We start from the raw sequence: 72,089 nt of genomic DNA, 5'->3' as shown, positions 1-72,089 counted from the left end.
AGAACAAGGGCAGCAGATGCAGATAAACACCAGCACCTTAAAATTCCCCTCCAAGCCACTCACCATCCTGACTAAGAACAAAACCGTCGTTCCTTCATTGTCGCTGGATTAAAATTCTGGTACACAATTCCTTGCAGCACTGTGGGTGTACCTACACCCCATGGCCTGCAGCAGTTAAAGAAGGTAACTCACACTATCTCAAATACAATCAAGGATGGTCAATAAATGCTGGTCTAACCAGGGACGCCCACTCCCCATGAATGAATAATGATTAAAAAAAATCTCTCCTGCCCTCTGTTCTATCACACATATTAATTTTATTTCTTCTTGCCGCCTTCTTTCCACTTTGAAAAAACGATTACATTTCTAACCTTTTTCCAGTTCTAACAAAAGGTCACAGACCAGAAATGCGAACCCTGTCTCCACAGATGCTGTCAGATCTGCTGAGCATTTCCAGCACTTTCAGATTTAAGGTCAGTGTTTATTGGGCTGCCTGAGTGTTACATTATTAACAGGGATCCCAGAAAATGACAGTGTTGGTACAGAGATCCTCACATTTCTGCTTTCATACTGCATTCTCTTATGTATTTGAGAAATTATGTGGAGATCTTGCATGTGTAACATAATTTATATGTGTTCTTTGCTGAGTATCAGTGCTTCCTGCAAGTTCCTTGGTTAGTGTGACCATTTCAGTATGTTTATGTGTAACTGCCACTGTTTACAGGATTGATCAGCTCCTCACAGATACAAGAGATTGACCCAAATATCTTCAATCTCCACCATTCTGTGCGTGTGCTTCAGGTTTCTCTGACAGCCGGTTGCTGTCAACATCCATGTCTCACACTGAAATTTTCAGTCTGTGATCTCTGCGAAACACACCTCAGGGGGACAAGTCTATCAGATTGGGAAAGACTGGATACAGCTGCAGAAACAAAAGAGTGTGTGGCAGTGTTATGGGGCGCATTTCCTTGTTTCAAATCATTTCTGTCTAGATTGATAATACAGTTTGTGGAATTCTTTTATTCAATGTCCATTTCCATAGAGTTTTTGTTTCATTCTATGTGCGATCCGGGGAATTAATCATTTGAAGGTTTTCTACCTGTGATAACTTTACAGTGGCAGCTCAGCTGTGTTCATTTATTGATCTGTTTTAGTTCTTCAGACTCTTTTCATTACCCCAGATATGCATTCACTCCCAGAGAAATCAGGTTGGCATTAATTTTTATTTATTGAGGTACAGTGGACAGTTTATTGAAGAAATTGTCTACCTTCAGATCCCCTCTTTGAATTGAATCACAGCAAGTTAACCACTGACATTGACACAGGCTGCATATCCGGTGATCAGATCACAGAGAGTGAACGCTTTACATTAACACAGGCTCAATCCGCCTGATTGTATTTGATTCTTAACAGTATTCCTGCTTCATTAACCTTTGCAGGAAACAGCCTCAACATCTCATGGGATCTTGTATTTTAAATTAAAACCACAGCGAGAATTGATGCGTTGGTGTATCTGACTTTACTAATTGAATTGGACTCAGAATGATTTATCCTGACCTGTTGATATTGTGTGTTATACATTTGGAAATTGTACACAGATTACAGTAATTATGTACCGTGATTCACTCTTTGTGATAAGATATACGTTTATTTGCAGACACTAAGCTGTCAAATATTTCCAGTGAATTAATGATATTGCCCAAACATGCTTCCCCCGATACATTGTCCTTCTGGATTTTACACAACGTAAAATCAAATTCCGGGCTGAAACATCCTGTTGCAATATTACAGAGCAGCAGGCAAGAAAAACAGAAGCACTGAAATCACCACAACGCCAGGTGCTTCCTCTCAGTTCAACAGAAAAACACACAGTTCCTATCCTGAGGCTCTGCAGACTGTGAGCTGCTTTTCACATATTTCGGTATTGGAAAGCCTTTCTTGACTCCAAGTGATCACCTTCCAGAAAACAGACTCCTTTTTTGAGGAAACACATCACATCCCTCCCTGTATAGTTCAACGATGGTGAAAATTCACAACTTATGATGACCAGTCAGTGTCTCTGTGTGATCTGCGTGTCTCACAGTCTCAATGAGTGAACACATTTCCTCAAATATTTGCCAGGTTTCCCGATAAAGCTACGAATTCCTTCTATGGAGTGCAGCAGTTTTGAGAGGAATGGCTCAGATACACTCTGCTGTTCTGCAGTGGGCAAATGCATCAAAACTGAGCAGAAAAACAGTGATTGTTGTATTGCTGGTAATGGTGGTAATACTAATCGAGGTGACTGCCCTCGGTATCAAGGAAATATTGGACCAAGAGTGTGCCGAAGGAGATGACTTCCCTGATCCCATCATATTCACTTTTCTCAGCCTCTCCAAAGTTATTGAGCTATTGTGTGTATGTCTTTACATTCAATTGCAACCTCACCCCATTTCCCCATGATATCATCTTCCTTAAAAAGTCAAAATACTGCGGATGCTGATTATCTAAAATATGAACAGAAGATGTTGGAAATACTTAGTCGGCGGCGCAGCATTTTGAGAAAGGGAGCGAGAGTTAACCTTCCCCGCTGGAGAATTTTCTTCAGAACTGAAAAATGTTGTGCTGGAACAGTGTTTCAGTAAGCACAGAGGCTGGGAATGGGGGAACGGAGGAAGGAGATAAAGAGAGAAACTGTGATGGTGTGGAAGGCAAGAGTGATTAAATGAAGAGAACAATCATTACCAGAACCTGCTGTCAAAAACAAATGGGGGGACAGTAATTCCCATGTGTTTTTATTTTTGAAGTTGATGCTGAGTCAGGAAAATTGAAACAGTGTAGGAGGCTGAGTACAGACGGGTCAGCTGGGAGTGGGACAGGGATTTATAATGGCAAGTGAATGGAAGCTAAGGGACATACTGACTGCTCATCAAAGCCATTGCAGAATGTATGCTTCATCTCCACGGTGTCGAGGACAATTGTTAAGAATGAACAGTATTGATGAAATAAAGTAAAGTACAAGTAAATCACTGTTTGTGGGCCTGACGGTTGAAAGAGAGGAGGTGAAATGGCATGTAATGCATCTCCAACACTTGCATGGGATGGTGACATAGGAAGTGCAGTGGGTGTTTCGAGTGATGGAAGAGTGGGTCAAGCTGTACCTTCAGAATGCTGAAAATGGAGAGGAGGAATGCCTGGTGGTAGCATTGTGGTGAAGTTGGCAGAAGTAATGGAGGATAGTTCATTGAATGTGGAGGCTGGTGGAGTGAAAGTTGAGGGTAAGGGCATCTTATTTTTTGTTCTTTTTTTAGAGATACAGTACTGAAACAGGCCCTTCGGCCCACCGAGTCTGTGCCCACCAACAACCACCCATTTATACTAACCCTGCAGTAATCCCATATTCCCTGTCACCTACCTACACTGGGGGCAACTTACAATGGCCAATTTACCTATCGCCTTTGGCTGTGGGAGGAAACCGGAGCACCCGGGGAAAACCCACGCAGACACAGGAAGAACTTGAAAACTCCACACAGGCAGTACCCGGAATCGAACCGGGTTCCTGGAGCTGTGAGGCTGCGGTGCTAACCACTGCGCCATTGTGCGCCCCATCATTGTGATTAAGGAAGAATGGAAGGAATGATAGTGTAACTGGAATGGAAAGGTTCAAAGGCCCTTTCAGCCATGGTGGCAAAGAGCTAAAACACACTTCTAACTGGAGAAGAATAATTCTGCTTGTTTTATAATGCCCGTTACATTTCAAGTAAGATGTCCTTCTGATATATGCCTGGGCTGATACGTGGTCAGTAACATTAGCACCACATACATGCCAGTCAATTACCTTGTCCAACAGGACAGAGTCCAACCACCTCTTCTCGAAATAAAACGACGTTACCATCGCCGAATACCACAACATGATCATCCTGGGGTTTACAATTGACCAGACACTTTACAAGACCAGGCATTTAAATACTGTGGCTACAGGAGCAGGTCAAATGCTCGGTACACTACAGACAACAAATCATCTACTGGCTCCATATACACCATATACAAAGCACAATTCAGGAACTGGTAGAATACTTCCTACTTGCCTGCAGAGTGCAGCTTCAACTATTTATAACAATTCGTTGCAGTTCCATGGAAAACATGTGGTGACTGCACGGCTCTCGGTCCTCTCACTAATATCAAGCTGCACCTTTCAGTCGCACCAGAAACAGATAAAATTCTGCCCATTGAATATTAATCCCAGTATTTCTGAGGAATGAAGGACTATTTCATTGTTACATATCGTTACCACGATAGTTTGTATTTTAAATAAACTGCTGTTGTAATGTGTGAACTTACATGTTGCCACTCCAGTTCTATCCAAATGTAATTGTCCATCCAGCTGAGGCGTAGCTGGAATAGATCACTAGAGGGATGGGGACGGACTCGCATCAGGAATCGACTGTCTGGAGTGGTTATGGATCTCACATTCGCCTTTCTGCCTCGGAGAAGTCAATTTAAAATGAAAGCGTCGCTCCACGATGAACCATTACTGGGAAAGGCGTTAACTGGGATTAACTGCAGGCAATGGGAATCAGAGGGAAAAATCTCCACTTGTGGGAATCATACCTCGCACAAAGGAAGAGGGTTGTGGGTGTTGGAGGTCAATCACCTCAGTCTCAAGACATCAGGGCAGGGGTTCCTCAGGGTAGTGTCATCGGCCCAACCATCTTCAGCTGTTTCATCAATGAGCTTCCCTCCATCAGGTCAGAAGTGGGTATGTTTGCAACAGAAAAACTATATACTGGGGGGTTCGACAAGTGAATCATCTATTCACTAATCCATTCACAGAATGAGGTGTTAAATAGTCTAGTGTTTATTATACACCCCCAAAAGTGAGCACCAGATTATGGAGTTATTCTGTCAGGGAAGTTCAGAAAAACATAAAAATGGTTTAACCTTCAATTACAATAATATAGTCTGGGACAGACCATAGTAATGGAGAAGGTGGAAAACAAGATCTACAATTTCTTATTTGTGTAGTGTCCTTACATAGTTAAAATATCCTAGTCATATTATCAAACACAATTTGATAGCGAGCAGCATTGACGCATATGATGGCAGATCCCCAAATGCCTGGTCAACGTGGTAAGTTTTAAGCAGCACCATAAAGAAGGAAAAAGATATAGTGAGGCAGAGGTTTATGGAGGGAATTCCAGAATTTAGGATCTTGGCAGATGAAAACAAGAGCACCAGCGGTGGAGCGTTTAAATTTGGGGATGCTCAAGATTCCCGAATTGAAGGAGCACAAATATCTCATAGGGCTGAAAGAGATTACAGAGATAGGGAGGGAAGAGGGCATGGCGAGATTAGAAAATAAGCGTGTGAATTTCAATACTGTTCTTGTGAATAACCAGAAGCTAATGGGAGTGCAGCGGTGATGGGTGAACGGGACCTGGAGTGAGTTGTACGTTAGCCGCCGAGGTTTGGATGTCCTCAGGTTAACTGACGATGCAAAGATGGAGGCTGGCCAGGACGAGCATTGGAATAGTCAAGTCGAGAGGTGAAGACGGGGAATTAAATGCTGCACTCTCTGGATGAAAAATGAATTGTCAGTTAAGGGAAAAGAGAAAGAAGAAATTCATTACAAATTCCATTTCAAGAATATAATCTAAAACCAGATAGATAGCATAGTGTACAGGGAGAAATAGAAAAAGAATACAAGAAGGACAAACGAAAAGCATAGAAAAGATTAGCAGCTACAAATCTTGTAAAACATATAAAAGTAAAAGGGATAGTTAAAGGAACGGTGGGGCGGATTATGGAGAAACAAGTAAATATTCCTGTCGAGGCAGAGAGCATGACTGTGGTACTGAATGAGTAATTTGCAACTGCTTTCACAAAAGAAGAGGCTGAAATTAATGTCTCAATCGAGTCGAGGGAAGCAGAGATCTTGCATCGGATAAAATAGATGGGAAGGCGTTGCTAAACAGTTTATCACTAAATGTGGACAGCACCCCTGTTCCAGATAGGAAGCATCCGAGGTGGATAAAGGAAGCTGGGTTGGAGATAAGATCAGCTCTGACCACAATGTTTCAATCCTCCTTGTTTATCGCAGTGGGGCCAGAGGACTTGAATTTGGGAAATGACAGACTCCTTTTCAAAACGAGAGGAGAGGGTAAGCCTTGTGACTACAAGCTAATCTATGTGACGATAGTGAAGGTTGAGAGATCTACTCGAGGCCCCCATCAAGGACAAAATTAATTCTCACTTGCAGAAGCATGGGGTAAGATGAGAAAACCATCTCGGATTTGTTGAAGGCCAATTGTGTGTAACTAACCTGACTGAGTTGTTTTATCAAATAAGAGACTGAAGTGGGCCTTTTGTTTGTGGGCATTCAATGTTGACGAAGTACCTCATAACAGACTTATTCAGACAATAGGAATGCATATTATTAAAGGGACGATGTCAGCTCGAGCAGTCGATTGGTTAAGAGATAGGAGGCAGAGAACAGTGGTGAATGGATGCTCTTCTGACAGGCGAGCGTGGCGGTTGCCCGGTGGTTGGTTTTAAGACTACTGTTTTTTCTATCTACATGCAAATTACTTAGACTTGGGGTTAGAATGTATAATGTTGACACTTGTGGATGGTGAAAAACATGGCTCTGTAGTAAATCGTGAATATTATAATAGCAGACTTCAGGGTAGACAGTCTGCTGAAATGGGCAAATCAACGGTAGATGCACCTTATTGTGGTCAAGTCAGAAGTGAAGTTCATTGGGAAAATATCATGTCAGTATAGTATAAATGGTACCATTTTCAGGGGATGCAAGAACAGAGGGACCCGGGAAATGCAAGTCCATCCATCTTTGAGGATTGCAGGGCAAGTGGAGAAGCTGGCTATGAAGAGAGGTTGAGTAGATTAGGATTATTTTCATTAGAAAGACGGAGGTTGAGGGGGGACCTGATTGAGGTGTCCAAAATCATGAGAGGCATAGACAGGGTGGATAGCAAGAAGCTTTTTCCCAGAGTGGGGGATTCAATTACAAGGGGACACGAGTTCAAAGTGAAAGGGTAAAAGTTTAGGGGGGATATGCGTGGAAAGTTCTTTACGCAGAGGGTGGTGGGTGCATGGAAAGCATTGCCAGCGGAGGTGGTAGACGCGGGCACGATAGCGTCTTTTAAGATGTATCTAGACAGAATCATGAATGGGCAGGAAGTAAAGAGATACAGACCCTTCGAGAATAGGCGTCAGGTTTAGATGGAGGATTTGGATCGGCGTAGGCTTGGAGGGCCGAAGGGCCTGTTCCTGTGCTGTAATTTTCTTTGTTCTTTGCTCTTTGTTCTGATTGAGAAAGTATATGGGAAGCTTGATTTGAAAATGGGGTAATTGAATTCAAACATAAAAGGCATCAGGCTAATCCTTTACAAATCAATTGTTATGACTCAGCTGGCGTCCTGTGTGCAACTCTGGGCATGAATACCTTGGAAGAATTTCAAGGCCCTGGAAAGGGTACAGAGGAGGATTAGCAAGAAGTAACCACTGGTGAGGTAATTCATTTACATGGATAGAATGCAGGTGTTTGGATTTTTCTTATTGGCGCAGAGAAAGTTCAGTGGGATAGAAACACAGAAAATAGGAGCAGCAGTAGGCCATTCGGCCCTTCGAACCTGCTGTGCCATTCATTCTGATCATGGCTGATCATTCAACTCAGTAACCTGTTGTCGCTTTCACTCCATATCCTTTGATCCCTTTGGACACAAGAGCTGTATCTCCTTCTTGAAGACATACAATGTTTTGGCCTCAACTGCTTTCTGTGGTCGCGAATTCCACAGGCTCAGCACTCTCTGGGTGAAGATTTTTCTCCCTATCTCGGTCCAGAAAGGTTTATCCTGTATCCTTAGACAATGACCCCTGATTCTGGACTCCCCCACTTTCGGGACCATCCTTCCTGCATCTACCCTGTCAAGTCCTGTTTGAATTTAGTAGGCTTCTATAAGACCCACCCCCCCAACGCCTCACTCTTCCGAACTCCAGAAAACATAGTCCTAAGCAACTCAATATCTCCTCATACGTCAATCCCGCCATTTCAGAACTAACAGCACTCAAAATAATGAGGGGTTATGATGGAGTAAGCATGCGGAAATTATTTCCTCTCATGAATACGTTTGTCATCAGAGATAATGGCCCGGATTTTACTGGCCCCCAGAGGCATGATTGGAAGCCAGGAGGGGTGGGGAGGGGACAAGGAGAAAAGCGGCGGCTGGCAGGGGATATGGCAGGATGGAGATCCCAACGCATCCCCCTCGTCCAGTGATCCTGGGGGCAGGATAGACCGACAACAGCCTTCTCACCCAGTGGCACATTGAGGATCTTAAGTGGCCTATTATGGGATAATTATGGGATCATTCCACCGCCGCTGGGATCTTACCAGCAGCGAGGTCCTCCACCACATGGAGAGGACACCTTGTAAAACGAAGCACTCACCCTGTGGCCTTGCGGGTGGGGTGTACCGCTGCCTCGTTCGTGGGTATTTTGTGGCCCACAGAGCACCTCCACCAGGCACCAGTTCATTCCCCGGGACCTCCCTCCTCCTGCACCACCAGAACACCGCCTTACTCTCTCACCGGGGCCTTACGGACTGTAACTGGTGACCCTGCCTCACCTACCTCTTCTCTGGGCTTCCAGCGCTGCACCTGGGAGCCGAGGCCTTCTATAGAACCGGCAGAATAATAAGAGGGGGAATGAAGAGACAGTATTTTACTCAGAGGCTTGTTAAGATCTGGAAAGCACGACCTGAAAGAGTGATGAAATCAGATTCTTGAGGAATTTTTAAAGACATTTAAACAAGTGCTTGCAGTGGAATAATTTGCAGGGTTGCAAGAAAATGCTACATATGTGACAATAAATTAGACAGCTCTTTCTAAACGACTCTGACTAAAGTAGCCGAATGGCCTTTCCTGTGCATCTTTGATTCGATGATCTGGGCGCCAGATCAGTGATTCATTTACTTTTCACACTGTCACACGTCATTGTCCTCGCAGGATAGGCTGGTAGTTGGAACCTGGGTTCATTTTATCCATTAATTGTCACATTTCATCTCATTGGTGTATTTTACCAGACTGTAATTCACGGTTCACACAAGTCAAAATCTATTGGGTATTTGGAAGGAAACATTGGTTTCTGTAGAAACTACTGTCAAAGAATTAATTTCCACAACAGTCAGAGTTTCAGAAGTTGCTGGAAGGAGCTCTTAGTCTTTGAGAATAGCGTTCGGTTAATGTTCTGTTCACATCGCTGTACCTGGCACCAGAACGATGCTGCTGTCCTTCCTCACCCTGTCTCTACTGCAGCTTTTGAACTGTGAGTTACGGATTATTGAATGCATTATGTTATTTACTGATACACTGATTATTATTACAAGATATGTATTATTAATCTAATTATCATCTTTAGCACAGAGCCCATTCAGGAGATGTAGAAAGTAAATAATGCTTTATACATTTTTATATTCTTGTGTAGAGTGCAATGAAATATCGGATCTTGTTTATGGCCTTATACTTGCCGCTCGTACAGACAGAGCAGACTGGAGTTGAAAATCTAATGGTTCTATTTCAGCAGGGTCTGTTAGAAAAAGAGCCACTTCGATGTTACAATAGAATCTGTCAGAATCTGGGATCAGTTTACAGAAAACGCATCTATTTTATTTACAGTTGTCATTCATTGGGATGGTATTGAATGGATACTGAAAGGTTTATACAATTTGTAGAAGTTTCATTTGACACACATTTGGGATTGATTGTTTCCATTTTAAGTTCTATCAACAACAAATAGGAATAAACCTCCATATATATAAAAATGACTTGCGTTTATGTAGCGCATTTTACGACGTCAGGACGTCCCAAAGAGCTTTACTGTCAATTAAGTACTGTTTTGTAGTGTTGTCCATACTGTAATGTAGGAAACGTGGCAGGCAAGTTGCACAGAGCAAGCTCCAACAAACATCAATGTGATAATGGCCAGAATACCTTTAGTGTGTGTGTGATGTTGATTGAGGGATCAACATTCCTCAGAGCACTGGGGATAATTCCCCTGCCCTTTCTCCAAATACTGCACCTGAAAGAGCCGACGGGGCCTCATTTTAACTTCTCCTCCGATGGAAAGCATCTTGGACAGTGCAGCACACCCTCAGTACTGCACTGGAGTGGCAGCCCACATTTTGTGCTCAAGTCTCTGGAATTAGACTTGCACCCACCATCTCCTGACTCTGAGGCGAGAGTGCTAACAATTGAGTTATTGCTGACAGTAATATTGTATTGGTGACAGTAAACGAGTTTGGCATATTCTACATCTAATTAACGGGTATTTTAAATTCCCAGTTGAATTTTTGTCGGGCACAAAGACCAAGGCATTTTGTTTTATTACCCACCCCCCTCACCCCCACCCCCCCACCACCCCCCACTCCCTCTGCCGTCCCGCTCTGAGTTTTTTACACTGGCACAGCCAGCTGGAATTGAAATTCTCATCTGATTATTTAATGCGAGACTGTTAGAAGTAGAGCGCCGTCTTTGTTTGAATAGACTGTATCTGTGTCTGGGTGTAAGTTATCTCACTGAGTGTCGAACACCAGTCAAAACTGCTTCTGCGGCTGACATGAACCGACACACACATTTCTGTCACAGATATTGTTCAATACAAATGTTGTCTGCTCTTCTAGTGATACAGTTCATGAGACGAAATATTTTAAAATAGTTTTTTCAGTTTTGAAGTGTAATATTCAATCTATAATTCCTCTCAAATCTAGATGGAACCAAAATTTGTCAAGTTGCTTTCATTGTTAGTATAATTATCAAGTGCACTCTGCAAAAAATGTTGTTACTGAAAGTTCCTGAATCGTTGGGGAATTTGCTCTGTATTATTGATCAGTTAGTGATGATCTTCAAAATTAGTATATTTTATATTAAACTCATTATTCTATATCCTCCATTTGTATGTACAGGACCTAAAGATAGTTCAGTTTTCCCAATCACATATTTTTACACAGTGTCATGTAGTGTGTAATGAGTTCGTGATAATGTTCTTTATTATTCTTCCAACGGCTCATGCTTGTTGCATATTTGTTGTTTTATTCCATTGATGATTCAATTCCGTTTCTCACTATTTACCGTGTGTGTTTCTTTACATTCATTAATCTCTGTCTATTGAAACTTTATTGGTTTACTGTCAGGAGAACCTAGTCCCAGTGCTATCCGATACTTTATGTATTTAGCGAATTATATTTCCGTGAATATTAACTAATTGGAGAGTAAAGTCCTGTTTTGTGGATTATTTAAAAAAAAAATTATTCAAGCCATTGAAAAGATAAAAAATGAAGTGCACATGACTCCCTGTATCCTTTTCTGCAATAGCTAGTTGCTCCGAATGATTTTTAAAAAGCAGGCATGCTTTATGACAAATAAAACAATGTTTCATTGCTATCATATGAAGCGAATATTGAAATAGTTTATATCATTTGTGGAATTCGCATTGAATAGGGATCTTGGGCTGTTGGCTTGATTTTACATTCTATCAATATTAAATACAGAACAATTACCCATTCTTTCTATATCAGAAATCATTGTTTTAATAATATCTTACATATGATTAACACGTCTTCTCAATTCCATGGTGGGACATGTGTGAAACATTCATTTAAATCCAAAATTGAAAACAAATAACGTGGCAATTTATTTTATGTGGTCCTCTGCGGCTATTGTACCGACACGACTGACTGGAGTTGAAATTCTCAGCAGATTATATAAACACAGCAATCGAGCAGCGGAATGTGATCAGAGTGAGAATAGAAGGTCTCGGGGTTTGGGGTCTGGGGTCTATGGTAACACAGGGATTATAGAACAGCAGTCAAAGCTAAATCTACTGCTGACTGAACCCACACGGGCATTGCTGTCCCAGGTATTTCACAGTCGAAGTGCTGTCTGACACTATATGATACACTGAGTGGAACTGAAATAATTTAAATAAGTTTGTTCCACGTTAGAGTGTTGTACATGATCTATAAATATTGTATAATATATTAACTAGAGACAGAACCAATATTATTTCAATTAGCATTAGTTATTACTGTAATTGTGAAGTGCCTGTCCAAAAGATAATGTTACTGAACATTCCAAAATCTGCGGAAGATTTTCCATTTATTATTGTTTACTTAATGATGACCTTGAAACGTTCGAACTTTGTATTGTAAATTCTCAATTTATTTCACATATTCGTATGGACAGCGTCAAATAATAATTAATGTGACAAAGTCTCCTTCCACATGCTCCTTTTTTGTAAAGCATCGTGAAGTGTTTAATGAGCTATCATGAATAGTCTCCTTCCACGTGCTCGATATTTTTGCAGAGTTTTTCGGTCGATGATTCGATTCAGTTTCTCACTGTTTCCAGAGCGGGTTTGGTTACATTTGTTAATGTCTATCGACAACAAATGCAGGTTCACGACAGGGAAACACTCCCTAAATGTTATTACATACTTCTGTGATGAATTTTCTTTTGGTTTTGTGAAAGGCATTGTGTTGTAAAATCCTGATCTTGAAAGTAATTTAAGAATATTTTCTGCAAGCCACGGAACAGAGAGAAAGTATGCAATGCAGCTGACTCCCTGAATTTTTGTTTTTAGCAATCGGCCCCAGATCAAAATCAATTTATAGGAAAGTGCATATTTATTTTAATTTGTCATTTATTGAGATCGTATAAAGTGAATATTGAAACAGTTTCCTTAATTTATAAATTTGTCATTAAATACATTTTGTCCTGTTTGATTTCAAATAGGGAAATGTTATCCATTTTTGTCGCTGACATCAAAAAGGGATCTAATATTTGTCATCTGATTAACATTTAATTGAATTTCCAGAGGAGATTTGAGTTAAATTTAGTTTTAGTGCCAAAATTGAATATAAACACCGTAAGAGTCGGTTTTATGTTGTTTCCTAAGACTCTCGGACAGATGCAGCAGACTGGAGTTAACGTTCTAATCAGGCGTTTAAAACGTAGACTCCTGGAAGTAAAAAGTAGTCAGTGTTACAATCGAGTTTATGGGAGTCAGAACTGCAGAATACCGGGATCTCCATACATTCGACTCATCCCACATTGAGATTTCTGTCCACGGAATTTCTCAGTGAAGTGCCGTGTCATACAGAGAATTAGATTAGATATTGTGTACAGCATTTGGAATATTCAGAAAGGACAATAAATATTGTATACTATATTAACTGGAGGTGGAATCCAATATTGGTTCATTTGTACAGATTATTAATAGAGTTATCAATTACACCCTCCAGAAATGATGCTACTGGTTTCAGGGGGATTCGGTGTGTGAACAGTTTTATTTGGTCACCGACAATCTTCAAAACTATCACTTTTTATAATAAATCATGCTTTCTGTTTCATACATTTATGTGCACGGTGTTGTGTAATAATTAGTATTTCTCAATCTATTTCCACATGATTCATACATTTGATGTAGTTTTCAACATCCAGACGTGTTTCGGCATCTCTTTCCACATGTCCCATACTTTTTGTTTCGTGCGATGCAGTGTTTCATGAAAGATCTGGAGTTTTTCCCAATCTTTGGGGAAAGGTGAGAAAGTGGAGATGGGGCAATAGATCAGCCATGATCTTATTGAACGGCGGAGTCGTCTGGGTAGGCAGTATGGCCTAACCCTACTCCTATTTAATTCTTTCATGTCCTTCCACAAGTCCCATACTCTGGTCAACTTGTGGAACAAATCCTGAATTCTTTTCCATATTTAAAATTAACAGACAGTGCCCAGAACAATTTGTCTCAGTTCTGTAAACGTTTGATGCGTGTTTGGTTATTTATAACAATGGTATCGTTTCTTCAGGCACTAGCTCATGTGTTATGGAGATAGATTGTTAAAAATTACTGATAATGCTATTGACGCAAAGAATCCGGATTGTTTGATATGATTTCCTTCTGTCCAGTGCTTTGCTTGTGGTTGTAAGCTACAATAACTGAAATCTAAAAGAGCTCACTTAATTGTGAAAGTTGTTCAAGTTGGACCTAAAAACGTTTGATATAATCATTTTGATTCTTGACCCACCGAGTAAACTGCCGTGAGAAATATGCACTTATAAACTCTCTGTATTGACTGTATTTTGTAACCCCTAAACCACCCCTATCCTTGGTTTTTTAAATCATTCAAGAGTTTCAATTCTGGGCTTTGAATATCCCACGTTTGTCCCGTTTCAGTTCAACTCATTTGAATTTATTGTTATTTCTAATTACTATTTCTCTATTACTCTTTTTGGTAACATGGTGCAATAGCAAGTTAACATAAGTATAACATGTATAAATAACTTAACAGTTTTGCACCAAACCCATTAGTCTAAATATCAGGAAGTTAACCGTGCGACCACTGAAATTTGAGGTGCTGGGAAGTGGGAATCGCTGTAGGTCAGTAAGAGCAGGGGAAATGGGTGACCGGGAAAGTCCGCACCAGGATAACAGCAGCAGCAGAGTTTCAGATCTGTTGAAGTTTACGTAGCATAGGAGACCGACCAGAAGAGTGTGGGAATAGTGGGTATATTCTCTGTATGTAGAGGTGATTTGGATAACGGTGCACAAATAAATGCATTCAAACTTCTTCGAGTACAACAATGACAGCAGTTAGAAACTGTGAGGAAGGATATCAGAGCAAATTGGAGGAATCAGCAGATATGAGTCGAGCAGATAAATGGGAAAATAGTAATGATTGAGAAAGGGGTATGACTGAACATTTCTCTGAGACAGTAAGAGATAAACTTGTCGAATAGGCAAGAATGGAAGTCCCGGTTACAGGTTGTTTAGATTCATTTTCGGGATATGAGTTCGCTGGCCAGGCGGAATTTACTGAGCAACCCTTCTTTGATGGAAGGGATGGCGGGGTGTTTTCTTGAACCGCTGTCGTCATGCTGGCGATATTGGCGTCACCCATTTATTGTCCATCCCTTGTTTCCCTCAGAAGGTGTTCGTGGGCTTGCTCCTTGAACCACTGGATTATCTGGAAAAAAATCTGGCGTGACATGGATGGATAAAGGCTGAAATGATAAATGCATGAAGAGTAGGAGAAATGAATGAGTGGATTGAAGAAGATTCACGGACTCTACAGAAACACTGAGGTTGGAACAGTTTTTCAGGAAATTCTGAAAGATTATTCCCCCTCGCCTCTCATTGGGTCACTGGAAAAGGGGAATTTGTGGGAACTGACTATTATCAGGTAAAGTTGGTAGGAATGCTAAGGCTCCAGGACTGGGAGGAAGTCACATAGTATTTACATTATAGAATTAGGAGTATAAAGAGACCAGTGAGATTATAGTTGGGAAAATGTATCTCATGAAAGATACTCGGTAAGCACAGCTGAGGACAGGAATCGGTGTCCCGTTGCCCAGATCACCAGGGTATACAAAGAGACAACAATACGTGGGAGATATATTATCACCAGAGAGTTGGGGAGCAGGTCAACACACCATCTATAGTGTATAATGTTGAGAACAGAAAAACGCCTGGAGATCTGAGATCTGAGAGAGAGAGAGAACAGCAGGAGCAGAGCTTTGAAAAGCGCGCCAAGAAATCGGAAGCCACAGAGAGAGAGAGAGGGAGAACAGCGGGAGCAGAGCTTTGAAAAGCGCGCCAAGAAATCGAAGCCACAGAGAGAGAGAGAGAGAACAGCGGGAGCAGAGCTTTGAAAAGCGCGCCAAGAAATCGGAAGCCACAGAGAGAGAGAGAGAGAGAACAGCGGGAGCAGAGCTTTGAAAAGCACGCTAAGAAATCGGAAGCCACAGAGAGAGAGAGAGAACAGCAGGAGCAGAGATTTGAAAAGCGCGCCAAGAAATCGAAAGCCACAGAGAGAGAGAGAGAACAGCGGGAGCAGAGCATTTCTCGTATATAGGTGGAGCGCACGCGGGACTGCTGGGTAAGTGAGGTTACATATTTGGATGAACTTCGGATCATTCGGGAGGTGGAGGGGGTTATTGAGAGGAGTTATAGGGAGGTAGTCACACCTCAGGTAAAAGAAGTAGGTAGATGGGTTACCGTCAGGGTAAGGAGAGGAAACCAGCAGGCAGTGCAGGGATCCCCTGTGACCGTTTACCTCAAAAACAGGGATACCGCTTTGGATACTGTTGGGGGGGGGGGGGGACGACTTACCAGGGGAAAGAAATGGGGCACAGAGTCTGTCCCTGTTGCTCAGAAGGGAAGGGGGAAGAGGAGCAGAGCATTAGTCATTGGGGACTCCATAGTTAGGGGAACAGATAGGAGGTTCTGTGGGAACGAGAGAGACTCACGGTTGGTGTGTTGCCTCCCAGGTGCCGGGGTTCCTGATGTCTCGGATAGTGTTTTTGGGATCCTTAAGGGTGAGGGGGAGCAGCCCCAAGTCGTGGTCCACATAGGCACCAACGACATAGGTAGGAAGAGAGATGGAGATTTAAGGCAAAAATTCAAGGAGCTAGGGTGGAAGCTCAGGGCGAGAACAAACAGAGTTGTTATCTCTGGGTTGTTGCCCGTGCCACGTGCTAGCGAAGCGAGGAATAGGGAGAGAGAGGAGTTGAACACGTGGCTGCAAGGATGGCGTAGGAGGGAGGGTTTTGGTTTCCTGGATAATTGGGGCTCTTTCTGGGGTAGGTGGGAACTCTACAAACAGGATGGTCTTCACCTGGACCAGAGGGGTACCAACATCCTAGGGGAGAGATTTGCTAGTGCTCTTCGGGGGGTTTATACTAATTCAGCAGGGGGATGGGAACCTAAATTGTAGTTCCAGTGGACAGGATGTTGAGAGTAGTGAGGTCAGGGATAAGGTTACAAGGACGCAAAAGGGCACTGGCAAGCAAGAACTTGGTTTAAAGTATGTCTACTTCAACGCCAGGAGCATCCGGAATAAGGTGGGTGAGCTTGCAGCATGGGTTGGTACCTGGGATCTCGATGTTGTGGCCATTTCGGAGACATGGGTAGAGCAGGGACAGGAATGGATGTTGCAGGTTCCGGGATTTAGATGTTTCAGTAAGAACAGAGAAGATGGTAAAAGAGGGTGGGGGTGGCATTGTTAATCAAGGAGAGTATAACGGCGGCAGAAAGGACGTTTGAGGACTCGTCTACTGAGGTAGTATGGGCCGAGGTTAGAAACAGGAGAGGAGAGGCCACCCTGTTGGGAGTTTTCTATAGACCTCCGAATAGTTCCAGAGATGTAGAGGAAAGGCTAGCGAAGATGTTTCTCGACAGGAGCGAGAGTAACAGGTTATTTGTTATGGGGGACTTTAACTTTCCAAATATTGACTGGAAATACTATAGTTCGAGTACTTTAGATGCGTCAGTTTTTGTCCAGTGTGTGCAGGAGGGTTTTCTGACACAGTATGTAGACAGGCCAACCAGGGGCGATGCCACATTTGACTTGGTACTGGGTAATGAACCCGGCCAGGTGTTAGATTTAGATGTAGGTGAGCACTTTGGTGAAAGTGATCACAATTCGGTTAGGTTTACCGTAGCGATGGGCAGGGAAAGGTATATACCGCAGGGCAAGAATTATAGCTGGGGGAAAGGAAAATATGACGCGATTAGGTAAGATTTAGGATGCGTAGGATGGGGAAGGAAACTGCAGGGGATGGGCACAATCGAAATGTGGAGCTTATTCAAGGAGCAGCTACTGCGTGTCCTTGATAAGTATGTACCTGTCAGGCAGGGAGGAAGTTGTCTCGCGAGGGAGCCGTGGATTACTAAAGAAGTTGAAGCGCTTGTCAAGAGAAAGAAGAAGGCTTATGTCAGGATGAGACGTGAAGGCTCAGTTAGGGCGCTTGAGAGTTTCAAGCTAGCCAGGAAGGATCTAAAGGGAGAGCTAAGAAGAGCGAGGAGAGGGCACGAGAAGTCATTGGCGGATAGGATCAAGGAAAACACTCAGGCTTTCAAGAGGGATATCAGGAATAAAAGATTGACTAGCGTTAGATTAGGGCCAATCAAGGACAGTAGTGGGAAGTTGTGTGTGGAATCAGAGGAGATAGGGGAAGCGTTAAATGAATAGTTTTGTCAGTATTTACAGTAGAGAAAGAAAATGTTGTCGAGGAGAATACTGAGATTCAGACTATGAGGCGAGATGGGATTGAGGTTCACAAGGAGGAGGTGTTAGCAATTTTGGAAAGTGTGAAAATAGATAAGTCCCCTGGGCCAGATGGGATTTATCCCAGGATTCTCTGGGAAGCCAGGGAGGAGATTGCAGAGCCTTTGTCCTTTATCTTTTTGTCGTCATTGTCGATAGGAATAGTGCTGGAAGACTGGAGGATAGCAAATGTTGTCCCCTTGTTCAAGAAGGGGAGTAGGGACAGCCCTGGTAGGGATAGACCTGTGAGCTTTGCTTCGGTTGTGGGGAAAATGTTGGAAAAGGTTATAAGAGATAGGATTCATAATCATCTTGAAAATAATAAGTTCATTAGCGATAGTCAGCACGGTTTTGTGAAGGGTAGGTCGTGCTTCACAAACCTTATTGAGTTTTTTGAGAAGGTGACGAAGCAGGTGGATGAGGGTAAAGGCGTGGATGTGGTGTATGTGGATTTCAGTGAGGCGTTCGATAAGGTTCCCCACGGTAGGCTATTGCAGAAAATATGGAAGTATGGGATTGAAGGTGATTTAGTGCTTTGGATCAGAAATTGGCTAGCTGAAAGAAGACAGAGGGTGGTGGTTGATGGCAAATGTTCATCCTGGAGTTTAGTTACTAGTGGTGTACCGCAAGGATCTGTTTTGGGGCCATTGCTGTTTGTCATTTTTATAAATGACCTGGATGAGTGTGTAGAAGGGTGGGTTAGGAAATTTTCGGATGACACGAAGGTCGGTGGAGTTGTGGATAGTGCCGAAGGATGTTGCAGTTGACAGAGGGACATAGATAGGCTGCAGAGCTGGGCTGAGAGATGGCAAATGGAGTTTAATGTGGAAAAGTGTGAGGTGATTCACTTTGGAAGGAGTAACAGGAATGCAGCATACTGGGCTAATGGGAAGATTCTTGGTAGTGGAGAAAAGCAGAGAGATCTTGGTATCCAGGCACATAAATCTCTGAAAGTTGCCACCCAGGTTAATAGGGCTGTTAAGAAGGCATATGGTGTGTTAGCTTTTATTAGCAGGGTGATCGAGTTTAGGAGCCACGAGGTCATGCTGCAGCTGTGCAAAACTCTGGTGAGACCGCACCTGGAGTATTGCGTGCAGTTCTGGTCACCGCATTATAGGAAGGATGTGGAAGCTTTGGAAAGGGTGCAGAGGAGATTTACTCGGATGTTGCCTGGTATGGAGGGAAGGTCTTACGAGGAAAGGCTAAGGGACTTGAGGTTGATTTCGTTCGAGAGAAGGAGGAGGAGAGGTGACTTAATCGAGACATATAAGATAATCAGAGGGTTCGATATGGTGGATAGTGAGAGTCTTTTTCCTCGGATGGTGATGGCAAACACGAGGGGACACAGCTTTAAGTTGAGGGGTGATAGATATAGGACAGATGTCAGAGGTATTTTCTTCACTCAGAGAGTAGTCGGGGCGTGGAACGCCCTGCCTGCAACAGTAGTAGACTCGCTAACTTTCAGGGCATTTAAGTGGTCATTGGATAGACATATGGATGAAAATGGAATAGTTTAGGTCAGATGGTTTCACAGGTCGGTGCAACATCGACGGCCGAAGGGCCTGTACTGCGCTGTAATGTTCTATGTTCTATGTTCTATGTTCTGTACATTGTGCTCAGGGAGATTGGGAGCAGATCAACACACTGTCTATAGCATGTAATGTAGAGAATAGAAAACCACCGGGAGATCTGTGAGACACATTGTGATCTGGGAGATTGGGTATAGGTCAACGCACCGTCTGCAGTATATAATGTTGTGAACAGTAAAAATGCCTGGAGATCTGTGAGACACATTGTCATCAGGGAGATTGGGTACACGTCAACACACCGTCTCTAGTATATAATGTTGTGCATAGTAAAAACACCTGGAGATCTGTGAGACACATTGTGATCAGGGAGATTGGGTCCAGGTCAACACACCATCTATAGTATATAATGTTGTGAATAGTAAAAATACCTGGAGATCTGTGAGACAAATTGTGATCATGGGGATTGGGTACAGGTCAACACACCGTCTGCAGTATATAATGTTGAGAATAGTAAAAGCGCGTGGATATCTGTGAGACACATTGTGATCAGGGGGATTGGGTGCAGCTCAACACACCGTCGATAGTATATAATGCTGTGAATAGTAAAAACACCTGGAGATCTGTGAGACACATAATGATCATGGAGATTGGGTGCATGTCAACCGACTGACTGCATTTTTAAAAAGCAAGAACGTTTACCCAGTAAACGGGAGGACCATTGATCGAACATCATTGACGGGTAAAAGAATAAGACACGTCGGCGAGGGCAGCTTACAAGAGAATCAGAGCAGCAGCAACTTAGTGAGAAACAGTCAGCACGGAGTTGGAGGCTGACAGACCCTTCATGTTGTTTTGTTTTGGTTGAGGAAGCTATATATTCTATGGAAAAACAGAAAGGGCCAATTAAATCTTTCTAGAAACTTTGAAAGTTCCCAGTGGAAGATTATGCAGTAAATTAAAAGGCATTGAAATTTACCACAGGATCAGAAAATCTTTAATTGAATTTAAATGTTCCCATTCCTCCTCAAACTTTGGATCGGAATGCTGAATTCATTGAGAGTGCCATCACCAGTGGGTTTAAAGGTGGTTACATCACCACTCTCTTCTCAGGGCACCTACACACGGGTCAGAGCACCATCAGCACAAATTTACAGGTCGATGGGGAAAGGCAGTGGGACTAAATAGACAGCTCTTACAAAGAGACAGCATCGGCACCATGGGCCGAATGGCGTCCATCTGTGCTGTTTCATTGTAAGATTCTATAAGGGAGAGGACCATCAACACCGCCTTCTCAGAGCACCATCACACTGGTAATACATGGAGCCCACCCACCGTCACCACAAGGCGACATTGTATCCAGGTGTCAGTGTGTGTATATGTGAAAACATTTCTGGCTACATTTTGGCCCATTACCAATATTAATTTGTTGCACAAATTGTATTTTGTGTTTTAAGAAATGAAATCACAGATCCCGGTATAATTTCTTCTGCAAAGCGAAAGGAAACATGACCCTGCAGTTAGTTGTATTTGTGTCTTTTCTTTCTGACATTGTCATTCATTTCTTGTCCCACTGAACTCTAATTGTTAACTTCTCATTTCAGGCAGACCTGGGAACAGTCAGGCTGACCCGTCAGGTAATCGCCCATTATTTTCACACGACCTGCTATCTCTTTGCTCTAATCCAACCCTTTAAATATTAAGCTTGGACGACAATCTCTGTACTATTTTTGATCACGGATTAGCCCGCTGCCCGGTTGCTAGCCAGAAAGGGAGTGTGTCCCTCAAAATGTTAGCAAAGGTCTTTAATTCTAACTGAGAGATGACTGCTGCCTTCATGTGGAGGGACAATAACTGAGGGTCTCTGAAGAGCAGAGTGTGAAGGATCAGCTCCACTCACACAGTTACCTATCTGAGAGATGACTGCTGTCCTCATGTGGAGGGACAATAACTGAGGGTGTCTGAAGAGCAGAGTGTGAAGGATCAGCTCCACTCACACTGTTACCCAGCTGAGAGATGACTGCTCTCTTCATGTCGAGGGGCAATAACTGAGGGTGTCTGAAGAGCAGAGTGTGAATTTTCAGCTCCACTGACACTGTTGCCGGTCCAAAGGTCCACCTCACCAATGGTGATGCTGATCTCCAGATCGCATCACCAGCCAGCCCTGTCTTTATTGGCTATGGTGGGTGAGGGTATAATTTCCTCTGCTTTTTCCAGGTGCCGGGATCTCACTGTGTACGTCCATTCAGTACTGAGCACGTAAACATGTGATCATACCAACCACGCCCATCTCCCCACTTCTGCAGGTTGAATATATTCTGAGCTTGTCCCCATCCGGATCCCATTGGAGCCTCTGTGTTGGTGGGTATATCTCGCTGCCGCCCAGTTCCCTGCTGGTTTGCACTGTTTATTAGTATTTCCCTTCCCTTTTTCTTCGTGTGTAATATTTACTCCGGGTGTTATTAGGGTTCAGGGTGCAGAGTAATGTTCCTATCAATTCATGCCTAGTGAATAGGGAGGGTCCGTTCGCTGGGAACCTGTGGGTTTAACACACTATAACCTCTTGGTGATATTTCTGATATTTTACAGAGACGGTGAAGCTGAGACTGGTGAATGGGGAGGGTCCGTGCGCTGGGAACCTGTGGGTTTAACACACTATCACCTCTTGGTGATATTTCTGATATTTTACAGAGATGGTGAAGCTGAGACTGGTGAATGGGGGCAGTCGGTGCGCTGGGAGAGTGGAGATTCACTACAAGGGACAGTGGGGGACTGTGTTAGATTCTAACTGGGACCTGCCGGACGCCGCTGTTGTGTGTCGGGAGCTAGGCTGCGGGACCGCGGTCCTTGCACCGGGCTGGGCTCACTTTGGGGAAGGGACCGGACCCGTTGTGATGGCTGATGTAGAGTGCAGTGGAACCGAGGCCGCTCTGCGGGACTGCGAATCGGATCAATGGGATCAATATTCCTGGCCACACTCCGATGATGCCGGCGTCATCTGCTCAGGTATAAATCTTTCTCAGTTTCTCATCTGCCGCCGCAGCTGATAGATTCTGTGAAGAAACGAAAATAAAACAATCCGGGTCGGTCCGTACCTGGAAAATCAGATGATAATAATTTCAGTAATCTCTGGTTAAAATTATCGTTACTATTAGCATCACTGTTTAAACTTATATCGTTAGTAATATATTTAGTAAACATTCTCCACCGGGAGCAGTAAATTCCTTTTTGCAGAGCACATTTGCAATACAGACAGAGCACTTTCCATTGAGATTTTCCCTAAAGCTGCAGTGAATGAGCTGAACCGCAGGAAATTTCGCAATCTTAATCCAACTCTCCATTCATCAACCCAGCAGCCGCTAACGGGCATGTACTGTCAGCCCGGCTGTCCACCTGCAATGATCGCTTGGCCTCAGATCTGATATATTACACAGATTGTGAAGCTGAGACTGGGGAGCAGGGGAAGGAGGGAGGCAGGTTTCTCAGCCTTGGGGAGCCGAAGTAATGGGTCCACAGTTTTTGGGAGTATCACAAAGAGGAAACGGCTCTGTAAGATCCCACCGCTGCGTGCGCATTACCATTTACATTTTGGCAAATATTAATAAAGTGAAATGCACAGAATATTAAACAAAAGAGCTAAGATAGTTCAGGAAGCAGTTGCAACAATTAAACTCAGCACCGTTGAACTATTGGAAGAACAGCGCCGAGTTTACCTGAAATCCTGACCAGTTACTATAAGGAGGATAGTGACAGACTTCAAGAGGACAAAGAGAGGCTGGTGAAATGGGCGGACAGGTGGCAGATGCAATTTCATGCAGAGAAGTGTGAACTGATACATTCTGGTTCGAACACGGAGGAGAGGCGAGATCACAGAATCACTGAACTGCTAAAGAGCGGAAGGGGGTTATTCGGCCCATCATGTCTGCATGGGCTCTTTGAAAGAGACATTCACTCAGTTCCATTCCCCTCTCTGCATAAGTCCGTACAATCTTCCTTTTCATAGAACTGTCTAATTCTCTTTTGAATGCTTCAACTGAACATGTCTCCGCCACGTTCTCAGGTAAACATTCCAGATCTGAAACACTCGCTGCATGAAAAAGATTTTCCTCATGTCACTTATACTTCTTTTACCAAATGCTTTGAATCGGTGCTCTCTCCTTCTCGATCCCTTCACCAGTGGAAACAGTTCCCACCCTGTAAGTGGGATCTTCCAGCGCATTTTCCTCTTGTGATACCCACAATTACTGCGGACCCATTACTGCGGCTCCACGAGGCTGAGAAACCTCCCTCCCTCCCCTGCTCCCCAGTCTCACCTTCACAATCTGTGTACTATATCAGATTTAAGGCCAAGCGATCATTGCAGATGGACAGCCGGGCAGACAGTACATGCCCGGTAGCGCCTGCTGGGTTGATGAATGGAGAGTTGGCTTGAGATTGTGACATTTAAATAGAGTAGATAGGGAACCCTCATGATTTGGAATCCCTCGATCAAATCAACTCTCCGCCTTCTCTTCTCCAACGAAAACAGACATAACTTCTCCAATCTATCTTCATAACTGAAATTTCTCAATCCCTGGAACCATCCTCATGAAACGTCTCCATACTCTCTCCAATGCCCTCACATCTTTCCTCAAGTGCAGCCCCCAGATCTGAACCCAATACTCCAGCTGAGGCCGAACTAGTGTCTTATATAAGTTCAACATAACTTCCTTACTCTTGTACTCCATGCACCTATCAATAAAGCCCAGGACACTGAACGCCTTAATAAACGCTCGCTCAACCTAGCCTGCCACCGTCAAGGACTTATGCACTATTCAACCAAGGCCCCTCTGCTCCTGCAACCCATTTAGAATTGAGCCCTTCATTTTATAATTTATCTCCATGTTTTTCCTAACAAAATGAATCACTTCATATTTCTCTGCATTGAACTTCATCCGCCACATGCCTGCCCATTCCACTAACTTGTCAATGTCCTTTTGAAGATCCGCACTATCCTCCTCACAGTTCACAATGCTTCCAAAAAATGTGTCATCTGCAAACTTTGAAATTGTGTCCTGTACACTATATAGATTGGGACCCGAATATTGAAGGATACCTGGCACTTACGAAGGACAGGAAGCTAGGAATAGGTAGAGGGGTCGCTCTGTTAAATAATGATGGTATTAGCGCAATAGTGAGGGATGACCTAAGTTTAGCAGACCAGGATGTGGAAGCCGTTTGGGAAGAGATGAAAATTCATAAAGGCAAGAAGTCACTTGTCAGAAGTGGTGTACAGACCACCTAACCTTAACCACACTGTGGGACGGAGTATAAAGGAATAAATAATGGAAGCTTGTCCGAATGGTACACCGATAATTATGTGGGGATTTTCACGTACATATAGCTCGAAAAATCAGATCGCCGAAGTAGCTGAGATAAGGCGTACATAGAGTATTTTCGGGATAATTTCTTGGAATAATACGCTGTGGTGCCAACCAGAGAGCAGGCTATACTGGACCTGGTATTGTGCCACGAGATACCAATAATTAATGACCTCATAGTTAAGGCGCCCCTAGGATGCAGCGATCATGATATGATTGAATTTTACATTCAGTTTGAGGGAGAGAAGAGTGGGTCCATGACTGGTACTTTAAATAAGGGCAATTATAAGGGCATGAACGCAGAGCTAGCGAAAGTGAACTGGCAAATCAGGTTAAGGGATAATAGAGATGCAGTGGGAGATATTTAGGGGAATATTTCAGAATACACGGAGTAGATGCAATTCAATGAGAAAGAAATATTCCAAGAGTGGGACCGCAATCTGTGGTTAAGTAAAACAGTTGACGGTCGTATCAAACTTAAAGAAAAAGCCTATAATTGCACAAAAATGGGTTGCAGGTCAGATGATTGGACAGAATATATACAAAAAAGCAAATAACGACTAAAAGATTTATAAGGAAGGTCACATTAGAGTACGAGTGAAAGCTGGATAGAAATATAATGACAGATAGTAAGAGTTTATATAGATATTGTTCAAAAAAGAAAAGAGTTAACCAAGTGAGCGTTGATCCTGTAAAAAATAAGCCTGGGGAATTAATTATGGGTAATAAGGAGTTGGCAGGTGAATTGAGCAGATATTTTGCATCGGTCTTCAATATTGAGGGTAAAGGTAACATCCCAGTATTAGCTGTAAGTCAGGAAATGGAAGGGAGAAAGAACTCAAAAAAAGTTACAATCACCAGGGAAATGGTACTGAGCAAATTGTTGGAACTGCGAGCCGACAGGTCCCCGGGTCCTGATGGATTTCATCCTAAGGTGTTAAAAGAAGTAGCTAGTGAGATAGTTGATGCGTTAGTTTTAATTTTCCAACATTCCCTGGATTCGGGGTAGGTTCTTTTAGATTGGAAAATAGCAAATGCAAAGCCTTTATTCAGAAAGGAAGGGACATATAAAGCAGGAAACTGCAGGCCAATTACTTGAACATTTGTCTTAGGGAAAATGTTACAAACTATTATTAAAGATGTTATAGCAGGGCATTTAGATGAATTCAAGGTAATCAGGCAGAGTCAACATAGTTTTGTGAAAGGGAAATAACGTTTAACCAATTTATTGGAGTTCTTTGAGGGAGTTGCAAGTGCTGTGGATAAAGGGGAAACGCTTGATATATTGTACTTAGATTTCCAGAAGGCATTGATAAGGTGCCATATCAAAGGTCATTGCAGAAAATAAAATCTCATGGTGTCGGAGGTAACATATTGGCATAGATAGAAGATTGGTTAGCTAACAGGAAGCAGACAGTCGGCATAAATAGCTAATTGTCTGGTTGGCATGATGTAAGGAGTGGTGAGTCAAAAGGATCTGTGCTGGGACATCAAATTTTCACAACTTATATCAATGACTTGGAGGAAAGGACCGAGGAATGGTTGCTTAATTTGCTAATGACACAACGATATGTAAGAATGTAACTTGTGAAGAGGACAGAAGGAGTCTGCAAACGGATATAGATAGGTTAAGTGTGTGGGCAAAGACCTGGCAAATAAAGTATACTGTGGAAAAGTGTGAAATTGTCCACATTGGCAGCATGAATAGAATAGAAGCATATTATCTAAATGGTGAGAGATTGCAGAGCTCTGAGATGCAGAGGGATCTGGGTGTCCTGGTGCATGAAACACAAAACGTTAGTATGCAGGTACAGCACGTAATTAAGAAAGCTAGTAGAATGTTATCATCTATCGCGAGTGGAATTGAAGACAAAAGTAGGGAGGCTATGCTTCAGCTATACAGGCTATTGGTGAGACCACATCTGGAGCATTGCGTGCAGTACTGGTCTCTTTATTTAAGGAATGATGTATTTGCGTTGGAAGCAGTACAGAGAAGGTTTACTGGACTAATATCTGGAATGGGTGACCTGGTGTACGAGGAAAGATTTGACAGACTAGGCTGGTAGCCGCTGGAATTTAGAAGAGTAAGAGGCGACTTGACTGAAACATATAAAGTCCAGAGGGGTGTTGACAGGGTGGATATGGGAAGGTTTCCCCTGGTGGGAGAATCTCGAACTGGGTGTCACTGTTTAAAAATAAGGGGTCGCCCATTTAAGACAGCGATGAGGAGAATTTCTATCTCTCAGAGGGTCGTGAGTCTTTGTAAATCTCTTCTTCAAAAGGCAGTCGAAGCAGAGACTTTGAATTTTTTTAAGGCAGTGGTAGATAGATTCTTGATAACCAAGGGGGTGGAAGGTTATCGTGGGTACGTGGAAATGTGAAGTAATCAGTTCAGCCGCGAACTTATTGCATGGTGGAGCAGGCTCGAGGATTCAAGTGGCCTACTCCTGGTCCTAACTCGTATATTCATCCGTATGTTCGTATATAACAGAGTACCTATAATACATCCTCTTTATTAATGTTAAACCCCTCTAGTACGTGAATTACCTTCTATTTCACCATTGCCTGAGGTGTATCTTATTCCTTGGCAAAGACAGATGCAAACAGTTCCGTTAATACCTCAGCTATGCCCACTACCTCCATATGTAAATCCCCTTTTTGGTCCCTCATCGACCCCACTCCACCTTTTACCAACTTTTTGCTGCTTATCTGTCTATAAAAATATTGGAACTTCTTTTAATGCTCGTTGACAGTCTCTTTTAAAGGGTACAATTCTAAAGTAACTGCAGGACGAGAGTGACCTGGGAGTATTTGGGATCAAATAGTTAAAGGTAGCAGTGCAGGTTGAGAAAGTGGTTAATAGGGATGTTGGTCTTTTTAAATAGAGGCATAGAGTACAAAAGTAAGGAAGTTATTATGAACCTTTGTGAAACACTGGCTTCACCTCAACTGGTCGATTGTGTACAATTCTGAATACGGCACTTTAGTAGAATGTGAATGCTTTTGAGTGGGTGCAGAAAGGATTTACATGGAACGTTCAAGGGATGAAAACTTCAGTTATATTGATAGATTGGAGAGGCTGTGGTTGCTCTCCTTGGAGCAGAGAAGGCTGTGATGAAATTTGATAGAGGTGTTCAAAATCATGAGGGGTGTAGACAGAGTAGATAGAGAGGAAGTGTTCCTCTTGGCAGTAAGGTCAATAACCAGAGGACACTGTTATAAGGTGGATGGGAAAAGAACCAAGCATGACATGAGGAAAAACTTATTTACAGTGGATAGATTCACAGAATAATGCTGTGCAGAAGAGGCCCTTCGGCCCATCAAGTCTGCACCGATGCATTAAAGACACCTGACCATTTGCCAGCACTTGGCCCTGAATGTTATGACGTGCCAAGTGCTCATCCAGGTGCTTTTTAAAGGATGTGAGGCAACCCGCCTCTACCACCCTCCCAGGCAGGGCATTCCAGACAGTCAACACCCTCTGGGTAAAAACGTTCTTCCTCATATCCCCCTTAAACCTCCTGCCCCTCACCTTAAAGTTGTGACCCTCGTAACTGACCCTTGAACTAAGGGGAACAGCTGCTTCCTATCCACCCTGTCCATGCCCCTTATGATCTTGTACACTTCGATCAGGTCACCCCTCAGTCTTCTCTGCTCCAGCGAAAACGACCCAAGCCTATCCAATCTCTCTTCATAGCTTATTTGTTCCATCCCAGGCAACGTCCTGGTGAAACAACTCTGCACCCCCTCCAATGCAATCACATCTTTCCTATAATGTGGCGACCAGAATTGCACACAGTACTCCTGCTGTTGCCTTACCAAGGTTCTGTACAACTCCAAAATGACCTCTCTACTTTTGTAATCTGTGCATCGATTGATATAGGCAAGTGTCCCATATGCCTTTTTCTCCACCCTATTAGGATCTGGAATGTGCTGTCTGCGAGTCTGATGGAGACAGATTCAATTGTGGCTTTCAAAATGGGATTGGACAATCACCTGAAGAGAAAATCTTTGCATGACTATGGGGAAAGAGAAGAAGCATAGGACTTGCTGAGGTGTTCATGCCGGTAACCAGCATGGACACAACGGACTGAATGGCCTCCTTCTGTGTCGTAAACATTCTATGATTATATGCTGCCTGTTGCATGTTGATGGGTCACAAACTGTCTGTCCAGTTTTTAAACTTAAAACTGTGAATGTGGTTTCAAAGTAATTAATTGCATACGAAGGACTTTGAAGGGTGATCATTTCAGACTGTAGCAAACTGGCTACAAAACAGTCAACAAGGTGTGGGTTAAAGGTAGTTATTCAGACTGGCAAAAGGTGAGAAGTATTGTGTGACAATTCATGCCAATGGGCTACCGCTGTGCAAATGCTTTCTATGTTTTCGGGCCATTCCTAAGATTATGGCACACAACATGAAGAAGCGACTGAGCACACAGGACACAGCAAAGGCAAAGGGCCCGATTACAATCCAGCTGTAGTGCTGAAGATCAGTGCTCCGAAATTAGCTACACCTCCATCCAAGCTGATCCAAGGCAGTTACAACACTAGGATCCAGCTGAAATGGTGAAAAAAAATTCCCAGTTACATGCTGCCTAGAAAAGCAGGGAAACACTGACCAATTAGCACCCCATCAACCTACTCCCAATCAACAGCATATCTTTTAAATTTAGGCTTAAAATAAACATGATTACAATATCGTTGATTTTTTTTTCAATGGCCAAACTGAATATGTCAATTATATGTGGCTTTCTATCCAGCCATCTAAGTCTTTAATAAATAGTAAAGGTTCCTGTGGGATGCTGCTATCACATCCTGCCAGTTAGATGATCTGCCCATTATCCCTGCTGTCTGTCTCCTGCCACTGAGCTCACGTCCGACGTAGTCAATAATTTGCCATAAAGTCTATGAGATGCAACTTTAGCCAACAATCAGTTATGAGGGATTTTGTTGAGTGTTGTCTGGAAGTCCATCTGAATAACATCCATTGAGATTCCCCTGTCCTCTCCTTTAGTTACCTCCACAAACTAATTGATCAGGTTCGTCAGGCATGATCTACCTTTTACAAATCCATGATGGCTCTCTGTTTAGCTGTATCTTTTCAGACACTCCATCTTTAAATGTACACTCTAGTAATTTCCTGACAACAGCTGTTATGCTAACCAATCTATAATTCCCTCGCTTCCCTCGCTAACCTTCTTTAAATAGCAGTGTGACAATTGCAATTTTCTAATTACTGACCCAGCAGTTTGCTCTCAATCATTAACAAAGTGATGGAAGGTGTTGTTTGCAGCGCTATCAAGCAGTACTTACCAATAAACTACTCACTGATGCTCAGTTTGGGTTTGTCGGAACACTCAGCTTCAGGCCTCATTACACCCTTTGTCCAAAAATGGAAAAAAGAGCTGAATTCCAGAAGTTAGATGAAAGTGACTGTCCTCGACATCAAGGCAACTGTGGCAACAAGGAACGTTAAGAAAAGTGACGTCCATGTCCATACCGATGCAAAGTAATTATGTATATTTCCCGCATTTCCTTATTTTCATTTATAATATCACCAGTGTCATTTTAATGAGGCCACGTTGCTCTTACTTGCAACCTATTTTAGAAGTTAGTGTATAAGTATTGTAGCTCTTGCGATCTGTTTTGTCACCCTTTGCTTTTCTTTGTATATCTGCCATTCACGAGAATCTGGGCTCTTTTCCCTATTTTTCCATGTTTTTGTTTTCTTTTCTACTTATGATGTTACTGTGTCTTGCAAGCCAGTCCATAATAGATACGGTGAGTTTGGAATTGGACCATTCAATGCTGTGGTCATTGAGTTGAGCTTACTTGACGATGGCAGGCTTGTCTCATTCATTGCATCAGGGAAGCTATGGAGATCTAAAAACACCATACTGTCCCCCTAACAGTGGCCTGTTCCTCAGTGGATATCTGGTTGTCTTTCCTCAAGAGACACACCATCACCTGATCTGCAGCCAAAATAACACGACCAGAACAATAGTATGGATTGACTTGCCACGAAACAGAGTACCTGACAAAAAGCAGCAAGGACAATGGCATATACCGACCTATCATGGAAAATAATTAACAGACCAATAGCAGCCAGAACAAGAACATGTAATAACCTATCACTAGTAAGATCCTGCCCATATTCCCTTCCTCCACTACATATAAACCGATAACTTCCACTAGTTCCAGTTGTTTCTCCAGACAATGGGCAGAGTACACTGCCCAAAATGTCGAGGTCTGCCAGTATTTCTAACAACTCTTTTTTCAAGAAAGCAACTGCTGTTTTAAGAGCAAATTCACGTGGTGAAAAACCGTAAAATTGTCTTACGCAAATGTAGCATCTTTCTGTTTTTCCTCTCCCGGTGGTGCCTATTTATTTTAGATTTGCAACTGTGCTCTATCCCCTCACCCCGCCCCCTCCCCCCCCACCAGCCTTCCTTCACCCACTAACTAGTTTATGATTCCTGTAACAACCTTATTTATCCTTTATCCTAGGACCCTGATCCCAACCCGGTTCAGGTGAAGCGCATTCCAACAGAACAATTATTTAATATCCCAGTACAAGTGGTGGGTACCATGAAAAGTAACGCCTCTTTCCAACATCAACACCTTCAACCACGTGTTGACCACCCTAATGCTCCGCCACCCACACCCCATACAAATGTGCAAGCGGCTTGTATAATAATCCAGAGATTATAATCCTTGAGATCTTCTTTTATAGTTCAGCTCCTGGTACTCTCTGAAAAGAACCTCTTTCCTCATCTTTCCTATGCTGTTGGTCCTTACATGGTCCACAACGACAGGATATTTCCCCTGCATTCTCCCAATCTGATTTGGGATATCCCTCACTTCACACAAGTTGGGCAAATACTGTTTGGGAGTCCTAATACCCTAACTATTGAACTACTTAAAAGTATCACATTATGATCCACTCCTCCACCTTTTCCACAGCTTCCTGTTCCAACGTATCACGGTCAACACTCTGGCTATCCTTCTGACAGTCTTCATCCTTATACTCACAAATAGCCAGTACATTGTTCCTGTTGGATAGATTTACTTTCTGCATATCCTCGTTCACCAACAAATCTGGATTTCCATTACTGTGCACTATAAGCTGCAACAACCTCATTCTGACCCCGCACCTCTCTGCAAGATGTGATTGAAATCTGCAGCAAACTGTCCAATATTCCTCTTGCTGCTGTATGTGTAGGGATATCTCCAATTCCCACTCCAGCTTTATGACCCAGAGCCAGAGAGTTTGCAGGTGGATACATCTACTACAGACATGTTCCCTCGGGATAATTGCGTCATCCACAAAATCCTCTATCCAGAAAAAAATAACTGCTCTGCCATAACTTAGTCTGTCTTTATTTCAGAATTAAAATTATTTGTCGATGCATTTTAGCTTTAAAGCTATTTTACTGGTTAGCTAATGCCGAAACACTGAGCACTCACCAATTAACTTAATACTTATTTGAAACTGATCCACATCCCCTCATACTCTGACTTGACAATTGCTTCCCCTCTATTTGTCTGGTGCCTGCCTCTCCCAATAGGCTCTGCTGCTGCTGGCTGTGGTGCTGTCTTAAATCGGTGACTCCACACACTTACTCAAGCTGAACAGACAAAACAAAGCAGCTCCTTATAAACCCAAGCCCTCGGCCAGTTGGAAGGACAAGCACAGCAGATGGATGGTAACAGCGCCATTTGCAAGTTCCCCTCCAAGACGCACACCATCCTGATTTGGAACTATATCAATGTTTCTTCACCGTCGCTGGGTCAAATCCTGGAACTCCCTTCCTAACAGCACTGTGGGTGTACTGAGAGTGCATGCACTGCAGCAGTACAAGAAGGCGGCTCACCACCATCGTTGCAAGGGCAATTCGGGTTGGGTAATAAATGCTGGCCTAGCCAAAAACCTCCACTCCCTGTGAAAGAATTTAAAAAAAACATCCTTTTCCCCCTCTGCACCGAATTCGTACTCTGAGCAAACTCTAACTTCCCATTGTGTTCATAATTTATTCAGTTAACATTGCAATCTGTGGTTGCACTCTGCCTTACGAGAAGTCTAAAAATAGAAACATGGAAAATAGGAGTTGGCATAGGCCAGTCGGCCCTTCGGGCCTGCCAAGCAATAAAAAATAATCATGTCTGATCATCTAATTCAGTACCCTGATCCGTTTCGTCCCCATACCCCTTGATCGCTTTGGCATTAAGAAAGATATCCATCTCCTTCTTGAAAATATGTAATGGTTTGGCCTCCCCTGCCTTCTGCAGTAGAGAATTCCGCAGGTTCACCACCCACTGAGTGAAGACATTTCTCCTCATCTCGGTTCTAAATAGCATACCCCATATCCTGAGACTGTGACTCCCCAGCCATCGGGAACATCGTCCCTGTATCGAGCCTGCCTCGTCCTGTTCGAATTTTATAGGGTTCTATGTGATCCTATCTCGTTGTTCTAAACGCTAGTGAATATAGGCCTCGTAGACCCAATCTCTCCTTATACGTAAATCCTGCCAGCCTAGAAACCATCCCAGTAAATCTTCTTTGCACTCTGTCCATGACAAGGGCATCCTTTCTCAGATAAGGAGACCAAAACTGCACACATTACTCCAGATGTGGTCTCACCAAGGCCCTGAAGTAAGACATCCCTGTTCCTGCACTCAAACCCACTTGCAATTAAGTCTAATGTTCTTTGCCTTTGCAGGCACATTCAAGTTGCAACAGTTTAGACCGTTTCCAGCTGACAGTAATTACCCCAGATCGGACTATCACAGCTGATTGACTGCTTACTGCTAACTTGACTTGCACGATTAACTGCGAACATGAACTGCCTTGCAGCTTTTTTATATTGCAAGTTAAATTCTAAATGTTAAGGCTAGATTTCAGTCTTTCACACTAATTACCAAATTCTACACTGCCCACTCTGTTTGTAACACATGCAGCTAAAGGTACACACTATGCTTAAAACCTTTGACTGAACTCTACCTACCTCAGAACTTGCAGAAGAACATTGCCCAGTCAATCAATTTTAGTTCAAGAAGAAGGTCTTGACAACGGTTTCAATGGCAAATAAATTTGAGCAATAACTGCCAGAGATGTTCACATCCCTCATGAAGAAAAGCAGCTCCTAAATGGCCTTGTTTTGTATTTGTTCTTTTGATCTTCTCTAGCGCATCTATCAAACCCCTTAAACATTTTAAACACGTCAACTCGATAATGTCTAATCCTTCTAAACGCAATCTACTGCAAACAAAGTTTATGCAACTTGTCTTCATAATGTAACGCTTGAAACATAGTTGTCATTCCAGTGACTCTGTCCAGCACCAACTCCAAAGCTGATGGTTTTGTGAAGTGCCGTGCCCAAAAGCGACAACAGATACAATAGAAACATCACATCCTTCTGAGTTTTATATTCCAAGTACCAAGAGATAAAGTCCAACAATCGATTAACGTTTGAAAGAAGAACTGTTAACTTTTGAGTATTCAGCCAACTTCTTAAAGAGGTCCTGTAGTAATTATTGTGAGGAAAGGACACAGACCTGAAACATAACTCTCTTGTTTTCTCCATAGATGCTGCTCGCCCTGCTCAGTATTTCCAGCATTTTCTGTTTCATTTCAGATCTCCAACAGCCGCAGTATTTTACTTTTGTGTTGCTGTAGTAATTCTAATTGTTTTTTGATAGATAATTTGTGTAGAGTATGGTTGGATAATCGTGTTGATAAAATTCTCCTTCTCTTTTTACCCATTTTCTATTTTGCTCTTTCTATACAGAGGATGATTTAGAAATTATTTGGATTTGTATTTGTTTTCAATACAGGAAAACCTGAACTTCGATTGGTTGGTGGGATGGACAGATGCTCCGGTCGGGTGGAGGTGCGACATGCACACCAGTGGGGGACGCTGTGTGACCTTTACTTTGATATGGAAGACGCCAAAGTGGTCTGTGAGCACTTACAGTGTGGGGCAGTAAACTCAATCCCGGAAGGAGCCCGCTTTGGAAAGGGTACTGGTGCAGTGTGGAAGGAAAATTACAGGTGTCTGGGGAACGAGACGCGATTGTGGGATTGTCCTGTTTCATCCTGGGAACAGTTTAGCTTCTCCCATGAAAACGATGCAGGTGTCATCTGTACGGGTGAGTCATCTCAGTCAATTGAACTGAAATACACCAACCGCTCTGCTGTCAAGCATCATTGACTACTTCCACAGGTCTCTGATTCACTAGTTTTGCTGATCCCATGCTTCCTTTGTCAGTAAGATTCTGAGATGTGTTTGTGGGTATATTGGTCTGAATTAAATTACAAATGAATCAAAGCTTCACTCCAGTAAACATTTATACATACAATGACTCGTTGGTAGTACCTCTCGTCATATAATATCTATTTCCGGGTAAATCTGGAGCATTTTACAAGGGCTATAGAATCAGCAAGACGCTCCCAGGACCACTGCCATTGAATGTAAATGTTGCTCGAGCATTGAAACTGTTATCAATGTAGGCAGTTCAAATATGAATTATCATGGAATTCTCTGCAAAGATCATCTGTTTAATAGAAAACACTGTGAACTTGTTGCAAGATACATAGTGTGAGATATATTTTAAGTTCCACCACACCGATTGCAATAAAATTCTAGTGAATGGCATAATTCGTTATTTCACCAATGAGCTATGTCTTTGAAAATTTCACAAACATGATGTAAATTTAAATTCTCCCAATTTCCAGGATTATATTTATCTCTCAGCCAGCACCCTCATATAACAGATTATCTGCTCAGTTATCTGATCACTGTATGTGGGACACTGCTCAATGCAAAAGTGCTCCCACGTTTCACAATTTACAATATAGGTAATAAAAACAGGAAGTGCTGGAAATACTCAGCATTTCTGGCAGCATCTATGGTGACAGAAAGAGTATCAACCTTTCAGATTGTGGATCTTTCATCAGAACTTAGAGATTTAACAGTTTTTTTAAAGAAAGGGGGAAACAAGGAAAGAATGAAAGGAACGCTCCGTGATGTGGTGAAAGACAGGAGAGATGAAATGGTAAAACGAACAATGCAGAGCAAAAGTATGTTAGAATGGGCCAAGTAAAAAGCACATTTCTAGAGGATGTGCAAATTGGAAGTCAAATATCGTCCAAAAAAGAAAAAAAGGGGGAGGGAATCTGATCTGAAATTGCTGAACTCAGTATTCATTCTAAAATGCTGCAAAGAGTCTAGTGGAAAGAGGAAGTGCTGTTTCTCAAACGTATGTTATCCTGCATTGGAACTGTCCAGGAGAAAGAGGAGGGAGAGGTCAGAGTGGGAGTGCAGTAGAAAATGAAAATGACAGGCAACTGGAAGCGAAAGGTAAAGCTTGCAGACTTGAAAAAGGTGTTCTGCAAAGTAATCCCTCCACTGTGTTTGGTCTGCCAATGTAAAGGAGACGCATCATGATCAGTCAATACAGTAAATACATTAGACTAAAGATTAAGCAGTACAAGTAATTCGTTGTTTCACTTGGAAGCAGTGTTTTGGGGCTTGGATGGTGAGAAAGGTGGAGGTAACAGGGCAGTGGTTGGAACTCCTGCGCTTTCATGGGAAGTTCCTGTGGGAAGGGGTTTCGAGAATGATTGAAGGGAGTATCAGGGTACATTTTCTATACTTAATAAAGAAATAGGAGGCTTATTGAAGCAGGAATATTCTGAAGAGATCATACATTTGGAGTATTTGTTTGATGGTTAGCATTGCTGTAACCCTCACAAGTCGTTTTTGTTGCGAATGCAGTACATTACATTGAAAGAAGTACAAGTAAATCGCAGTGGGGGTGGGGGGGGGGGAATCCTCGGTTGAGGAAAAAGGAAGACATATCAGAAACGCTGTCATGGAAGGTAGCATCATCAGAGCAGATGCGTCGGAGACGGAGAAACTGGGAGAATGGAATGGAGTCCTTTTTGGAGGTCCTTACAACCACAGTGGCTTACAGGGCCCTCAACCGTGCCTGGCCCATTTCCTGCACCTCTACCCTCTCCCCTTCCCCTCCCTCCCAAAACCGTGACAGGGTTCCCCTTGTCCTCACTTTCCACCCCATCAGCCACCATATCCAAAGGATCATCCTCCGCCATTTCCGCCACCTCTAGCGTGATGCCACTACCAAATGCATCTTCCCCTCCCTTCCCCTGTCAGCATTCTGAAGGGATCGTTCCCTCCGTGACACCCTGGTCCACTCCTCCGCTACCCCACCACCTCATCCCCTTCCCACAGAACCTTCACCTGCAATCGCAGGAGGTGTAATACCTGCCCATTTACCTCCTCTCCCCTCACTATTCCAGACCCCAAACACCCCTTGCAGATGAAACAGCGATTTACTTGTATTTCTTTTAATGTAGTATATTGTATTCGCTGCTCACAATGTGGTTTCCTCAACATTGGGGAGACCAAACGCAGACTGCATGACTGATTTGTGAACACCTCCAACAGTCCTCAAGCAGGACCCTGAGCTTCTGGTTGCTTGCCATTTCATCACTCCCCCTGCTCTCATGCTCACATCTCTGTCCTGGGATTGCTGCAATGTTCCAGTGAACATCAACGCAAGCTCGAGGAACAGCATCTCATTTTCCGATCAGGAAACCCACAGCCTGCCGGACTGAACTTTGAGTTCAATAATTTCAGAGCATGACGGGCCCTCCATTTTACTTTTATTTTGAGTTATTTTTTCTTTTCCAATTTTAATATTGTTTTGTTTTTATATTATTTCATCTGAGTTTGGTCAGTTGGGTTACCCACTTTTTTATTATGTTAGTACTTGTGGCTGTTCAATTTTCAGTCTATTAACACCCTTTCTGTACGAATGCTTTGTCTTTCAACACACCACTAACACATCTTTGCTCCATGTCATTCTGGTCAACTATTCTGTAACCTCATCCTCTGTACAGCTTCTCCTTTGTTATCTCTTGCCCCACACCCACTTAACTTGCTTATAACCTGTTACGTTTCTAATATTTGTCAGTTGTGAAGGCGGGTCACTGATCTGAAACGTTAACTCTGCTTCTCTCTCCACAGATGCTGCCAGACCTGCTGAGTATTTCCAGCAATTCTTGTTTTTATTTCAGATTTCCAGCACGCGCTGAATTTTGCTTTTAATTTGCTATTTCTCAAACTTATGTTAACCTTCATTGGAACTGTGTAGGAGAAAGAGGAGGGAGAGGTCAGAGTGGGAGTGGAGTATACAATGAATACAAGGAAGATAAAGGTGAAGTTTGCAGACTAAACAAAGGTGTTCTGCAAATTAATCACTCGACTGTGTTTGCTGTGCCAATGTAAAGGAGACGCATCATAATCAGTCAATACAGCAAATACAGTATCCTGAAGAGAAAGCAGTACGAGCAAATCGTTGTTTTGCTTGGAAGCAGTATTTGCCGGCTTGGACGGTGAGAAAGGTGGAGGTAAAAGGGCAGTGGTTGCATCTTCTGCGCTTGCCTGGGAAGTTCCTGTGGGAAGGGTTGCTGAGAATGATTGAAGAGTGCATCAGGGTGTCACAGAGGGAATGGTCCCTTTGGAATGTTAAAAGTGGAGGGAAGGGGAAGATGTGCTTGGTAGTGGTATCACATTAAAGGTGGTGGAAATGGTGGAAGATCATCTGTTGAATATGGAAGGTGATGGAGTGGAAGATGAGGAGAAGCAGAATCCTATCATGGTTCTGCGAGGGGGGAACGGGTGAAAGCAGAAGTATGGGAAATGGAATGGACGTGATGGGGCCCTGTCAACCATGGTGGGTGGATGAGGAGATGAGGAGAGTCCTCGGTTGTGGAAAAAGGAAGACATATCTGGAAGCACTGGTATGATCGGTTGCATCACCAGACAGATACAATGCAGATGGAGAAAGTGGAAGAATGTGAAAGATTCGTCAGACGAATCGTGGTGTGAGGAATTATAGTCAAGATAACTGTGAGAGTCACTGGGCTTACTCTTTATATTAGTTAATAGCCTATCCCCAGAATCAGAGACAGAGATGTTGAGGAAGGGAATGGAAGAGTTGAAGATGGACCATGTGAAGATGAGGGGGAGAAATTGGAATAAACGTTGATGATGCTTCACGTACAGGGCGAGAGCAGGAAATATCAGAACATGTGGACAGGAGGACAACCTTCAGTCCCTCGGGTCAGTCACCTGTCATCATTAGTGACGACAAATCAAAAGTGCTTCATTGCCTGTGAGGCGATTTGAGATGTCATCGGAAGCATTGTGGCAACGTAAACTTGTCTGTTTCTCTCCATATGGATGAAAGGAACTGTCATCTGTCAGGAGCCATTTAAAGCCCCTGCCCCACCCTTCGGTCTCTTAACTTCTCAATTGCCGGTATGTGCCGCGCTCACCTCCAGTTCATTTTACCCTTGGCCCCCAGTTTAAACAGCGGAAGCTACTCGGTATGTCTCCAAAATGTATTTACTGAGAAAAGGTGATGGTGAACAACATCTGCCGACAAGCCTTCTGAACAATGATGACAGAAATAGTAACCATCAAAATTAATAACTTTTCTGGTGGCAGCAAACTATGCTTCAATTTCACCATTGTGTTTCATATTGTAGATGAAAATTGGTCACTAAGGCTGACTAACGGGGGAAGCTGGTGTGATGGGCGAGTAGAGATTTACTACACCGGCAGCTGGAGGAGATTGCAGGACAGACTCTGGACCCTGAATAATGCCAACGTGGTCTGTACACAGCTGGGCTGCGGTGAAGCGACAGCCACTTATAACTATCCAACGGACGGAAAGGGTGAAGGACCCGTCTGGGTGAATGATGTCCAATGTGTCGGAAATGAATTGCAGCTCCAGAACTGCAGTTTGTTCACATTGAATTCGTCTCTCACTGACAGTATGGATGTTGGGGTCCTGTGTTCAGATAAACAAATTCTTCACTGCTTTTGCAAAAACAAAGAAGTGAAATGTCTAATCTGCTGAGAAAAGTGATAATACGTGTTACTTGTTCCTGCGTGTCTCAAATCAGTACTTTCACTTGGGGGCAGGGGATGAGGATGGTGGGCGGTCGGGGAGCTGGGGATGGATGGGGTGGTGTGCAGAGAGAGAGGACATGGACACAATTAAACAACAAGAACTTTTTTCTTACAGAACTTTCAATAAACACATACATCACAAAGAGTTTATCAGGAATGTAATCGGACAGAAAACTGACACAGAGCCAGACAAAGAGATGTTCAAGTGGGTGACTACTTCTTTAGTCAGATGGTTGGATTTGAAGAGGCGGAGACACAGAGATGTTTGGGGTGGAAATTCTCATCTGGGTGGTTAGATGGTTAAAGTCTAGACTGAAAGTTGTGGGGGATGAAAGTGGGAGATGTACAAGAAGCTGGATTCAGAGAAATGCAGAGCTCTCGAAATGTTTCAGGCTGGAGGCGGTTATACTGATGGCAGGGGGAGAGCATTAAGGTGTCTGAACATGAAGATCATAATTGAAAACTCGTGGCATTGGTGGCAGGGAAACCAGTGAGCGCAGTGGCGCTCTTGAGAGAGGCTTCATGGAGGACAGGCGACAAAGCTTTGGATGAGCTGATGTTTCTGGAGGATGCAGGATGGGTGATCACCCGGGAGAACATTGAAAGATGCGGTTCTGCAGACAACAAAGCATGGGTGAGCATTTCAGCAGCAGATAGGCTGAGGCCGGAAGGGAGGTGAAGGATGATAGAGGTTAAAGATAACGGCCTTGTGGTAAGTAGAATATGGAATTGGAATCTCATCTCTGGTGTCAAATCCGGCGCCGAGCTTGCAATCAGTTCTATTGCACAGTATATCAGTGGATGTAGCTGTGTGGGAGTTGTGCTGGTGTAAGTTTCAGTAGGCTGTGTATAAAAGTAAACAGATGTTTTGGACTATACGCTTGAAAGTTCCATCGTGCAGAATGTCAATGCAGGCATATGTTCTGGGGAAGTTGCATTATGCAGAATGTAAGCCTCGACAGATGTTTTGGGGTTGTGCCAACGAACGTTTATTTAAATATGACTGAGTGGAACTTGCAACATATGAGATGGTGAATGATTCAGATTTGATACCGATTGGTTACAGCAGTATTTTTTTCGGACACATTCAATACATTCCAGCGTTTCACGTCAGAGGTTTACAGTGCTGAATGTTTATTACACACTCAGTCACTGGACAGAGTAGAGTATGTAATCTTGTTCTTTAGTTAGGTAGATGTCCAGCTCCACCCAACATTTATGTCCGCCGACAGAAGCCATGTGTCTTCTCCTTGTCTTCTACTTCTCTATGTGATGGATCACATCCTGATTCTTATTCCCCAAAGTGCCTGACGCAATTAGTCCAATCATTTTTGTCTAGTCCAGATTGAATACTGGTTTCCTGCTCAGCCAGGAGGTCTACGCATCTGGATTTCAATTGTCCAGTGACACTTCCTGATCCTGTCCAACATTTTGCAGAGAGATCCTGTTTTCTGCCTTCGTTGTTCCCTCCAACAGTCACATATTCATATAGTTGGTAGTTTAGTTCATTGATATTTTACAGACAATAGCAATTGATAATGTGCCTCACAAGATTCGTCTGCTCATTGAACATAATAGCAGCAGCCTGTCTGGACAGATAGGTCTGCATATTCTCTGTTCAGACGTGTGGTTTATCTCTAAAATTACTCAGATGTCTTCATTGTCAAAGACAGAGTCCCATCCTTACAAAAGTAAGTGATTCTGTTATGCAATTAATATTAAATTGATTTGTGATAATGTTATAATCAACACAACCCTAGAACATAGTTCCACACGAAGATACAGCATATTGCAAGGCTGATGTTTAAGGGTAGAACTTGTGAACGTTACATTCTCCAGTATGAAGTGGAAGTAATAAATAGAGTAGATTAAACAAATGCTGATCTTGCCAGTGACACCCACAGCCCATGAAAGAATTAAAAAAACAGAAAGGCACGGTGACATCTGGCGAACTATCTGGTAATATAATCCTGAATGGATCAATCACATAAAGCATCATCGGGCCCTGCTCTTCTTCACTAAAACCACCCGTTAGACAAAGATCATGCAGGAAGGCAATGAAAACTTACAGCATATCTCCTCCATCATAAATCTTCCTCCTGAACACCTCCCCTGCTTCGTCCACCCTCAACTCCAAAAATAAGTGAGAGGAGTTTGTGCACTTTTTTGTCACAAAGTTCAAAAACATCCATTCATTCGCCTCCACTACTTCCCTTTCTTCGCCAACCCACCAGGTCTAACTTCCTATCTGTTCCCCACCCCCACCCGCACCCCATACCATCACCCTGAATTCACATTTTTTGTTCGCTTCTACAGAGATGAAGGAAATAGGAGATAGCAGTAAATGTCTTATGAAGATAACAAATAAGGGTAACATACATGGGCAAGAAACTGATACAGTTACATAACATGAGTATAAATTAACTGTTAATCGTGTGAGTGATTGCCTGTGCCACACCGTAAACCGCATTCAAAACATAAAAGGGAAACGGGAGACCATAACTTGTCAAAGTCAGATGTCGTAGGATATCTGAAACATTTCTGTTCTTTACATTCTATGTGAGAAGTAAGTGTAAACAGATATTCTGTTGTATTGTTTTATTTACCTGTCACAGGCACATTTAACATGTTGTTTTTAATGCTGGTGATGGCACAATGAGTTGTAATGAGTGATGAGGTGAATGTGTATTGAAAGTATAATCCTCATGTACTGTTATCCAACAGACCACGTGCAGTTAACGCTCTCTGACGGTGGAAGCCCATGTACTGGCCGAGTGGAGATTTATTACAATGGGACATGGGGCTCAGTTTGTGATGATTCCTGGGATCTGGCGGACGCTGACGTGGTTTGCAAACAGCTGGGTTGTGGAAAGGCATTGGACATGGCACTTCCTGCATCTTGTGGACCAGGCTCAGGGCCAGTTTGGTTGGATGAACTGAAGTGTTCCAGTAACGAATCATTTCTCTGGAAATGTCCCTCAGCATCGTGGGGTAACCACGACTGTTCTCATAAAGAAGATGTGAGGGTCATGTGTTCAGGTAACGGTGCTTCCAAATACGCATTTTCCGTAGTGTTGTGCACGTGGCTTCACAGGGAAGCTATTACATCAAATTACATAAAATGAACAGCACAGAATCTGGCCATTCGGCCTAATTGGTCAATGTGGTGCTTATGTTGCCCACGATTATCGCCCCACATTACTGCATCTAACCCTCTTTGCATATCCGCCTACTTCTTTCTCCCTCATGTACCGATATAGCTTTACCTTAAAGGCATCAGTGCTGTTCACTTCAACAATTGCATGTGTTCAGAATTCAAAATTCAAACCACTCCCCAGGTAAAACAAAAACTCTCCTGAATTTCCTTTCAGATTTATTCATGATTATACTTTATTTATGATCAAAAGCTTCGGTCTCTGTCAGTTTATTAGTGATTTCGTGTCTCTGTATCCCGAGATCTCTTTGCTGCTCTGCATCATTTTCACTCATATTTTCCAAGCAAGTACATGTGGCATCTTTATTCTTCCTATCAAAACTCACCAACTTCGACTTATCTGTATTAAAACTCATTTGGCAATTGTATGCCCATTCTGCCCGTTTATTAACGTCTTCCATATTTTGTCCTTGGCTTTCTTAGTGTTAACTATATCCCCAAATTGCTGTCATCTTAAATTTTGAAATGATGTACCCCTTGTCCAAGTCCAAATCATTCATGTAAATGTTGAGCAGCAGTGACACCAGCCCTGTGTCACACAACTTCCCACCTTCCACCATTCTGGGTTACCATCTTTAACAGTGACGGTGTGCTTTGTAGCCAGTTTTCGACCATTCTTCCACCGATCTCCTAACTCCACATGCTCTGACCCCACTAATGATCCTACTATGTGGTACCTTGACAGACGCTTTTAGAGAAGAACAAACATGCATATTGCATCGACAGAATTATCTTTCTGTACCTTATTCAATTAATTCAATAACGTTGTTTGTCTTCCTGTTGTGAAATCCATGTTTATTATTCTTCATTACATTGTGGGCTGTCAGATTTTCTGAAATAATTACCGACAATCAGTGAACACAACCGGTGCAGCATGTGTTGAACTGTGCAGTACGAACATTTAGCAAGTTATGAATCTAAACATCTGGATATTTCTTGTGTCATTAACAGAGCACAAAGAGCTGCAGCTAGTGAATGGGAAACATCGCTGTGAGGGGAGAGTGGAAGTGTTCTACAATGGCACCTGGGGAACAGTGTGCTCAGATACATTTGATGGACCTGATGCAGAAGTGATTTGTAAACAGTTACAGTGCGGTCCCCTCTGTTCTATCGATTATTACACTCAGTCATTCGGAGAAGGATCCGGAACCATTTGGCTCGATGGGATGAAGTGTATTTCACATGAATCGTTCCTTTGGCAGTGTCAAACAGAACCGTGGGGTAAACACAACTGTGAACACAGGGACGATGCTGGTGTTGTTTGTTCAGGTAACAATACAAACCTCTCAATGTGCAAGTGTCATTTGAAACATCGGTGTCTGACACAGCCAGCATGTTTCTCTTCTCAACAGAAGCGAATGTAGCAAAGGAGCAGCTCCATAGATCAGAGGACTGCATTCGAGAATATGATTGTAAACGTGTGCTTTGACCAGGTGCTACTTCCTCTTTCCTATACCAACAATTGTACTCCTGTCTTATACTACATCAATAATAATAATTGATTCTCTTTGACAGATTCGGGACAATGGTTGCGCCTGTTTGGAGGTAACACCAACTGCTCCGGGAGAGTGGAGATATTGTGCAATAACATCTGGGGCACGGTGTGTGATGACTCCTGGGATATGGCCGATGCCAATGTTGTCTGCAGGCAGCTGGGTTGTAGCCACGCTCTATTGGCCCCAGGAGGGGCTACTTTTTCCCAGGGTGACGGTGTTATCTGGCTGGATGAGGTGAAGTGCACCGGAAGCGAATGTTCTCTGGCCGACTGTCCTTCCTCATCGCCAGCTCAATCTGTCTGTGATCACAAGGAAGATGCCAGTGTGATTTGTTCCGGTGAGGATGGCAGGGTTTGGAGAGTGGGGTTAAGGTTGTTTTGTTAAATTGACTCGTGACTTCAGGAAATTAAGAACAGTATTTATCGTTTAAATGGAAAGCGCAGAAATTTCATCTTTTTGAACTTTTTTGTACACTATATTCCACAGGACTCGATGTGCCTCCAATTGTTTTCCCGTCCACATCTGCAGGTATTACTATTCCAGCGAGTGTTAGGGTTTGTATTAGTTGAATTGGTATTGTTGTCATTCTCAGAAGATACTATGAGCACGTTCTCAATGACTGGATAATTTTTTGCCTCACCGGACATTTCAAATGGTCTGATTGAAATTCTGCTAATCCCAGTTTCTGGCTGAACCTGAACTGTCCTGTACTCATCAGAAACATGGGGGCATCGTCTCTGTAATTTAGACTGGCTCACACTTTCCTCTGGTGCAATGTGCACCACACATAATGGGGAATGTTCAGCCCAACTCATTGCCCGGAAGCAGTGGATATAATTATTAAATACTTCTTGTAAATATTTTATTGTGTAAGATGGACTGTGTCTGTGTTAAAACTTTCTGTATTATTGTCATTAAGAACAGGGATATAAAACTACTTCCATCCTCGTTGCGGGCTGCTTCGGAGTCCTGCTAATCTCTGTGTTGATCTCACTGATAGTGGTTGTACAGAAAAAAGTCACTCAGAAGAGGTGAGGTTCATATCTTACCGCGGATCCAACACAAGATCCCAGATATTGTGACATATCCTTGCAAAACTCTCGTTCATTGCAGCTTTCTATGGACTGCCAACTGGCCTTGTTAGAAATACATTGTACTCGTTTTTGCTGATTTTCTCCATTCAAAGTTCTCCTGAATTAATAGAATGTGACATTTGAAATTAAGAGTGATTTGAATTGTCCACATTCACTGTGAGAGTTCAGCACATAATTCATGAAAGTCTTGAAAATGTACTTATTGTAACAATGGATCCGGAAGTTCTATTGACATTTTTGGGCTGTGCATTCACCTATTTATTTGACTGTTAATCTTCCTTCATCCATTGGGTATCAATTTCAGCCCTTCAGATTCTGGCTCTGGGCATCCAATCTCGAGCTTTCTAACCGGCTCTGTCTGTTACTTTTACAAGTGATATTTGTATAGGTCCTTATGCATTCACCAGCGGTGATTCCACATTCCAAAACAACGCTTCCACTCATATTTCACCCATTCAACGAACTCCTGATTTACTATAACAAATGGACTCTTCATAAATGACACTTTTCATAATAATATAGTGTTCTTGTAGAAATGGCTCGCTCTCTCTTATTAAGAAAGATTCTATATCTCGGACAGCATAGGCCTGTTATCTCAACCAAGGACCCGATCAGAACAGGCTCTGTAACATGACAGTCCTAAAGCTGATAAGATCGAGCCTGGTAACCTCGCTAGACTGGAGGTATTTTACAAACGATCACAAGCAGGAGAACGGGTCATAGAGTAGTCGAGTTATACAGCAGAGAAACGCGCCCTACCACCCATCGTGTCTGTGCCAGCCATCAAGCACCTGTCTATTCTAATCCCATTACTCAGCCCTTGTCCCTTAGCCTTGGATGCCATGGCATTTCAAGTGCTCATCTAAATACCTTAAATGTTGTGAGGGTACTGCCTCTACCATCCCTTCTGGCACTGTGTTCCAGACTCCAAACATCCTCTTTGTGAATATTTTCTTCCTCAATTCTCCTCTCAAACTCCTGCCCCTTACTTTAAATAAATTCCCCCGGTTACTGAGCCCGCCGCTAACGGAGCACGTTTCTTCCTATCTATCATATCACTGCCCTTCATAAATTTGTATGCCTCAATCAGGTCCTCCCTCAGCCTTCTCTGCTCTCAAGAAAACAACCCTAACCTATCCAGTCTCGCTTCATAATTGAATTGCTCTCGCCCAGGTGAACCCCCTCAGCACTCTGTCCAGTGCACACACATCCTTCCTGAAGTGTGGTGCCCAGAACTGTACATAGTACTCCAGTTGTGACTTAACTATCATTTTATACAGCTCCATCATAACCTCCCTGCTCTTATATTCTATGCCTCGGCTCATAAATACAAGTATTCCATATGCCTTCCTCACCAACTTATTTCCCTGTTGTGCTGCCTTAACTGATCTATGGGCAAGTACGCCAAGGTCCCTCTGACCCTCTGTACTTCTTAGGGTCCGACCATCCATTCTATATTCCCTTGCCTTGTTAGTCCTCCCAAAATGTATCACCTCACACTTCTCAGGATTAAATTGCATTTGCTATTCCCCCTCCCATCTTGCCAGCTCATCTTTATCGTCCTGCAATCTAAAGCTTTCCTCCTCAATGTTTATGACATCAGTAATTTTCGTGTCATCTGCGGACTTACTAACATTACTCCTGTATTCACATCTAAATCATTAATGTACATTCCAAACTGTAAGGGTCCCAGAACCGATTCCTGTAGTACACCACTGGTCACTGGCTTCCAATCGCAAAAACAACCATCGACCATCACCCTCTGCCTCCTGCACTAAGCCAACTTTGGATCCAATTTGATAAATTGCCATGGATCCCACGGGCTCTTACATTCAAAAAGGAAATAGTGAGAGATCAGGTCCCACATGTTCCCGTAAAGTTGAGGGGTAGGAGCAACAAGTCCAGGGAACCCTGGATGTCAAGGGATATGGAGGATTAGACAAAGAATAAAAAGGAGGCTTGTGACAGATTCAGATTGCTGATCACAGCGGCTGCCCTAGAGGAGTATAGAAAGGAGAGGGGTACTTAAAAAATGACTTCGGAGAGCGAAGTGGGGACATGCACAAACACTGGTGAGCAAGATAAAGGAAACTCCAAAGGCGTTGTTTTAAGTATATTAAGGGAAAGAGGATAACCAGGGAAAGAGTAGGGCCGATTAGGGACCAAAATAGCCATCAGTGTGTGGAGACAGAGGACATAGATTAAGTTTTTGATGATTACTTCTCATCTGTGTTCACCATGGAGACGGATGATGCAGGTGTAGAGACCAGGGAGGGGGATGGTGATATGCTTGAACAAATTAACATTGAAAGTTAGGAAGTATTAGATGATTTAGTGGTCTTAAAATGGATAAATCCTCAGGCCCAGATGAGATGAGCCACAGGCTGTTATCTGAGACAAGGGAGGAGATAGCAGGGGCTTTGACACATATTTTCAAATCCTGTCTGGTCACAGGAGATGTACCAGAGGACTGAGAACAGTGAATGTGGTACCATTATTCAAGAGGGGTAGCAGGGCTAAACCAGGTAATTACAGGCTGGTGAATCTAACATCAGTGGTAGGGAAACTATTGGAAAAAATATCCGAGGAACAAGATTAATCTCCTCTTGGAGAGGCAGGCATTAATTGGGGCCAGTCAGCATGGCTTTGTAAGGGGGAGATCGTTTCGAACAAACTTGATCGAATTTGTCCCCAGTCTGCTGCAGGTAAATATATGAGTATGCAGAAAGATAGATACATAGACATATACGAAAATAAGCACAACAAAACTACTCCGCATTCACAATACCTGGCTTTGTCTCTTCACTATCACCATCTCTGTGATTTGGATGTGTTCGCAGATAATTTACTGTTAAAGGCTCGTGGGTTGTAACTAAACTTTAATCATTCCCACCCTCCATCTGACAGGTTCTGTCACGAGTGGCAAGGGTTCACCGGCTGGTTTGTACCATGCAATTTATGAAGAGATTGAGAATATTCCACCTGGCAAGGATTCCTATCAGATCAGGCGTTCAGGTCTGAGTTTTATATTTCATACCGAATTTTCACAAGGCAAATGTTACTTCCGCTTAAATACCCCATTTTAATGGTCAGTTTACTGACTGAACACTGTCAGAAATCCGCTTACTATCACCATGTGAAGGAGTCCTATCACAGTGCGAGAGTGTCTATATCTGTGTGTACAGTAAGATAAGCAATGGGTTTGGGAAGATTCCCACCCGTCACTACTGCTTAACGAACGTGATTTCTGTTTCTTTGTAACTATCATGTCATTTTATTCCATTTAAACTGGACCATAAATAGTCACTGCTCTCAGAAGGAGACAGTCAGATTATCTCAGATATTATTTCCCTGGGTGACTGGATCAGAAATACGTTCCCAACAGGAAGTTCTTACCCGAAATCGGTGGTTTCTACAAAAAACTTATTCTAACACTTTGTATGCTGAAGTTTAAAATGAAATCTACAAATTCCACTTCATGATAGTGGAGCAACAACACTACCAAATCGATGAAAGCTTTGTCCTGCGATATATTTGGAGAGCGATTTAACCATTCAGATAAATTTCTGAGGTTACAACAAAACACACAAAGACGATTTCCCTGGCAGATAAGGTAAAGGCGAATCCTAAACGATTCTGTAAGTATATTAAGAGGAAATAGGTAACTAGGGAGAGATTAGGTCCCTTTTAGGATCGGTGCGGTAATCTGTGTGTGGAGCCACGGGAGATGGGCGAGGTCTTAAAGGAATACTTTCCGTCTGTATTTACCGTGCAGAAGGTCACGGAAGCTAGCGAGTTCAAGGGAAGGGACAGCGATCTCCTGACGTATAGCAACATTACAAGAGAGGAGGTGTTGGAGGTTTTGAAGCGCATTCAGGTGGATAAATCTCCAGGGCCTGACCAGGTGTATCCTGGGATGCTATGGGAGGCAAGAGAGGAGATTTCTGGGGCCTTGGCAGAGATTTTTGCATCATCGTTAGCCACAGGTGAAGTACCGGAAGACTGGAGGATAACTAACGTTGTGCCTTTATTTAAGAAGGGAAGCAGGGATAAGCCAGCGAACTACAGGCTGGTGAGTATTACATCATTGGTGGGGAAGTTAATCGCAGGGATTCTGAAAGACAGGATTTATATGCATCTGGAAAGGCAAGATCTGATGAGGATAGTCAGCATGGCTTTGTGCGTGGGAAATCATGTCTCACGAATTTGATTGAGTTTTTTGAGGAGGTGACCAAAAGGATTAGCGAGGGTAGGGCGGTGGACGTTGTGTACATAGACTTTAGCAAGGCGTTTGACAAGACCCCGCATGGTAGGTTGTTCGGGACGGTTCGAACACATGGGATCCAGGATGAGGTAGCCAATTGGATACTAAATTGGCTGGCTGATAGGAGGCAGAGGGTAGTGGTGGAGGGTTGTTAACGAACAAAAGAACAAAGATAATTACAGCACAGGAACAGGCCCTTCGTCCCGCCAAGCCTGCGCCGATCCAGATCCTCTATCTAAACATGTCGCCTATTTTCTAAGGGTCTGTATCGCTTTGCTTCCTGCCCATTCATGTATCTGTCTAGATACATCGTAAAAGACGCTATCGTGCCCGCGTCTACCACCTCCGCTGGCAACGCGTTCCAGGCACCCACCACCCTCTGTGTAAAGAACTTTCCACGCATATCCCCCTTAAACCTTTCCCCGCTCACTTTGAACTCGTGACCGCTAGTAATTGAATCCCCCGCTCTGCGAAAAAGCTACTTGCTATCCACCCTGTCTATACCTCTCATCATTTTGTACACCTCAATCAGGTCCCCCTTCAACCTCTGTCTTTCTAATGAAAACAAGCCTAATCTACTAAACCTCTCTTCATAGCTAGCGCCCTCCATACCAAGCAACATCCTGGTGAACCTCCTCTGCACCCTCTCCAAAGCATCTGCATCCTTTTGGTAATGATAATGTTCTTCAGATTGGAGGCTGGTGATCAGTGGTGTGCCGCAGGGATCGGTGCTGAGCCCTCTGTTGTTTGTCATATATATTAATGACTTGGATGAGAAGTAGTGGACATGATTAGTAAGTTTGCAGATGACAACAGATTGCAGGTATAGTGGACAGTGAAGAAGGTTGTCTAAGTTTACAACAGGATGCAGATCAACTGAAAAGTGGGCAAGGGATTGGAAAATGGAATTTAACGCAGGCAAGTGCGAAGTAATGCATTCTGGGATGTTAAACCAGGGCAGGACATATACAATGAATGGCAGGGCACTGGGGAGTGTTGCTGAGCAGAGAGACCTTGGTGTGCAAGTACATTGCTCCCTGAAAGTGGCAACACTGGTAGACAGGGTGGAGAACAAGGCGTGTGGCGTGCTTGCCTTCATTGGCTGAGGCAGTGAGTACAAGAGTTGTGACGTAATGTTACACTTGTACATACCATTGGTTATGCTGCACTAGGTGTACGGTGTGCAATTCTTTTCGCTGCATGACAGGAAAGATGTGCTAAAGTTGGAGAGCGTGCAGAAAGGATTCACCAGGATGTTACCTGGTTTGGAGGGCTTGATTTCTGAAGGGAGATTGGATAGGCTGGGTCTGTTTTCCCTGAAGCGAAGGAGGCTGAGAGGGGACATGATAGAGGTAAATACAATTATGAGAGGCATAGATAGGGTAGATATCCAGAGTCTGTTTCCCATGGTAGGGGTGACTAAAACTAGAGGACATAACTTTAAGGTGAGAGGGAGGATGTTTAAAGGGGATCAAAGGGGTAAATTTTTCACACGAAGAATAGTGGGTATCTGGAATGAGCTGCCAGAGGAGGTGGTGGAGGCACGAACAGTATCAACAGTCAAGAGGCATCTGGAGAGGGACTTGAAAGAGCAAGTCATCGAGGGATATGGAACTAATGCAGGCAGGTGGGATTAGTATAGATAGGCATTATGGTCGGCATGACGCGGAGGGCCAAGGGACCTGTTTCTATGCTGTATGACTCTATGACTCGAAGATCAAATCCGTTATTCGCCTCCTTGCACTCTTTTCTGCCCCATTGTCCGGGGTGGCTTTCGGTTTTGGAACCAATGCGCCGTTTGAGATTCTGAAAGGGAAACAGACAGGGACAGAGTGGAGGGATTCTGGGTTCAGAAACTGTGCTAACTGACTATGTTTTACACTATTGTCTCTGCTCTAATGTCTGAAATCTGACCCACCAGCTGTACTGTGTATTGTTTTAACTGCTCGCTATAGGAGCCAACATTTATGGTCCATCTCTAGTTGCACTTGAACCACTGCAATCCCTGTGATGATTGTTTCACAATCAGATACAAAGTCCCAGGACATTGTCACCAGATGATGACGGTATTATGCTATTTACTCGAACGTCCCAATCAATCTCTCCAATAACCATCCATGTTTGTGTTTAACAGTTTCTGATTCCATTGAGTCCCTCAATCAGATTGAATATTACACCAGTCACAGTTTGGGTGACACGTATCCTGGATCAGAAAATCCTGAAAGGAACTCCTCCAGTCTTCAGGGTGGGTACAATTTCACTTGTCACTATCACGTTTTTTAATCCATCACGCTGTCTGCTATCTAAAATTAACAACTAAATATAAAAGAACTTAATCACCTTAAAATGATGCTGCTGAAGACATGGAGCATTGCTGAGTGATTTTAGTTTTAAAAAATGGAGAAATAATTTGGATTTCTACAAAATCATCCCGATTCTTTTGGGCCTCCTTATCTCGAGAGACAATGGATACGCGCCTGGAGGTGGTCAGTGGTTTGTGAAGCAGCGCCTGGAGTGGCTATAAAGGCCAATTCTGGAGTGACAGGCTCTTCCACAGGTGCTGCAGAGAAATTTGTTTGTTGGGGCTGTTGCACAGTTGGCTCTCCCCTTGCGCCTCTGTCTTTTTTCCTGCCAACTACTAAGTCTCTTCGACTCGCCACAATTTAGCCCTGTCTTTATGGCTGCCCGCCAGCTCTGGCGAATGCTGGCAACTGACTCCCACGACTTGTGATCAATGTCACACGATTTCATGTCGCGTTTGCAGACGTCTTTATAACGGAGACATGGACGGCCGGTGGGTCTGATACCAGTGGCGAGCTCGCTGGACAATGTGTCTTTGGGGATCCTGCCATCTTCCATGCGGCTCACATAGCCAAGCCATCTCAAGCGCCGCTGACTCAGTAGTGTGTATAAGCTGGGGATGTTGGCCGCTTCAAGGACTTCTGTGTTGGAGATATAGTCCTGCCACCTGATGCCAAGTATTCTCCGAAGGCAGCGAAGATGGAATGAATTGAGACGTCGCTCTTGGCTGGCATACGTTGTCCAGGCCTCGCTGCCGTAGAGCAAGGTACTGAGGACACAGGCCTGATACACTCGGACTTTTGTGTTCCGTGTCAGTGCGCCATTTTCCCACACTCTCTTGGCCAGTCTGAACATAGCAGTGGAAGCCTTACCCATGCGCTTGTTGATTTCTGCATCTAGAGACAGGTTACTGGTGATAGTTGAGCCTAGGTAGGTGAACTCTTGAACCAATTCCAGAGCGTGGTCGCCAATATTGATGGATGGAGCATTTCTGACATCCTGCCCCATGATGTTCGTTTTCTTGAGGCTGATGGTAGGCCAAATTCATTGCAAGCAGACGCAAACCTGTCGATGAGACTCTGCAGGCATTCTTCAGTGTGAGATGTTAAAGCAGCATCGTCAGCAAAGAGGAGTTCTCTGATGAGGACTTTCCGTACTTTGGACTTCGCTCTTAGACGGGCAAGGTTGAACAACCTGCCCCCTGATCTTGTGTGGAGGAAAATTCCTTCTTCAGAGGATTTGAACGCATGTGAAAGCAGCAGGGAGAAGAAAATCCCAAAAAGTGTGGGTGCGAGAACACAGCCCTGTTTCACACCACTCAGGATAGGAAAGAGCTCTGATGAGGAGCCATCATGTTGAATTGTGCCTTTCATATTGTCATGGAATGAGGTGATGATACTTAGTAGCTTTGGTGGACATCCGATCTTTTCTAGTAGTCTGAAGAGACCACGTCTGCTGACGAGGTCAAAGGCTTTGGTGAGATCAATGAAAGCAATGTAGAGGGGCATCTGTTGTTCACGGCATTTCTCCTGTATCTGACGAAGGGAGAACAGCATGTCTATAGTCGATCTCTCTGCACGAAAGCCACACTGTGCCTCAGGGTAGACGCGCTCGGCCAGCTTCTGGAGCCTGTTCAGAGCGACTCGAGCAAAGACTTTCCCCACTATGCTGAGCAGGGAGATTCCACAGTAGTTGTTGCAGTCACCGCGGTCACCTTTGTTTTTATAGAGGGTGATGATGTTGGCATCGCGCATGTCCTGGGGTACTGCTCCCTCGTCCCAGCACATGCATAGCAGTTCATGTAGTGCTGAGAGTATAGCAGGCTTGGCACTCTTGATTATTTCAGGGGTAATGCAGTCCTTCCCAGGGGCTTTTCCGCTGGCTAGGGAATCAGTGGCATCACTGAGTTCCGATTTGGTTGGCTGTATGTCCAGCTCATCCATGACTGGTAGAGGCTGGGCTGCATTGAGGGCAGTCTCAGTGACAGCATTCTCCCTGGAGTACAGTTCTAGGTAGTGCTCAACCCAGCGGTCCATCTGTTTGCGTTGGTCAGTGATTATGTCCCCCGATTTAGATTTGAGGGGGGTGATCTTCTTGATGGTTGGCCCAAGAGCTCTCTTCATGCCATCATACATTCCTCTGATGTTTCCGGTGTCTGAGGCCAGCTGAATATGGCTGCATAGGTGTTGCCAGTAGTCGTTTGCGCAACGCCTAGCTGTTCTTTGTGCAGTACTTCTGGCTGCTTTAAGTGCTGCGGATGTTAAATCGCTGGGGGCTTTCTTGTAGTTCAAAAGTGCAATGCGCTTAGCGGCTATGACAGGTTCCAGCTCTTCATTACGAGATTGAAACCAGTCTGCATTTCTCTTCGCACTTTTGCCGTAGGTGGTCAAAGCTGACTCATAGATGACGTCTCTGATGTGGGCCCACTTGGTCTCAGCATCCCCTGTGGGAGTGTTTTGAAGGGCTGTTACAAGTGAATTTAGAAATTTTTGTAACAGCTGTGGGTGAGAAATTCTGCTCGTGTTGATGCGCGGGTGGCCCTTCTGCTTGGAATGATGCAACTTCTTTGGTCTGAGTCTAACCTTGCTGCACACCAGGGAGTGGTCGGTGTCGCAGTCCGCACTGTGGAAGCTGCGTGTGATTTGAACACTGTTTAAGGCGGCTCGCCTTGTGACAATGAGGTCTAGCTGGTGCCAACGACGTGATCTTGGGTGCCTCCATGAAACCTGGTGACAGGGTTTAGTGTGAAAGAACGAGTTGGTGATGCAGAGGTTATGATAGGTACACAACTCAAGCAGTCTCTGCCCGTTCTCATTCATCCTTCCAACGCCATAGCGCCCAAGGCAGGAGGGCCATGAGTCATGGTCGGCCCCAACCCTGGCATTAAAGTCCCCCAGCAGGAATAGGTGTTCGGTGTTGGGGATGCTGCTAATGATGTTATGGAGTTGTTCATAGAACTGGTCTTTAGCTTCAGGTGCGGAACAGAGTGTTGGAGCATAGATGCTGAGTAGGTGTACTGGACCAGAGGTGGTGAGCAGTCGGATGGACAGTATGCGTTCCGAGCCATTTCAGGGAGGCTCTATCATGCTGAGCAAGGAGTTTCTGATGGCGAAGCCCACTCCATGCTGTCTTGGTTCTTCAGGATCCCTGCCCTGCCAGAAGAAGGTGTAGTCTTGCTCTGCTAGAGAGCCACTCGCGGGGAGGCGAGTCTCCTGAAGTGCTGCAATGTCCACATTGAGTCCACTGAGCTCGTTGTTAATGATGGCGGTCTTCCGAGAATCGTTGATTTGTGTAAGGTCTTCCGACAGGCCAGGACACATAGTTCTGACGTTCCAGCTTGCAAAGCGAAGGGCTGGTACCTTCTTTCCTTTCATCCCGATTGCACCCAGTAGTATAATGGAATGACAGTTTCAGTTCATGATGTTTTCTGACACTGTTGTCTGGGCGGTGATGTGTGAAATGTGTGTGCATGTTGGATGGGTGATTCAATGGGATACATGTGACATTAAAACGGAGGGCAGAATTTTGTCACACAGTGACCACAGACAGGCGCGGGGGGGGGTGTTGGGGGAGGGAGGGAGGGGCGGGGTAAATGCCACTGGATAGCGGTGCAAAGGAAGCTCGACATTCCCAGGTGATATTCCCAGAGACGGCAGAGCTGGTGGGTGGAGGCTGCATTTTAAGACGTTGGACTCGTAACTGAGCCTATAAAACAGGAAGTTTATGGCAATTTTCCAAGCTATTCACAATTTAGAAAAGGATGGGCGAGAACAACAGTTTTCAGAGACTCGCCTTCTACAAGCAGGGGGAAGGTCAGAGGAAGGTCAGTTTTGGGTGTGAAAGCATTGTGGCACTGGAGGGAGGGTGAGAGATACTGTGTCGCGCTATTGGCAATCTGGAGGCTGGCCAGTCTTGGCGATCAAAACTTAGGTATTCAGGATGAGCGTCCTCTCTGACTTAGAACTTAGATACACCAAGTAAAAAGAATGGAGGCCTTGAGAAGTGAGTGCAGCAATTTACAATAGGTGTCAGCCACTCCGGTTTTGAGGCCTCCCATTGTGGAGGAGAATCAGAGATGGAGAGAGCTGCAGTCGCCGGGAGTTGGTCTGCAGCACCCAGACAGGGACAAGAATCGTGAGGCTGGAAGAGAGTGTGGATGAACAGGGTGCACAGTAGCACGCAAGCAGCTTCTGAGTGCAGAATACGCTACCCACCAGAGTGGGCTTACCATCATTGGCTCTGCTTCCTGCAAATTTCGGAGCAGCAGTGTCACTGAAGATCGTGCCTTTCCAGGGAGGCGGTTACTGATCTCTGCACTATGATTGAAGAGGATCTGAATCAATGAGTAGGGGCACCCCGTCTCCAATTTCATTTTCATATTTGTGTCACTTAAGGTTGTCAGCTTGATGTGAGGCACGGCACTCACCTTGCCACACTACATTAGGGCATTGATCCTATTCCTGCACTGAAGCCTCTTGCATGGGAGCACCTCACGGCTGCTCACATCCTCCTCAATCGCCTGCCATGCCCTCCGTGCCTGCCTAGCAGGCTTCCTCCACCCCTCCCGAAGGAAAAGTGCTTCCATCCTTGCACTTGTTGCCTGGTGGAGCACTTGAAGGGGGGCATGAGGAAACCTGGGAGCCACCCTCGCTCTGGCTGCTGCCATCTGCCAAACACTCCAGTTGTCAGTCCTCCCACCAGATGTCCTACAGTGCTTCTGCCTTTCATCGATTGCGGGCTGCCTTTTAAATATAGCATGGGCCAAAGGAGACTCAACTACTGCGACATGACATGGTCCTTCCATTCGCTGACCTCTAATCTCACTACAGCTGAAGATCACAATCTACCCTGCCAGCCCGGGTCGATTGACGTCTAATGATATCATTCTAAGTATTTCGTCTTACCATTTGATATCTGTGAGTATCATTATTTCCTGTCAGGTCTGGTTCCGGGTGATTATGATGATGTTCTGACTGGAGCCATTGACACTCAGGATAGTCACTTGTTGCTGGACAGTGGTCCTGATGATCTCTTCACACTGACAAGTGCCGGCGGTGATCCCTCCACTCTCGGTCAGTTAAACTCTCACAGTCACCAGCTGTCTGTCACTGCATTGAATTTCTTTCCAATTTGTGTTAACACAGACTGTTTGATTGAAATTCATGTTGAGATTAAAGGAAATTAGATTAATCAATGCCTGAATTATTTTGGAAAAAAGATCCTGATTATATTCTGTGTGTGATATCTCTCTTATTAATACTTCCACTGGCAATCCTTAAAGTGCTCAATCTGAACATCTTGATTCAGTCTCAGCAGATCCATTTGATCTGCTGTCACCCAGCGGGCGTTGGTGAAACAACAGGGTGAATGGAGGTGGAAAACATTCAGAGGTCAACAAATTCCAGTCCCCTTTATATTATTGACACATAGATAGATGACCTGCACTGAACCCGCTTTCAGTCCAATCATTAATCCATAATCTTTCTCTCCACAGTATACAGCTCTCAGACCCGCACTGAACCCGCTTTCAGTCCAATCATTAATCCATAATTATTTTTTGCTCCACAGTGTACAGCTCTCAGAACCGCACTGAACCTGCTTTCAGGCCAATCATTAATCCATAATCTTTCTCTCCACAGTATATAGCTCTCAGACCCGCACTGAACCCGCTTTCAGTCCAACCATTAGTGCATAATCTTTCTCTCCACAGTATACAGCTCTCAGACCCACACTAAACCCGCTTTCAGTCCAATCATTAACCCATAATCTTTCTCTCCACAGTATACAGCTCTCAGACCAGCACTGAACCCGCTTTCAGTCCAACCATTAGTGCATAATCTTTCTCTCCACAGTATACAGCTCTCAGACCCACACTAAACCCGCTTTCAGTCCAATCATTAACCCATAATCTTTCTCTCCACAGTATACAGCTCTCAGACCCACACTAAACCCGCTTTCAGTCCAATCATTAACCCATAATCTTTCTCTCCACAGTATACAGCTCTCAGACCCGCACTGAACCCGCTTTCAGTCCAATCATTAATCCAAAATCTTTCTCTCCACAGTATACAGCTCTCAGACCCACACTGAACCCGCTTTCAGGCCAATCATCAGTGCATAATCTTTCTCTCCACAGTATACAGCTCTCAGACCAGCACTGAACCCGCTTTCAGGCCAATCATCAGTGCATAATCTTTCTCTCCACAGTATTCAGCTCTCAGACACGCACTGATCCCGCTTTCAGTCCAATCATTAATCCATAATCTTTCTCTCCACAGTAGACAGCTCTCAGACCCACACTGATCCCGCTTTCAGTCCAATCATTAATCCATAATCTTTCTCTCCACAGTGTACAGCTCTCAGACCCACACTGAACCCGCTTTCAGTCCAATCATTAACCCATAATCTTTCTCTCCACAGTAGACAGCTCTCAGACACGCACTGATCCCGCTTTCAGTCCAATCATTAATCCATAATCTTTCTCTCCACTGTATGCAGCTCTCAGACCCACACTGAACCCGCTTTCAGTCCAATCATTAACCCATAATCTTTCTCTCCACAGTAGACAGCTCTCAGACCCACACTGATCCCGCTTTCAGTCCAATCATTAATCCATAATCTTTCTCTCCACAGTATACAGCTCTCAGACCCACACTGAACCCGCTTTCAGTCCAGTCATTAATCCATAATCTTTCTCTCCACGGTATACAGCTCTCAGACCCACACTGAACCCGCTTTCAGTCCAATCATTAACCCATAATCTTTCTCTCCACAGTATACAGCTCTCAGACCCACACTGAACCCGCTTTCTGTCCAATCATTAATCCATAATCTTTCTCTCCACAGTATACAGCTCTCAGGCCCGCACTGAACCCGCTTTCAGTCCAATCATTAATCCATAATCTTTCTCTCCACAGTATACAGCTTTCAAACCCGCACTGAACCGCCTTCAGTCCAATCATTAACCCATAATCTTTCTCTCCACAGTATACAGCTCTCAGACCCACACTGAACCCGCTTTCTGTCCAATCATTAATCCATAATCTTTCTCTCCACAGTATATAGCTCTCAAACCCGCACTGAACACGCTTTCAGTCCAATCATTAACCCATAATCTTTCTCTCCACAGTATACAGCTCTCAGGCCCGCACTGAACCCGCTTTCAGTCCAATCATTAATCCATAATCTTTCTCTCCACAGTATACAGCTCTCAGGCCCGCACTGAACCCGCTTTCAGTCCAATCATTAATCCATAATCTTTCTCTCCACAGTATACAGCTCTCAGACCCGCACTGAACCCGCTTTCAGTCCAATCATTAATCCATAATCTTTCTCTCCACAGAATATAGCTCTCAAACCCGCACTGAACCCGCTTTCAGTCCAATCATTAACCCATAATCTTTCTCTCCACAGTATGCAGCTCTCAGACCCACACTGAACCCGCTTTCAGTCCAGTCATTAATCCATAATCTTTCTCTCCACAGTATACAGCTCTCAGACCCACACTGAACCCGCTTTCAGTCCAGTCATTAATCCATAATCTTTCTCTCCACGGTATACAGCTCTCAAACCCTCACTGAACACGCTTTCAGTCCAATCATTAACCCATAATCTTTCTCTCCACAGTATACAGCTCTCAGGCCCGCACTGAACCCGCTTTCAGTCCAATCATTAATCCATAATCTTTCTCTCCACAGTATACAGCTCTCAAACCCGCACTGAACCCGCTTTCAGTCCAATCATTAACCCATAATCTTTCTCTCCACAGTATACAGCTCTCAGACCCACACTGAACCCGCTTTCAGTCCAATCATTAATCCATAATCTTTCTCTCCACAGTATATAGCTCTCAGACACGCACTGAACCCGCTTTCAGTCCAATCATTAACCCATAATCTTTCTCTCTACAGTATATAGCTCTCAGACCCACACTGAACCCGCTTTCAGTCCAATCATTAACCCATAATCTTTCTCTCGACAGTGTACAGCTCTCAGACCCGCACTGATCTGGCTTTGCTGCTTCACTCTATTCCTGAAAACAATGATGATGCTAATTGTGAAGCGTTTGCACCAGCAGACATTCCATCAACGATGGGCAGTGACTGTGTAATTCTGCAACTTACATCTCCATCAACCCGGTAAGAGCAATGCTTTATTATTTGTTCCATATTTTCATGTTTTATTTAGAGATACAGCGCTGAAACAGGCCCTTCTGCCCACCGAGTCTGTGCTGACCATCAACCACACATTTATACTAATCCTGCACTAATTCCATATTCCTACCACATCTCTACCTGTTCCTACATTTCCCTGCCACCTGCCTATACCAGGGGCAATATGTAATGGCCAATGTGCCTGTCAACCTGCGAGTCTTTGGCATGTGGGAGGAAACTGGAGCACCCGGAGGAAACCCACACAGACAAAGGGAGAACTTACAAACTCCACACAGGCAGTACCCAAAATTAAACCCAGGTCGCTGGAGCTGTGAGGCTGCGGTGCTAACCACTGCGCCACAGTGCCACCCTAACACTGACACTGACACTGTGTCAGCACAGTGCTGACACTGTGCAGTCCCGGCTGTTTCCGATATTAATATGATAATTAATGGTGTTTTCAACGGTCAGTGATGCCAAAGTATCAGCGAGAACATTTTCTGTACTTACTAAAGAAATAGGAGGCTTATTGAAGGAGAAATATTCTGAGGAGATCTTATACTGTACTGATGTATTTGTTTGATGGCTAACATTGCTGTAACCCTCTCACGTCGTTTATCTTATCCTTTCAGGTAAACACCAGCCTTAAATCCTGTATATGATGTCTGGAGGTGGAGCACAGACTGGTGGAAAATATTCTGTGTTAAATTTGAGAGAATGGCATGAACTTCCCCAACAGTGTGAACATGATGAATGTGCTCTGCTTTACCATATAAACATCACTTTATTTTAATGAACCATCACTTTACTTTGTGATGAAATAACTAGATTTGGCTTTTCTCTATATTTTGCCTGAATGTGCGTGTTTTCTGTTTAATTAAAATACCAAAAAAAATTGATTACGGATCATTTCTCTGTCTTTACAAATACTGAGATATATTACTCTGCATGTAATTACCAACACTGTCACAGAGATTAAAACCATTGCTCAATAATAAAAAGTTTGTACAAAGTTCGTTTTGTAACCGCTTAACTTTTCCACATCCTATTAAAGAAAGTTTAGAAGACGTCAGGCAATCAATAAACGGTCTGTCTCTTTAATCTGCATTTCTTGTAACTGCTTCCTCCACCGCCATCTACTCAATGTGGACAAATTACTGCAGTTTATAATGTAAGTGCTGATGTACAATGGAAATAAATTTAAATAATAATAATAAAACATGTATTCAATCTTTTAGTTGGAATTTGTGACTTTATCAATATTAATGCCGATATTAATGTTCAAGCATTAAATGCGCACCAATTCCTAGATACAATATATTGTTTCACTGCGCTACACTATCCCTGAGGATTCCAGAGTATGTCGGAAAAACAGGAGAATCTGATCAGAAATTAATGTGTTTTTGCACTTTAATTCTAAATATTTCATTTATTCATCAGCAGAGCGCAATTGTTACTCAGTCGGGAGAATGACGACACCATGCATTATTCTCCCACAGATTGTTACTTTTATTCCATTGCTGCACCTACTGAAACACCAGTATACACCAGCAGAGGGCGACCATTATCAGAATTAAAAACAGATCATACTCGAAACACTGAGCAGGTCAGGAATCAACTGTGGAGACAGAAACAGAACTAGCTTTGCATCTTAATGCCATTTCTTCAGAATTATATAATGGTAGAGATTAACTACTTTTAGTAAATGGCGAGCCAGGGAAAGGGGCATTCAAAGAGCAAAATAGTTAAGGTTTGTGTTGAGATGGAAGCAGGAGTGATTAAACGAATCCCTCCACCTTTACTGTCTCTGATCTATGTCCCTTTGATCTGCAACACTTCATTCTCTCAAATCTGACATTGTCATTAAACCTGCTGACAATGGAGTCGTTGTTGTTGTTATTTGCTGAAAGTAACCTTGGGGAGCCTAAACTCTAAATCTCTGACATATCTTCGGAGTTCCTCCTGGACCATAACCACACCAGTGAACATCAAGTCATCCTTTCCCATACTATCATTGTACATGGAGACCGGACCTACGTGAGAAGGGCAGCGGCGGTGGGAGATAAAAAGCGGAGGCAGAGACCCCCTTCTACCTCTCTCCACCTGTCAGAGCCGAGCTGTGGCATCTCAGGAAAACAGTTAGGTGATTGCTGGGTATCTCGTCCGTGTCTCTGTTGATTAGCCAAGTGGTTTAAATCAAGAGACGTTATTACAGATGAAGAGTACATTTAAGAAATTCACTTTAAAAATATTTAACATCCAAATTAATTAATTAAATAGAATACAAATGGCTGGGCAGGCAATGTGCTGCTGTTGCAGCTGTACTATGTGGGAACTAGTGGAAGCTGGTGCGATCCACGGTGACAACATCTGCAGCAAGTGTTAGCTGCTCGAGGTACTTCCGACTCTGATTTGATGAGCTGGAGTCCGAGCTGCGGACAGTGCGACACATCAGGGAGGGGCAGAGTTACCTGGACACAGTATTTCAGGAGACAGTCACACCCTTAGATTAATTAAATCAAACTTGGATCATGGTCAGGGACACGAGGGTGTGACTGCGATTGAGGAAGGGATGTTGATCCCGAATTTAGCTTTGGAGGAGACTCAGCCAGTCCCCTGAGTCAATAGGTATGAGGTTCTTGCTCCCGGTGTGGACGAGGGCACAGGCCGCAGGGAGAATGAATGAGCTGAGCACATCACAGTGGTGCAGAGTGCCATTCAAGTGAGGGGTGAGAAAAGACATATAGCAGTAATAGGGGATAGCATTGTTAGGGGAATAGATACGGTTCTCTGCAGCTCAAACAATGAGTCCCGAAGGCTGTGTTGCCTACCTTGTTCCAATGTTAAGGACATCTCTTCTGGGCGAGAGAGGAATTTGGAGTGCGAGGTTAAGGATCCAGTTGTTGTAATCCAGGCAGGTACCGACGACATAGGTAGGACTGGGAAAGAGGTTCTGCTGAGGGACTATGTGCAGCTCGGGGCTAAATTAAAAAGCAGAACCACAAAGGTAATAATCTCTGGATTACTTCCTGAGCCACGTGCACATTGGTGTAAGGTTAAGAAGATTAGAGAGGTAGACACGTGGCTCTAAGATTGCTGTGGGAGAAATGGGTTCCATTTCCATCACCAGTACTGGGAAAGGTGAGAGCCGTTCCAATAGGATGGGCTTAATTTGAACAAAGTTGGGACCAGTGGCTTGGCGAATCGTATAACTCGGATTGTAGATCGGACTTTAAAATTATTAGTTGGGGCGGGTGCGGTGGTGGTGGTAGGGTTAAATTGAAAGGAAGTTTTTAAAAATCAAGAAAGAAACGAGAGAGCTGAGGCACAGGGTCATGAGGAGGCGAACAAAGTGTGATGGGAAGGGGCAGAAAATATAATCTGAAGCGTGCAGCAGAAATTAGAGCCAGAGTGAGTAGTAATGTTAAAATGTCAACGCTTTAGGCTTTTTAGCTGAATGCAAACAGCATTTATATAAAGATAGATGATTTGATGGCACATACAAAAATAAATGAATATGACCTGATAGCTATTATAGAGATGTGGTTGGCGGGTGACCAAGACTAGGAACTCAATACTCACGGGTATTTGACGTCCTGGGAAAATCGTCAAAAAGGAAAAGGAGGTGGGGTAACTTTGTTAAAAAAAGAATCTATCAATACAGTGATGTTCAGAGATACAGATGCAATGCATCATGATGTGGAATTACTTCGGGTGGAAATAAGGAACAGCAAGGGTAAGAAGTCACGCGTGGTGTTGGTCTATAGGCCCCTGAAGAGATAACTCACTGTCGGACAATTTTTAAATCAGGACGTAATGGAGACGTGTAAGAAGGGTGCTACAATCGTCATGGGTGATTTTAATCTGCATATTGATTGGACAAATCAAATTGGCAGAGGTAAGATGGAGGACTAATTTATAGAGTGCATCAGGAATTGCTACTGAGTGCAATACGTTGCCGAACGTACCTGGGAACAGGCTATTTTAAATCAATTCATGTGTAACGAGGTAGGATTAATAAGAGATATCGTAGTTAAGGATCATCCGGGGGTAACGATCACAACAGGGAAGAATTTCAAGTTCAGTTTGAGGGCGAGCAACTCGGGTTGCAAACTAGTGACCTCAACTTAAACAGAGGCGATTATGGAAGTATGAGGAAAGAGTTGTCTGAAGCGAGCTGGAACAAAATAGACTGAGGGGAAGGTCAGTAGATGAGCATTGGCAGACATTTAAGCAGATATTCCATAACGCTCAGCAAAAAAACAATTATCCCGGTCAAAATGAAGGAATTGACGAGAAGGATGAACGCCCCGTGGTCAACAAAGGTGGTCAAGGAGAGTATTCAATCAAAAGCAAAGGCATACAAAGCGGCAAAAAGTAATGATAGGCCAGAGGATTTGGAATATTTTAGGAACAATCAATGGATGACTAAGACGCTGATAAAGAGACAGAAAATCGATTATGGAAACAAATTGGCAGGAATTATAAACATAAACAGCAAGAGCTTCCATGGGTACGTTAAGAGAAAGAGAGTAGCTGTAGTGTGTGTGAAACCCTTGGAGGATGCGACTGGAGAGTTGATAACAGAGAACAGGGAAATGGAAGATAATTTAAACCAATATTTGGCATCAGTCATCACGTTGGAGGACACTATAAGCAACCCACAGATATCGGATATGCAAGGAGATAATGGGAATAAAGAAGGACCTATAGATGGAGAATAGCAGAAAAACAATACTTTTACTCTTCAGTGTACCCGACAGTTTTATATTGTTTTGGATCACACTGGTTGTGCTTATCATTTACAGCCGAATTGCAGATATTCAATATTTTTCCTCCAACACTGACCCTCACTTTATCACAGTGGCGCAGTGGTTCGCACCGCAGCCTCACAGCTCCAGCGACCCGGGTTCAATTCTGGGCACTGCCTGTGTGGAGTTTGCAAGTTCTCCCTGTGTCTGCGTGTGTCTCCTCCGGGTGCTCCTGTTTCCACTTTCAGACAAAAAAACCTGCAGGTTGATAGGTAAATTGGCCATTCTAAATTGCCCCTAGTATAGGTAGGTGGTCGGGGAATATAGGGACAGGTGAGGATGTGTTCGGAACATGGGATTAGTGTAGGATTAGTATAAATGGGTGGTTAATGGTCGGCACACACTCGGTGGGCAGAAGGGCCTGCTTCAGTGCTGCATCTCCAAATCGAAATCCAAATCAAATCAAATATCAAAGATGCTGCGGATTCTCAGTTCCTGCACCAGCACATGTATTTCCGCTGTGATCCAGACTAAATTTAGACAGGAGCTGAAGAACGTAGTGAAATACTCTCTCAATCTCATTGTTAAATTAGTGAAATCATAGAAAGAACTGTAGGTTTTGAAGACTGGAACTAAATCCTATTTCATATTCCATCCCCTACACTCCACACATGACCAAAAGTATGTTTTATATTCACAGCACTGATCCCTGAAATGATTTAAATGTGGTTCTGAGATTATATTTTATTGATAAACTGACCTGTTGAGGTGGGACTTCACACAAAGGCGTCACTGAAAATCTCAGCTGTATTCAACTAAACCCAGCCCGGACTCAGAGCAAAATGGACATAGCGACAAATCAGTTATTGTGAGATGATGAAAAGAACAGAAAGTGCAATGTGACAGGGTCACCAACAGATGGAGATGGTGAGAATGGAGTAGTAACTGCAGTGAGGCAGGTGCTCCTGCAGACGGAGATGGTGAGAAGGACAGTAAGTGCAGTGAGACAGGGCCACCAGCAGATGAAGATGCTAAGCATTTGCTGACAGAAAATTCTGTGTGACTGGGTATGGAAGTTTCCACTAAATTGAGGTATTTACTTTTTGTAAACCTGAGATGCTCAATTAAAGAATTGCAATACAATTTGCGTTAAATGGCTATTTTCCCAATATCTGAACACTTGTAACATTGAACTGGCTGATGTTTGGAAAATTATTTTGAGTGATTAAAGATAATGTATAAATAAAGCAACAGCATTAAATAAAACACATGCAATCATTCACACATAAAAACTCTCTAAATAAGTTGTGTTTAGTTCTGCATCACTAAAGTTATGGCATCGGTCTCTCTCACCTATCTTTCTATGCTGGTATCTGTTCTCCTACAACTAAGAGTAATTGAAGTTTTGATCCTTTTCTCTTCTGAAAATTAATATTGAATCTGCTTTCAGAAGCCCATCAGACAGTGAATTCCAGAACATAACAACTCCGTGCCGATTAGTTTCACCCCTCAGTTATGTAAACAGTTTTTCCTCATCTCTCCAAACAGAGGGAGACATTTTAAATGCCGTTGATTTCTCCAGGACAGCAGCTGCTGAGGAGCTGGAACCTCCTGAATTTGGACAAGCGATGAACAAAAATCCCTCTGAATCCCCAAGGAGAGCAGAGGAAAGAAACAGTCAGGAAGCAAATGGAAACAAGTGACACTTTATTGCAGCAGCAAAAACTCCTTGTCAGAATGTGGAGGTAGTTATCGCTGAGCTTTATATAAACTGGAGGAGAAAAGTGGAAGATCTTTAATACAATTTGTGTTAAATGTCCATTTTCCAGCTTGGTAAACCCTTGTAACATTAAAGTTGTAGATGATCAGGAAGTTTTTCCATTCGAATGATTACAGGCGAATGCATAAATTCAGAGAACCGATAAGCAAGTCCAGAGCGGCGTCGGCGAGAGCAGCAACAGGCGAGAGGAGTGGGATATAAAATGAAACAGCGGCTCTGTTCTGTGGACCGGCTTGACCGACAAAATCGAAGTGTGACGCCACAGGAGAGCTGGCAAGTGACTGTTAGGTATTTCCTCCGTGTCTCTTTTTTGCTTTAAATTATTATACGTTGAGTTTTCACTTATATAATATTTTTTTTAGAATACTGTGATCCAAATTAATTAATTAAATAGAATAGAGAATGGCTGGGCAGATGACATGTTGCAGCTATAGTATGTGGGAGCTGGTGGAAGCTCGTGCGATCCAAGGTGATCACATCTGCATCAAGTGTTGGCTGCTCGAGGACTTTCGGCTCATAGCGGATGAGCTGGAGTCCGAGCAGCGGACGCTGCGACAGATAAGAGATGGGGAGAGTTACCTGGACACTGTTTCTCAGGAGACAGTCACACCAATTAGATTAATTACATTAAAATTGGACGGTCGTCAGAGACAGGAGTGCGAGACTGCGAGTGAGGCAGGTATGGGGATCCAGAATTTAGCTTTGGAGGAACCTCAGCCAGTTTTTTTTTATTCATTCATGCGATGTGGGCGGCGCTGGCCAGGCCAGCATTCATTGCCCATCCCTAATTGCCCTTGAGAAGGTGGTTGTGAGCTGCCTTCTTGAACCGCTGCAGTCCATTTGGGGTAGGTATACCCATACTGCTGTTAGGAAGGGAGTTCCATGATTTTGACCCAGCGACAGTGAAGGAACGGCGATATAGTTCCAAGTCAGGATGGTGTGTGACTTGGAGGGGAACTTGCAGGTGGTGGTGTTCCCATGCATTTGCTGACCTTGTCCTTCTAGTTGGTAGAGGTCGCGTGTTTGAGATGTGCTGTCGAAGGAGCCTTGGTGCATTGCTGCAGTGCATTTTGTAGATGGTACACACGGCTGCCACTGTGCGTCCATGGTGGAGGGAGCGAATGTTTGTGGATGGGGTGCCAATCAAACGGGTTGCTTTGGCCTGGATGGTGTCGAGCTTCGTGACTGTTGTTGGAGCTGCACCCATCCAGGCAAGTCACACTCCTGAAATGTGCCTTGTAAATGGTGGACAGGCTTTGGGGAGTCAGGATGTGAGTTACTCGCCTGATGATTCCAAGTCTCTGACCTGCTCATATAGCCACGGTATTTATATGGCGACACCAGTTCAGTTCTGGTCAGTGGTAGCCCCTAGGATGTTTATAGCGGGGGATTCAGCGATGGCAATGCCATTGAATGTCAAGGGGAGATGGATAGGTTCTCTCTTGTTGGAGATGGTCATTGCCTGGCACTTGTGTGGCGCGATTGTTGCTTGCTACTTATCAGTCCAAGCCTGGATATTGTCCAGGTATTGCTGCATTTCTACACGGACTGCTTCAGTATCTGAGGAGTCACGAATGGTGCTGAACATTGTGCAATCATTAGCGAACATCCCCACTTCTGACCTTGTGATTGAAGGAAGGTCATTGATGAAGAAGCTGAAGATGATTGGGCCCAGGACGCTACCCTGAGGAACTCTGCAGTGATGTCCTGGAGCTGAGATGATAGACCTCCAAAAACCACAACCATCTTCCTTTGCGCTAGGTATGACTCCACCAGCGGAGAGTTTTCCCCATGATTCCTCAGTTTTCCTAGGGCTCCTTGATGCCATGCTCGGTCATGTGCTGCCTTGATGTCAAGGGCAGTCACTCCTACCTCACCTCTTGAGTTCAGCTCTTTTTGCCATGTTTGAACAAAGGCTGTAATGAGGCTAGCAACTTCGTGGCCTTGGCGGAACCCAAACTGAGCGTCACTGAGCAGGTTATTGCTAATCAAGTGCCGCTTGATGGCACTGTTGATGACACCTTCCATCACTTTACTGATGATTGAGAGTGGACCGATGTGGCAGTAATCGGCCGGCTTGGACTTTTCATGCTTTTTGTGTACAGGACATACCTGGACAATTTTCCACATTGCAGGGTAGATGCCTGTCTTGCAGCTATACTGGAAAAGCTTGGCAAGGGGCACGGCACGTTCTGGAGCACAGGTCTTCAATCGTATTGCCGGTATATCGTCAGGGCCCATAGCTTTTGCAGTATCCAGTGCCTTCAGTCGTTTCTTAATATCACGCGGAGTGAATCGAATTGGCTGAAGTATGGAATCTGTGATGTTGGGGAGTTCAGGAGGAGGCCGAGATGGATCATCCACTCGGCACTTCTGGCTGAAGATTGTTGCAAATGCTTCAGCTTTATCTTTCGCACTGATGTGCTGGGCTCCCCCACCATTGATGATGGGGACATTTGTGGAGCCACCACCTCCATTTAGTTGTTTAATTGTCCACTAGCATTCACGGCTGGATGTGGCAGGACTGCAGATCTTAGATCTGATCTGTTGGCTATGGAATCGCTTAGCTCTGTCTAACACATGCTGCTTACGCAGTTTGGCATGCAAGTAGTCCTGGGTTGTAGCTTCACTAGGTTGACACCTCATTTTGAGGTATGCTTGTTGCCGCTCCTGGCATGCTCTCCTGCTCTCTTCATTCAACCAGGGTTGGTCTCCTCGCTTGATGGTAATGCTGGAGTTGGAGATATGCCGGGCCATTAGGTTACAAATTGTGGTTGAGTACAATTCTGCTGCTGCTGATGGCTCACAGCGCCTCATTGATGCCCACTTTTGCATTGTTAGATTTGTTCTAACTTGAAGCCATTTAGCAGTGTGATAGTGCCACAGAACACGACGGACGGTACCCTCAACGTGTAGGCGGGACGTCGTCTCCATAAGGACTGTGCGGTGGTCACTCCGACCAATACTGTCATGGACAGAAGTATCTGCAGCAGGCAGATTGGTGAGTACGAGGTCAAGTATGTTTTCCCCTCGTGTTGGGTCCTCCACCACCTGCCGCAGACCAAGTCTAGCAGTTATGCCCTTTATATCTCGGCCAGCCTGTTCAGTAGTGGTGCTACCGAGCCACTCTTGGTGATGGTCATTGCAATCCCCCACCCAGAGTACATTTTCTGTCCTTGCTACCTTCACTGCTTCCTCCAACTGGTGTTCAACATGGTGGAGTACAGAGTCATCAGCTGAGGGAGGGCAGTAGGTGGTAATCAGTAGGAGGTTACCTTGCCCATGGTTGACCTGATGCCACGAGAATTCATGCGTTCAAGAGTCGATGTTGAGGACTCCCAGAGAAACTCTCCCCCTACTGCATTCTACTGTCCCGCCACCTCTGGAGGGTCTGTCCTGCCGGTGGGATAGGACATACCCAGGCATGGCGATAGCAGTGTTTGGGACATTGTCTGTAAGTTATGATTCCGTGAGTATTACTATGTCAGTCTGTTGCTTGACTAGTCTGTGGGACAGCTCTCCCAACTTTGGCACAAGCCCCCAGATGTTATTAAGGAGGACTTTGCAGGGTCGATAGGGCTGGGTTGGCCGTTGTTTTTCCAGTGCCTAGGTCGATGCCGGGTGCTCCTTCCGATTTCATTGCTTTTTATTCACTTCATAGCGGTTAGGTACAACTGATTGGTTTACTCGGCCATTTCAAAGGGCATGTAAGAGTTAACCACATTGCTGTGGGTCGGGAGTCACATGTAGTTCTGACCAGGTAAGGACAGCACATTTCCTTCCCTAAAGGACATTAGTGAACCAGATGGGTTTTTACAACAATCGACAATGGTTTCATGGCCATCATTAGAATAGCTTTTAATTCCAGATTTATTAATTAAATTCAAATTCCACCTTCTTCTGCGGTGGGATTCGAATCCACGTCCCCAGAGAAATACCCTGGGTCTCTGGGTTACTAGTCCAGTGATAATACCACTACGCCACCGCCACTGCCCTTATCCAATTGGTATGAGGTCCTTGCTCCCAGTGTGGACGAGGGCACAGACTGCAAGGAGGATAAGCGAACTGACCACAGCACCCACGTTCAGAGCGCAATTCAAGTGGGGGAAGAGAAGAGAAATGTAGTTGTAATAGAGGAGCGCATCGTTAGGGGAATAGATGCAACTCTCTGCAGCAAAGCTGGAAAACTCCAAAGGTTGTGTTGTCTGCCTGGTGCCAAGTTTAAGGACATCTCTTCTGGGCTAGAGAGGAACTTGGAGTGGAAGGGAAGGATCCAGGTGTCGTGGTCCACATAGCTATCAACGACATAGTTAGAAGTAGGCAAGAGGTTGTCCTGAGGTACTATGAGCAACTCAGGGCTAAATTAGAAAGCAGAACCACAAAGGTAATAGTCTCCAGTTTACTACTTGAGCCACGTGCAATTTGACATAGGGGAAATAAGATTAGAGAGGTAAATGCATTGCTCAAAGATTGCTGTGGGAGAAATGGGTCCCGATTTATGGGACACTGGCACCATTACTGGGGAAAGAGAGAGCTGCACTATTAGGATGGGCTTCACTTGAACCATGCTGGGTCCAGGGTCCTGGAGAATCGTATAAGTAGGGTTCTAGATCAGGCTTTAAAGTAAATAGTGGTTGGAGGGTCCAATAGAAGGGAAGTTTAAAAAGTCGAAAAGTAAGAGACAGCAGAGTTGCAGGGTAGTGAAGGGGCATACATTAATCGGCGTGTGACAGGAAGGGACAGAGAATACAAGCATAAGAGTACAGCAGAAATTAGAACCAGAGTAGGTAAAATGATGTTAAAAAGTCAAAGCTTCAGGATCTTTATCTGAATGCACATAACATTTGTAACAAGATGGATGAGCTGACGGCACAAATAGAAATAAGTGAATATGATTTGATAGCTGTCACAGAGATGTGGTGGCAGGATGAACAAAACCGGAAACTCAATGTTCAAGGATATTCGGCGTTCTGGAAGAATAGGCAGAAAGTAAAAGGAGGTGGGGTAGCTTTGCTATTAAAGGAAGTGATTAGTGTAGTTTT

At 43.9% G+C, this 72,089-nt stretch overlaps 1 protein-coding gene across 1 annotated transcript; it reads left to right on the top strand.

Annotated features, from left to right (window-relative positions):
• The first annotated feature begins 17,497 nt into the window (after nucleotides 1–17,497).
• Nucleotides 17,498–44,637, top strand: LOC137361139 (deleted in malignant brain tumors 1 protein-like). Its single transcript, XM_068026080.1, has 9 exons — nucleotides 17,498–17,568; nucleotides 20,316–20,430; nucleotides 21,231–21,263; nucleotides 21,933–21,987; nucleotides 22,456–22,632; nucleotides 34,824–35,138; nucleotides 42,719–43,033; nucleotides 44,160–44,477; nucleotides 44,561–44,637. Exons 1-9 carry the CDS (start codon nucleotides 17,498–17,500, stop codon nucleotides 44,635–44,637), a joined length of 1,476 nt encoding a protein of 491 aa, XP_067882181.1.
• Nucleotides 44,638–72,089: the final 27,452 nt, after the last annotated feature.

This window comes from Heterodontus francisci, unplaced genomic scaffold (genome assembly GCF_036365525.1).
Source record: "Heterodontus francisci isolate sHetFra1 unplaced genomic scaffold, sHetFra1.hap1 HAP1_SCAFFOLD_72, whole genome shotgun sequence".
Taxonomy (NCBI): Eukaryota; Metazoa; Chordata; class Chondrichthyes; order Heterodontiformes; family Heterodontidae; genus Heterodontus; species Heterodontus francisci.
This window is presented reverse-complemented; position numbering and strand designations above follow the sequence as displayed.

Coding starts and splice junctions, on each gene's coding strand:
- LOC137361139 (XM_068026080.1), top strand. CDS start 17,498: ATGGGCAGGGAAAGGTATATACCGCAGGGCAAGAATTATAGCTGGGGG. Junction 17,569..20,315: donor GGAAAATATGACGCGATTAG/GTAAGATTTAGG, acceptor ATTTTTAAAAAG/CAAGAACGTTTACCCAGTAA. Junction 20,431..21,230: donor ATCAGAGCAGCAGCAACTTA/GTGAGAAACAGT, acceptor TTCTCATTTCAG/GCAGACCTGGGAACAGTCAG.